Source organism: Ammodytes marinus, assembly GCF_949987685.1.
Source record: "Ammodytes marinus genome assembly, chromosome: 9".
Lineage (NCBI taxonomy): Eukaryota > Metazoa > Chordata > Actinopteri > Uranoscopiformes > Ammodytidae > Ammodytes > Ammodytes marinus.
The window spans coordinates 14,798,587-14,870,675 of record NC_137213.1 but is presented as its reverse complement, the minus strand read 5'-3'; the positions used below and the strand labels follow the sequence as shown (position 1 = coordinate 14,870,675).

At 39.9% G+C, this 72,089-nt stretch overlaps 3 protein-coding genes across 3 annotated transcripts in view; all 3 read right to left on the bottom strand.

The window, feature by feature from the left end:
* Positions 1–15,209, bottom strand: part of cacna1eb (calcium channel, voltage-dependent, R type, alpha 1E subunit b) — a gene marked incomplete at both ends in the record, with an annotated part of 52,855 nt that extends 37,646 nt beyond the window's left edge. The window contains 4 exons of the mRNA XM_080033785.1: positions 3,997–4,136; positions 5,511–5,616; positions 9,190–9,462; positions 14,782–15,209. Of these exons, the coding sequence (XP_079889911.1) occupies positions 3,997–4,136; positions 5,511–5,616; positions 9,190–9,462; positions 14,782–15,209 (947 nt within the window). The remainder of the gene's footprint in view (positions 1–3,996; positions 4,137–5,510; positions 5,617–9,189; positions 9,463–14,781) is intronic.
* An 11,531-nt stretch (positions 15,210–26,740) lies between these two features.
* klhl14 (kelch-like family member 14) lies at positions 26,741–40,308 on the bottom strand (the record flags this gene model as incomplete). Its single annotated transcript, XM_080034706.1, has 8 exons — positions 26,741–26,881; positions 27,507–27,664; positions 28,895–29,053; positions 31,469–31,659; positions 32,065–32,143; positions 33,552–33,641; positions 37,280–37,401; positions 39,431–40,308. 8 exons carry the CDS (start codon positions 40,306–40,308, stop codon positions 26,741–26,743), a joined length of 1,818 nt encoding a protein of 605 aa, XP_079890832.1.
* A 10,852-nt stretch (positions 40,309–51,160) lies between these two features.
* On the bottom strand, positions 51,161–69,872 carry ccdc178 (coiled-coil domain containing 178; the record flags this gene model as incomplete). Its single annotated transcript, XM_080034037.1, is given in 19 exon segments — positions 51,161–51,292; positions 51,296–51,373; positions 52,409–52,543; positions 55,782–55,931; positions 58,919–59,078; positions 62,588–62,733; positions 62,936–63,049; positions 63,140–63,268; positions 63,625–63,687; positions 63,814–63,997; positions 64,127–64,263; positions 64,671–64,824; positions 65,350–65,492; positions 66,520–66,740; positions 66,828–67,031; positions 67,352–67,431; positions 67,524–67,582; positions 67,687–67,832; positions 69,818–69,872. Coding segments are annotated over 19 exon segments (2,490 nt in total).
* Positions 69,873–72,089: the final 2,217 nt, after the last annotated feature.

Below are 72,089 nucleotides of genomic sequence, written 5' to 3'. Positions count from 1 at the left end.
TTGTGAGCATAACATTGACATCTCATCTCCTACGTTTATATTGACAACCCACTAGCAAACAGTTGAAGACAGAGGAGCGTTGTCATTCATTTTGAGTTGTGTTTTTGGCCACTTGACAAATTAAAAGTAAAATATTAAATTATTATTCACACTTTTTAGCCATGTTTTTGGTCCCCACCAATTCCTGTAGGATATATCTCTCTCTTGAGCTGCCACGCTCCACTGTGTTCTCGGGCAAGTGTCTAATTGTGTCTGCTGTTTGTTGCTGAGCAGGAAGTGTACAGTGGGATTTTTAGACCATTTTTAGTTCCCTCAAATCATCTGCCAAGTGTTGCCGGTAAACCAGTAAAGCTGTGGATAGCTAAACAAAGATCTGAAACTTACTATAAAGTTCTGTAAAATCGAGGGGACCTGCAGGTTCAGGTGATAATTCTCTGTTAGCTCACCATTTCGAGCGACACACATACAGTGTCATTTAGGGTCTTCACTGTGCTTTGAGCTGTGTCTATTCTATTTCATGCAGCACTTGATCGCCACAGACACACACAAACAAACGATTAGTCGATTGCTTTGTCAGCCCCTATTTAATCTGCAAGCATGTTAACTAAATGCTTAAGCCCTTAAACCAGCTTGATCCCAAAAATGCTAACATTTAGCTGTTTTTTACTTGTCTTCTATGGTGATAATCTGACATCTTTAGGTTTTAGAATGTTGGTCGGTCAAATGAGCAATTTAAATACGTCGATTTAGGTAGATCCTGTACTTTCTCTTTCATGTCTCATGTGGTGGAGTGGATAGGGGTTAAGAATGAAAGGATTTGAAATGACTTTGCTGCAGATGCAGTCTGTTTGTGTAGGTTTCAATAGATGTTTGGTTCAATAGATGGTCCTGAATGTTCTTACTGACATGTCCTGTAATCTGTGGGTAGCACTATTGCATTTTCCAATTTAAAAATAACAGTCTTTTTTCCTCCCATTTACTGAGAGACTGAATCTCAACCAACATATCCAAGGTAACAAGTGATTATTACACCAAACTGAACACTGAACTGGTTTGCCTACCGGACAGGGGTTGGTGTGGAGGATGCCATCCTGTATCTCCTACACCGGGCCCACTCACATCTGGACAAGGGGGCGGGCACAGTCAGGATTCTTTTCCTAGACTTCTCTAGTGCCTTCAACACAATCCAGCCCCTCATTCTGCAAAACAAACTGTCAGCCATGCATGTCGACCCCCACCTGATAACTTGGATCACCAACTACCTCACAGACAGACCACAGTTTGTTCGATTAAAGGACACCACATCGGACATCTTAATCAGCAGCACTGGGGCGCCTCAGGGGACTGTGCTGGCCCCTCTTCTCTTCACCTTATACACCTCCGACTTCAGCCACAACTCTGCATCATGCCATGTCCAGAAGTTTGCTGACGACACGGCCATCATGGGGTGTATAGGGGGGGACCAAGAGGAGGAGTACCGGACTCTAGTGAGTGACTTTGTCACCTGGAGCCATGCAAACCACCTGCAGCTCAATATATCGAAAACCAAAGAGCTGGTGATTGACTTTGGGAAGGCAAAGCCACGCCCCCAAGCAGTGGAAATCGATGGGGTAGAGGTGGAAACTGTGGGCAGTTACAAATACCTGGGAGTGTGGCTGGACAAGAAGCTGGACTGGGCAATAAATACCAGCCATCTGTACAAAAAAGGCCAAAGCAGATTATACTTTTTAAGGAGGCTGCGATCTTTCAACATCTGCAGCAAACTTCTGCTTATGTTTTATCAGTCGGTGGTCGCCAGCATCCTCTTTTACGCTGTGGTGTGTTGGGGAGGCAGCGCAACCAAGAGGGACTCCTCCAGGCTGGACAAGCTCATCAGGCGGGCCGGCTCTGTGGTCGGCATGAAGCTGGATGGTCTGGTGACAGTGGCAGAGAAGAGAACCGCTAGGAAACTTCTGGCCATCCTGGAGGACACCAGCCACCCTCTGCACACTGTCATCAGCAACCAGAGAAGCTCCTTCAGTGACAGGCTGCTCCTCCCCAGATGCAGAACCAACAGACTAAAAAACTCCTTTGTCCATCGTGCCATCATACTCCACAACTCCACACATGGAGGGAGGAGGGGGGTGGCTGATGGAACATAACCGCAACAGCTTGCATAATCTATTTATTTATTTATTTATTACTACACACTAAGGTCAAACAGAGATATAAATTAATAACTGTTGCTAACATCTGCTGCTGCTGCTTCTTTTTAAAATGTATTTATAAATATAAATCTGTATTTTACTTTTTTACCATGTATATTGATGCATTTTAGTGACTTGCTTGTGTCTTGTTGTATGTACTACAGCTGCTGCTGGATTTTTGAATTTCCCTGAAGGAACACTCCCAAGGGATCAATAAAGTGTCTATCTATCTATCTATCTACTCTACCTGTGTGAATTCAGTGGAAATATTTCAACACAGCTGTACAGAGTTTAGGCGGGCACTAACTGTTCTATAAACATGGGACTGATGTGCCTTTTATGTAAGAGGCAGAGAGAGAGAGACAGCATGCTAGATAGACGGACGGATAGAGAAATGGGAGATACTTTGAAAAAGAAAGATGTGGGTGTCAGGTTGAAATGAGATGTCAACACGCCAGCAGCAATCTTTCCTGAATGCTGAATACTGTACACTTAGCCATACATCAGCATACAAGTGGTAACAATGCTTAACTCCTGTGCAATCAAATCACTAAACCCCACTCATAGAGGGAACAAATAAAGTCCCTGATTATGTATTGTTTTATTGTGTCTTTCCCTCCATCCTCCTTCCTCCCCCTTTCAGTCCCTTCTATTTTCTTATCCCTTTTTTCTCCTTCCACCATCCATCCATTCTTTTCTATGCTTTTGCATAACATCATAACGTCTCCGGCGCTGCATTCACATTTAATTCACGGAGTTCCTGGGGGCGAACCAAAGCAGGTTTTAGACGTAACTGCCAATCCACTTATCCACCCACCTATTGCTGACTGCAGCGCCCGACTGTGCCATGGAAAAACACATTTCACTGCGTTTATGTGTTGTGTTCATCCGAATGCGGACCTACTGTACATGGCATGTAAATGTATATGCTTATTGATAGAAATCACAAACAAAGTGGAAGTACCCATTAGGACAACCATTGCTACCCATGTGTCAGGTGTCAGACCTGAGGTAAAGCGTGCAGGAGCTTGGAAAAGGCAAGAACATACAATATCAATAAAGGTTGACACTAGCAGCGTCACATGCCTGAATGCACTGATTTAACTCGACAAATCAGTGTCTGGAAAATAATCTTTTCGTTCAGTAACCACAGCCCCAAGAAAGGTAGAAATAAACTCTGTTCAATTAATTGCTAAATCAGTTGCTTTTGCTTGGGTTTTTTCACTCTCATACAATCAGTGAAGTTTGTCATTCATCACCAGGTCCAAACAAAATCCAAAGAATTAATGGAGAGCAGTCGGAGGCATGTATCCACACACACACATGCACGCATAAACGTGCAAATCCACACAGTAACATTTAGCATTTAAATAATTTAGCTGACCTTCAACTTCAATCTTATAATTCTAATGTGGGCAGTGTAAGATAGTTTGGAAAAGGCTCAAAATAATATCTTTGACATTTCTACAAAAATCAACAATGAATTGATTAACCGTATTATTATATTAGCAGTATTGTCTGTATTGCAGCTCAAAATAGCTTATTTTTCCTTGAGCTGAAGAGCTCAAAACCACATTAATGAGTCACGGTGTTGCACTGGGTTACATGTTCCTTCATTAAAATTAACATCGTCTCCGTAGTTCGATTTGAGTTAATGCCAAATACGCCCTCCTGCTGCTAGAAACACTCACCGGGGGAGCAAATGTAGATGAAAATTAAAATAGTCCCCAACAAATGCACATTTTACTACAATATGTATACTGTATATATGCAGTATATGTTGTCAGGGAGACCAATTGATATGACTCACCCACTGATCACAACTATGAAGTCCATGACGTTCCAGCCATTCCTCAAGTAGGAGCCTTTGTGGAATACAAAGCCCAGCGCCACCAGCTTGATCCCAAACTCGAAGCAGAAGATCCCAATAAAATATGGCTCTGTCTTTTCCTGTGGACATAATAACATAGAAAGAAAACAGGTGATACAATAATGAACTAAAATGTACTAAAGTGATGAACTGCATCTAATATATAAGGTTTACAATGGCAATATGGACATTTATAGTATTGGTCCATAGTGATGTGAGAGGAACTCAGATCCTATTATGGAGGCATTCTTTTTTCGGGTTGTCCACCCCTCTGTCCGTCCAGGCCAAGTCTGCACAAATATCAACCTCAACTCAAGAATAAACTGATTACATTTTGGAGGTTAAAAGTCAAATTTACTGTGACTGCAAATCTTCTGAACAGAATATTTCAAGAATGCATTGAGGGATTTTTGTCAAACTGAGCACAAACCTACAGTTGGACGGCACTCCAGGGTGAACTGATGACATTTTGATGGCCACAGGTCACTGCAAACTTTAGCAATTGTGAGATCACAGTGACTATCTCTATTGAAATTCTGTTTTTGTTTTGCTCTTATTGACCCACCACATACTCTCACTGTCTGACCATTGAATGCCTTGCGGATGCATATAACCATCAGGCGGTAGTTCTTGTATATATGCAGTTGGGTTCAAAAGTCTGAGACCAGAAGGCAACATACTTTTGTTAAGCATTATATTCAAAATGTAATACAACATTCAATTAAAATGCTAATATCAGCTGAATATTTGAGTGAATAGTTACCAGTACATAATTGAAAAATGTACATGAATTTCAGAAGATGGAAGTATTTCGTGTGTCCCTATTTTGCTTTAATGACAGCATGAACTTGAGCTGGCATGGGCTGCAACTATTTGGAAAACCTGATGATCGATGTTACCCGGGCGATCCAAAGAGCTTCTAAGTTCACAGAATGTTTGGCAAAAAAGTTTAAAGGGTTTTAAGGTCAGGTCAGGGAACTCGATCTTAAATATGTTTTATTCATCTTACATGTCATGACCCTGTGTTTTTAAATGTTCAAATGAAAATATTAGAGATTTTTTAAAGCGGTCTCAGTGTTGAACGTTGTCAAGGTGGAGATACTAAGGTGGTGAAATTCGAATCAAATGGACCTGATCACGCGTTTTAGATTAAGTACTGTACAAAATATTATACATTTTAAATACCTCAAAATTATACTTCAGTAAAGCACTGTGGTAAATGTACTTAGTTGTTTTCAGCCGCTGAATCATAAACTCTCATGCATCTGAAAAACTTTGTAACATTTTATGAGATCTTATTTTAAAAACAGGTCTTTTTTTCTTTTTGAAAGTTTCGGCACAAAACAAACTTGGTTTCCTCCTAAACTCTCAGTCATTATGTTTTTTTCCTTCGTATACCACAATAATCCCTGTCTATGTGTCGAGGATGTGAAGACACAATGTTGGGTCCTCACCAGTCTCTTTGCCATGGGGGTCTTATCTTCTCCAGGGAGGTGCTGCTCCAAAGCCAGGACCACACAGTTGGCAGTGATGGTGGCCAGGATCATGTACTCAAATGGTGTAAAGGCCAAAAAATTAAGGAAAGTACTTTTATCGCAAGGCATTAATGGTTGGATGAGGATGATTCAATTACAGATGAATTATTGCATGGTTCATATTCTCTGGTATTGGAAGCAATCTGTCAGCAATCAGCGAAATTGCAGTATCCATGGCAACCTGCTTTTAAAAGTGCTTTTCATGAAGATAAAGTAAGTAAGTAAGTTAGTAAGCTTTATTTATATAGCGCCCTTCACAGACCAGGGTCACAAGGCACTTCACAATACACATTTTTTATACATACACTCAAACACCGATGGCAGTAGCTGCCAAGCAAGGCGCTGTCTGAACCATCGGGAGCAATTTGGGGTTCAGTGTCTTGCCCAGGGACACTTCGACATGTGGGTAGGCGGGGAATCGAACCTCCGACCCTGCACTCCAGAGGCAGACTCCCTACCCACTTTGCCACTGCCGCCCCGAAGAGACGGTTAGTGAGGGAGGGAGAGAGAGAGAGAAAGGGAGCGCACACTGTGAAGTCACCTTGACCTGACTGGTTATAAGGGCAGAAACTACAGCAAACTGCTCTCATAACTCCACTGCAGCTGATACTGCAGTGGACTCTTCAGTGCATCTATGCCAACATGTGACAAACTCACATTTTCAATGTCGCTTTGCTTTGAGAGAAAATTTGCAAAGGTTTTAACTTGAACCCTTTCAATTTTGATTTGATTTTTGACTAGTGCGGCTTCAGCAACCAGATTGAAACATTCAACAATAGGCTAGGGTATAAAAGATACAAATAACAGATATCAGAGTTGAAAGCTGAAAAATGCCCACCATTACTGTAGATTCAGCTTTCCTGTTGCTGCTTCTCCTTGTTACATAATAAACTGCATATCTTTTGAGTTTTGATGTGTAAATCAGATGAAATTGAAAAACTCATGACATACATTCAGGCTTTTGGGAAATTGTGATTTTCTTTGTTAACTCCAAATTCACGAGAACCAGTGTCTGATTAATTCTCTGTAGGGGTTAACCTACACTTTAAATGACATTTTATTAGTTTAGTTTAATTTGTCAACAGTGATATTTACTTCCTCGAAAGCTGAAACATCTATACATGTGTGTACATGCATGGGCACAGTATGTCCATACAGTGTGTCTGATTACATGTGCTCCGTTGCTTGTATGTGCTGGGGACTCGCAGTCGCTCGGAGTTCCCATGTGGAAGCTGCCTCTTGTTATTCATGTTTCTGCCTTTAGACTGACTCACAGAGGAGTGCTGCGATGGGGGGCCTCTAGGGCCCGCAGTGACTCACATTGACAAGTCCACATTGTTGCCACTGAAAGCAATCAGAAATAGCTTAAGTGGAAAATACTTAATAAATCGCCCACTCTGTCACTATATATGCTACCGTGCATACCAGAGATTATGCATGTTTCAGACCATTTAGGACAAATCAATAACAGTTAACCATTTGTTTTCCAATGCTGTTGTTTCCTTTAGATATGTTAACACTTTTTCAGAAAATCAATGGACTCACTCTAAAACATGGAATAGAGTGACCAGGTGGGTTCAATCGGGCTATACTTGGCCTTTTCTTCTCATTGAGTAATGATCGTTTGTTAATGTTTTTCCCTTTTGAATTAAACGTCAATGGATATAAGTGTATCACATCCATTGGTTTAATATGATGTAAACTCAACTGAATCCAAGAAGGGCTACGATTGAAGATTATTTCCATAATTTATCCGCCAATTACTTCCCCGATAAATCGTCTGAACTATGAAATATCACTAATATACTCAATCAGTCTCCAACAGTCCAGAACCCAAAGGCGTTCAGTTTACAATGAAACAAAGAAACAACAGAATCTTTACTTTGTTCTTCTTTAAGAATTACTAAGGGATTAAAACACTTTCAAAATACTTGCTAATTACTTCTGAGATAATCGACTAATCGTTGCAGCTCTTGTACTCACAATGTGTTAGTATAACTTACAGGAACACTGGTCCTTTAACACTGGTGCAGAAACTGTGGCCTACTGTACATTGGGCAACGAAAGCCTCAGCAACTACCAAGCTTGTGAGAAATGTCATGTAACACAAGAATGCATTTGTTCAGGAACATACAATGAAATAAATACCATTGCCTTTGAATTCATACAAGTCTGTTTTTTTCAGCCCACGATCCACTGCGGTACTACTGGCCAGCTCTCTCCCACATGCCTCGGTGCTACTGACAGTCACAGTGCTGTGCTGCCAGTGACCAGCTAGTCTTGACCACTAGCCCCGCTCCCACACACCACACAGAGCCTGCGGTTAGGTAACAGTGGGAGACTGGCACGCTGCACTGAAGGGGGTGTAAGACAGGAGGAGCAGTGGGTAGATATGGCAACTACTATGATATGTTAATGAACTGATTTATGCTATCACAGATTCTAAGGGAAATCACTTCAGGAATGGTAAAAGGGACAAATGGATTCTTGTGTTCAAAGGTGGTATCACCGATTCTGGTAAATGCTTGATATCAAAATCACTATTTGTCAAAATAAATTAATTTCTCCTCACGTTCCGCCACATGTCCATACTGTGTGTGTGCTGGAAAAAATCTGGCGTTACTACAGAGCCTATGCTCTGTAAACTGTTATGTAAACAGAGTGTATGCAAACTAAGGGGGCCACTAGCTAGCAACATGCCTTTTTAAAGAGCCTAAGCTGTGTATTAACACTTGATTCTTTTTTAGTGCACACACATTAGGCCTACGTACATAGCGGATCGTGCACAGATATACACTTATTTTGACAAAAAGTGATTTTGACAACAAACATTGACCAGAATCACTGACTCTACCTTTAACATGTAACATGATAGTTCACACCTGAACTCAGTTCACATTTATATGACTATGACGTGAGTAAATATCTCATCATCTTTCATTAAATTGGCAGAAGTTCAGGAGAAACTAAACTGTTGCAAGCAGAAGCAAAGAAACTGCTGCCTGGTGGTGTATTTGAACCGACACCTACTCACAGCCAGGTTCATATTCCAATGAGCACTAAGGCAGCAGAGATGTGCCTACATGCCACCCCCACAGCAGGCAGAGCTGCTTTTAATGATCACCACATGCTAACTTTCATGCCTTCTGCCACTGCTGGAGCACGTGGATATGAGTACAATCGGGCCATGTTACAAAGCAGAAGGTTCAATTCAGCTTGCAGCATAGGAATTAAGTAAGCAGCTAATTTTCAATCTGGTGATTTAACTAATAGTTTGAAATCATGGAATAGTAGGTTATTCAAATTAGCAAACACAGAGGATGCAAAGATGCTCTCTATGGGTGAGAGTGACCATGGAAATAATGAGAAGACATGCATTCATTTAGAAACGGCACCCTTGTTTGAACCTTTTAGCACTTAGATATGTTGTAATGTACATGTGTGGAGGGGTGTTAGTACATTATTTCTATGCTGCAGCTTTTCACATGTTGTGTGTAGCTCTCCAAGGTGCTGAACTGCACTACACGCATATAACAAAACGGTTAGAAAAGCAAACACAATTTTAAGCATAATAACATGTTATTTTATGGAAGGATATGGCCATTCAATGATTCGCTTTGCGTATTTCCTGATGATGTTGTTCTCTGCGAATATGAAGAGCGACCTGTTGATGGTGAGGCAGTTCTGCCGGTGGGGGACGGGGTTGTAAAATGCCATGGTCTTGGCCCGCTGCGCCTTGGCTTGTTTCACGGAAGCCGATAGAACGGCAGCCGCCTCCGCGTCCTGATCTTCTCCACCGCCGCCGCCCTCCACGTCCCCATCTCCGGAGTCCATCGTGTCGGGAGCGCACTCGTCTCCGAAGCGAGCCATTCTACAAAAGAGATAAGGATACCGCCGGCTTAAGAAAAAGTGTTTTAGCCTACGCCAGGACGACTTCTGTCCAGTAAAGGAAAGTAAAGTAAAGTGGAGCTAAAAGGAACAAAAAGGATCCACCTTCAAATCCACTGACAGCTTTTTTGAGTGCCAAGAAATCACAACCCCAAAAAGTTGCAGATTCCTACCACTCCATGTCCATCAGAAAAAGAAAAAAAATTATAAGATCATTCAGCCTGCTTAAAAAAATCATCCATTTAGTTAATTACGATTCAGGTGCAGATTCTCTGTCATCCCATCTGTTTAACAGCGCAGTCACAAATCGGCTCTGAACAACTTTTGCGCGCGCGTCTGTAAACTCGGAAAAGGAACGACAACAAAAACAAAAGATCCACAGAGTAGGAATATATAGTCCAGTCGGTTTTCTATCGACATCCAAGCTCGTTTTGATGGGACAAACTGGTCGCTGCGCAATCAAACACTACCCTGCGCTCATCATGAGATGCACAGATCCGAGGGAAGTCTTGGCAAACTTTAGGCATCTTCTCGACCCGGAAAACTTGACAAAAAGGAAGATCTCGTGTGAAAGGGGAAGCCTGTTCGTCTCGTCTAAACTAGATTCTTAAAAAAACACACAAACACACACACACAAACGGGAGGTTGTTGTCTAATCAGACGAAATGTAAGTAAGCAAGAGACTAGATTCAACCGCTTCGATCAGACAGGATCTTAGAATCTTATTACCTGCTGGGGTAAATCATTACGCCCCTCCCACAGATTTTCATGATGGCGATTTAAAAAATTCATCTGAATGAAAGCTGGTGGAGAGGTGGGACGGATATTGTGTTACCATAGCAATTAGAGTTTGCTGATGAAGAGAAAAAACAATGCATATAAAACAGAGAAGAAAGAAGCCTAAATATATATATATAGGCTACAGTAGGGTGTGTGGGTATGATGTTCAAAAAACAATTATATAAAGATGTCAGTGGGTGCAGTGGCAAGAGAAACGGGTGTGAAAATACACTCAACACTCATACAAGAAGGTGAGACAACAAGGCACCAGCAGAGGCAACGTGTATGGACAGGCCAAGCTCACAGAGAAGAAAATAACATATAGGTGATTTATAGAACAGGAGCTTGACTCCCCCCTCCCCCTTCCCCATATTGAAATGCTTTCAACATCAGACATCATTGTCATATTTTTCATTAATGGAGTCAGACTATTAAAACATTTACAAAACCAGGCCATCGTGCTAATATTGGAGTAAAAAAAGAAGTCTGGAGTAAAAATAGAGCATGAAATAGATCTTAGGGCTGCTCCCTTTTTTGAGGGAGAAGAGAAAAAAGAAAGCAGTAGGGTCTTTTTCACACTCGCTGCTGCCACAAGTGTGTGAGACCTCATTAGGTATCCGGGCTCTCTCGCTCTATCTGCTGCTCTCCTCCACCCCACCCCACTGTTTCACTGAAGATGACCACTTCAGCAGCCCCCACAGACTATTTCTATTATTCAGCCGTGACTGGTTTTGCCACTGTTTGAAATTGAGGCAGAAAATAAAAGAAATTAGCCACCGCAGCATCAGTTTACTTTGTATTGCCTCACTGTTTACAGTACAGTACAGGTGCCACATTGAAGGCTAGGACTCAGTGAAGGGGAGGGGATTTTGGGAGAGCAAGCCAAGAGAGATGGACAAATGTAAGCTTGGTAAACAAGTGGATATCTAGAGGAGAAGAGGGGGGTAAAAACAACTTTAACAGGATCTAAGAATAGGGCTCTAACTGAGCTCCAAACTCTCAGCCATTAGTCTGTACTGCTTCTTCCTAATGCACAAAGCAGGAGAGCAACAAAATTGAGTGAGGAATGCTCTTAAAGATAGCAGGACGAGAATAAGCACCACATGTGGTACAGTAGGCTAGTCATCAATGCATCACACCTACAGTATATGTACAGTATATTCCACATATCCCACATTCATCTCCACTTCTACAAAAGAATGTTTAACATAAGAACCCTTTACCAAAAAAAATAAAAACAGCATCTAGGCCTACTTGTATGTTGCCCAACAAAATTATTTTTCCATTTCTGTAAACAGAACATATCTCGCTCCATCTCATGTGTCTCTAGTGCTCCCTTTGCTGTTGTTTCCATAGCGACATAGCTCCCTTGAATTCCTGCTCCGGTTCTTTTCATTTCTGCCAACAAAAGCCACGTTGCACAATAGAGCCACATCTTTCTAATAATCTGTTTCTCCCAACACACACACACACACACACACACACACACACACACACACACACACACACACACACACACACACACACACACACACACACACACACACACACACACCTCCGTCAAGGTTATCAGACATCTTCAGGAAGATGACTCATGTATGCATTGATTCTGAATGGATTACTGTACTGTAGTCCACTTTAGGAGTGTTTGGCTTTTGTTCTGCTCTTGCTCACAGCCTACTCAAAAGCTTCTAAAAATAGCTGTGTCAACTGTTAGCAGTATAAATCAGGGACAAAAGCTCATATTTCTGGCCTTGTCTTTGAGATTAATTTAGAAGATGCTTATTTAGGATTAACATTGGCGGCCAACGCCTTACTATGGGACAAGAAGAAGTATTTTTTGAAAAACAGATGCGTTTGCAAGGCATTTCTGTGTTTCATAGTCAAAAAAAATATCTTGAGAAATACTGTATGGGGGAAGAAAGATGAAGTGAGGCTGGAGGTGACATGTAAGTTGAAACGTTAATGGGCATACTTTGTGCCGGAGCCCTGAAGAGCATTTATATAATTGCAGACAGGCTTTCATCCAACATTGACTGAAGTGGTTTTAACATTTTATTTTTTTCTGTCTGTTTCCTAGCAACAGACATCCTCTAGTAATAATGAGTTATGTCAGTTTGACCAATAACTGCCCGCTTATATCGTTTGTCCCTTTGGTGTAACAATGTGCCACTTTAACATTAGATACATTTACATTGTGGCTGTGACTTCCCTGGGCAATCTTACAATCCCTTCAGAATAAGACAAAGGCTCGGAAATGTCGCAAGTTCAGACCTGGAAAAAGTTGCTGTTTTCTAACTTGATACTCTCAAAAAATTCAACGTGGCTTTTTGAGTTTCATCTGTTCTCAGATTTAATCCCGAAGTTTAACAAAATATCATTCATGTTTTAGTTGAATGATTGAGCATAAAAAGGCAACACTATCTGAACTCTTCATGCTGTACTCAAACCACCACATCATATGCTTTTTCCCTGCTGCTCTTCTACTTTGATTCCCTAGCATCCCCTAATGGACAAATAAGCACAATACATGCACAGTAGTATAGTGCTTCAAACTCATTGTACAGCTGTTCTTTTTTTAGTCACTCGTCTGATCTTTTTTTTATACTTTTTTGAGCAACAGTTCCTGATACAGTCGACATGCACACGTTGAAAATAAAAATAAGAACATAGAGAGGAAAAACTGGCTTAAGTCCTGTGTTTGTGTCCGTGCAAGAGAGTATAAGACGGAAAGCCATAGAGGGGATGACAGCACACCACCAGTAAATTGGATGTTGAGTGGGTGGTGGTGGTACGGTATGAATAAAGGGAAATCAAGAGGATAGAGGAAGGAGGATGCGTGGAGAAAAAGGAGGGGGAGGGGGACTTGTTGGGGGTCACACTGATGAAGCACCACTCCACATCTGAGTGTTGGGAAGCAGATTATCAAAGTGACGTGGCTGCAGAGTTCAAAAGTACACAAGCGAGCACCCTCAACTACGCCATTAATAACGCTATATCCAGTTTCTGATTACATATAGCCAATGTTACGCAGGCATTAATAATTAAAACATTTTTAAAACAACATCAAATCAACTGATGAAAGCAGTGGAAACTGATTTGGTGATTCATTGCTCGAACTATAACAATGCTGGAAACCAAGGCATATGCATTATGGACTGGAGCACCCTTTCCAATAAGGACTTTGTAGCTAAGCAACAAAACAATAAATGAAACAATATTAAGTGTTTGAACCCTTGAACCCCTGTGTATTTTGTAGAGTGTTTGACCACGAGCAGCAGCACTATAGAACAATATTTTCCAGACCGGGTTCCTGTGTTTGTACTATCACGTGCAGCCTGCATCTGTGATATAATACATGGTCTAACCAATAGTTTCACAGTATTCCACTATTCAACAGCCGATGGCAGTAGAATAATGTGAACATTTTGAAATAAAGGCAAGACATTTTCATCCAAAATTAGCCTTATTATTCAGATTTTATCCATTTCATGTTGGGTACTATCTCAGTTGCTTTCATGTAATAATTGTTTCCATTTGTTTTTTCCTGGGCGCTTCAAGAACCTAAACATTTTGGCTCGGATTTTGCCTCAATTGACTCCAGAGCGAAAGGTTTGTCTCTTTAGCTGCTAAGTGCTTGAATGCTATGTTCAACAGTAAGATGCTAATTCTTTATGTCTGTTAGATTGAGGGCAGGTAGCATAAAGCTACTATCTAAACTTGTTTTGATTGAGAAACAGCTGCGACTGTAAATTAAGTTGATGAAAGCTATGAGTAGGAAGGAGTCAAAACAGTGATATCACAGTGGGTCTGTAAAACCAAGACAATGAGCGAAAGATGCTAAAATTCGACAACTACAGAGTTGGGTGATAATTCTCTGCGGCTTCAGCGTTGCTTGTAACCGCCTACATCTAACACATAGTTAATTGATCCATTGTTCATTTAAAAAATATTAATTAGTGCAGCTTTAAGCTCAGCAGTAATGTCATGTACCATTTGCTTCTTACATTGTTGAAGGTACCGTATGTCCCTCTTCCAAAGATCATTTTCATAACAGACGGTTTGAAACACCAGGTGTAATTAATAACATTAACAAAAGGCAAGATGGAATAGAGTCATCATTCATCTTATTAATTACAGCCGACAAGTCAGGCTGTCTGCCATTAAAAAGGTTTATTGACTGAAACGTTTTTTTATAGTATGACATTATCACTACTTTAATTCTGCCTCATTTTCTTCACATTTCCATTGAATTCAGCAAAAAAAAAGTCTATCAATATCTTCATAAAGCCCCGAACCTTGTGAAAGAAGACATTTTAATTAAAGTTATATGGCATCCCAGTACGTGTTTGTACTGACGGATCCACCACCAATGAGGTTAAACAGGTTAGTTATACTGCATATACCACTGACACAAGCCCTTTGATACACCTCCTCCTCCGTGGAGATTCATCATCTTTTACACATTCAGTTGAAGAGAAGAAAAACATCCGTAGCCCTCTGAAATCTCTTTCATACTTACTCCCACTCCTTCCTGCGGGCCTGCGGCGTGCTTTGGATTTTGTGAGCCTGGTGTGCCATGTGAATGTCCTTCTGCTCCACCAGTCCTCCACGCCGCCTCAGCATGCCGTGGGGGCTCAAAGATCCCGAACCCTGGTCTGAGGAGCCTCCGTCTTCCTGACCGCATGGCACGTCAAAGCTGGCTGCTCGCGGGGGCAGCTCCAGGTACTCGGGCAGGGCGTGAGGGACTTGCAGGGAGCAAGAGCGGGACCCTTGTGCCAGGCCTTGGTGGCGGACAGAGGGGCTGGCCTGCGTCCTCCAGCCCTCAGGCTCAGGCAGGGACAAGGAGGACTGGACGTGCATCTCCTTAAGTGGACCACGATGGCCGGATGGAGAGTGCAGGTTGGGTGTGAGGGACCGGGAGAGGGACTGGTTGGAACTGGTGAGCATCTCTGCACAGAGGACGGTATAGTTGACAGGTTTCACCGTAATGCTACAAAGAGAAGAAAAAAAGGGTTGAGAAGGAGACAAATTATGAATGAAAAGTGGAAATACATATTGCCACTCCCCTCCTTGATTGTCTGTTTTTTTTAGCAACTATAGCTTTAGGGACCTAACTGCAATATTGGTCAGCTGGTCAGTCACTTTCATCTAGACTGAAATATTACTCAACAACTATTGGAAGGATTGGAGAAGCATTTGGCACGGACTTCAATGGCTCCTAGAAATTGCATTCTAATGACTTTGTAAATCACATTACTTTTCCTTTAGCTCCAACAGGAGGTTAACATTTAAGGTCTTGAATGAAATATCTCAGTATAGGTGAGTCAATCTAGGAAAAAAAAGGGCTTAACCCCAAAAAAATTGATACAAAAGGTTTTTCAATGGATTCCAGTAGTATTTGGTGTGCTGAATAACATACTAAAAGTCTACCAAAATCTACCCCCCAGAAAGCCCTCATTTCCAAGATGGCGGCCGAAATGGCGGCAGGGAGCTTGAAATGGCTATATCTCAAATTGAAAAACTGTTGCAAAGGAATTTTCAACTGATTTTGGTACCTCTGGACATGCTTACAAACATACTAAAAATCTAGGAAAATACACCTTCCGGAAAGGCTTAATTTTCAAGATGGCGTCCAAAATGGTGGCCGGCCAAGCTTAAAATGGCTATATATCTCAATAGAAAAAGATTATTCGAATGATTTTTAACTTGATTCTGGTACCTGCAAAATATGCTTATGAACATACTAACAATCTAGGAAAATATACCTCCCAGAAAGGCTTCATTTTCATAATGGCGTCCAAAATGGCGGCCGGGAGCGTAGAATGGCTATATCTCAAATGGAAAATGTTACAAAAGAATGTCAACTGATTCTGGTACCTCTATACATTAATAAAGTGCGACAAATCTAGGTAAATATAACTGCTAGAAAGGCATCATTTTCAAAATGACTGCCTGTAAGCTTACATTGGTTAAATGGTTCAAATTGGTTACTATTCAAACTAGAAAGGTGGTGTTGTTGTTGAATAACATAAATGCCACACTTATTGTGGTCTTTATTCATCATCATCTTCGGGCTCCTCTGGAAGAAACTTGTTAAGTGGATTGTCACATTCCTTAAGTTGACATGGTCCACAGACAGTAGTACAAGGTAGTCCATATTTTCTGCAAGAACAGCGGAGTGTCTTGCAGGCAGTGGTACAGTTACAATGAATGACCTTCAAGAGACTGTCTGGAGCAACATTCGTTGTTGACATGAGTGGGACAAATCTATTGTCCTGCAGGCTCCACCCCCAGTTCAGGGCATCCATACCATCTTCTGTTCCCATCCAGACCATGACCTGGTAGTACGCTCTACGATTCAGTTGGTGGCAGACGTTCAGGCGTTACAGTTGATGAAGCTGAGACAACCTTCTTGCTGAAAATGTTATATCGCATTGCTGCAAGGGAATCTGTGCACTTTCCACCAAAGAGGACAGCCATTACTTGGCACCCAAGGTCATCAATCACCTCTGTGGTCTGGTTTGGGACAATGAATGCATTGGCACAAGATCGAAGGACGGGATCCCCTTTTACAAGCTTCTGGAAAGCAGTCTTTTTGCAAACCCCGAAGATCCGAGAAGTTGTGTCACAGCCAGTGAGAGCATGGATGAACATCAACTGAGAACACACATCATGTCCAAGTACTTCTTTTAAATGGTTTACGGCATACACTTTAAAACTGCCATCAGCTTTTGACTTGTCTGATCTGAAATATACGCCCTTACTATCTCTCTGTGCATAGTGAAGTAGTAAGACAAGGAGATCTGTATCTTCTCCAATCAGCGTAGTGGTGTGAAGAAGAGATGATTCCACTGCGGCCCTTACGATGTCTACATCAGCATCTCCAATTGAATTGACCACAGTGCAACCACTTTCTTTCAGTTCATCGCTTATCATTTGGATCAGCCTTTGTTTATTCAGATCTCTTGACATGAACTCCTCCTTCTTACCTGAGAACTCTGTCTCAGCAGTGAAGTTGACAATGGGATGAATATTGTTTCCTCTTCTTTGATGTGTGTTGTCTTTAATGGATGGCCCATCCCCATAGCCATCGAACACAATGGTTGTAGCTGAGCCATAATGTTGGATGGTGAAGTCTGCATATGACTGCACAATTTTACTATAGCTTTGTCCGTGCTTCCATGGTATTCGGTGAAGGAGTGAACCTCCATCAAGAACATAATGATCTGTTTCTGGTACAGAATCTAGGATTGCATCACTTGCATGATCACAGATTGCGTGCGCAAGTTGTGGTTTATCAGCCTTGCGGAAGATGTTTCCAGCTTCAAAGAGGGCAGGAGGGAAAGGACTGAGTTCGTAACGCATAACCTCCTCCAATGATAGCTCTCCAGTTTGGGAGACAATCAGGAAACGTTGAAAAAGAAGTGCAAAATCAATTGTTCGATCAGGAGCAACCTTGATAGACGATTTTTGTCCAAGGGTTATGGCTTTATCCTTTCTACTAAATGAGAACGTGAATGCAGGCTGTCCAATCATTTTGTGCATGATATTGCGTCCAACAGAGTCATAATCATGCACGTTCACTCCGTCCTCAGCAACAACACCTGTAACAACATTCCTTAAAGAAGAGTCTGGAGAGAAAGGTGACCATATAGCAAGTTTTGAAGTGATCTTCTCCAGGTCAGCAGCATCCCTTTTCATCCTTGCCTCTGTTGAGTCCTTGTGCTGTTCTGATGTTGTGTATGTCTGGTTTGTGAACTCCTGCATTGCGGTGTTGTACTGTGATGTTATGCACTTTGACATGGTCCAAAGGGCTCTCTGATTGTCAGTCATTCCACTTCCATGCGTCTTCAATGACCTCATCAATGTCGTCTCGATGACAAGATCTGAGCTGAAGCCTTCCACATCAACAACGTTAACGGGCAGGATATCCCCGGTTCATTCTAGCCGTAAAGCCACAGGGCTTTTCTGTGCGGCGGCTCACACTGGCGAGGTGTCACTGTGAATGACACCGTTACCCACCGTCACGGAGTTTCAACTGGCAACTCGCTATTTCGCTCACGCAAGGCTTTTGTGTTTCGATTTAACATCAGTCTTGGGCGAGTACTTTAACTTTATGCTGAATAAACCATTGCATTGCAATCGCTGAAAGCGAAAGTGTTTGGGTGGGGGCACAGAAGGGTTCGCTGCATTTACCACACAAGACACGGCGTGCGACACAATAATCAATTTATTACGATTATCTTGTTTTCATGATCGAGGGACGCCAAAATCGTAATCGAAATTGAATTTCAATTAATCGCCCAGCCCTCCCCTATACCATCAGGCAGTCATTTTGAAAATGACGCCTTTCTAGCAGTTATATTTACCTAGATTTGTCGCACTTTCTTAATGTATAGAGGTACCAGAATCAGTTGAAACATTCTTTTGTAACATTTTCCATTTGAGATATAGCCATTCTACGCTCCCGGCCGCCATTTTGGACACCATTATGAAAATGAAGCCTTTCTGGGAGGTATATTTTCCTAGATTGTTAGTATGGTCATAAGCATATTTGCAGGTACCAGAATCAAGTGAAAAATCATTTGAATAATATTTTTCTATTGAGATGTATAGCCATTTTAAGCTTGGCCAGCCACCATTTTGGACGCCATCTTGAAAATGAAGCCTTTCCGGAAGGTGTATTTTCCTAGATTTTTAGTATGTTTGTAAGCATGTCCAGAGGTACCAAAATCAGTTGAAAATTCCTTTGCAACATTTTTTCAATTTGAGATATAGCCATTTCAAGCTCCCCGCCGCCATTTCGGCCGCCATCTTGGAAATGAGGGCTTTCTGGGGGGTAGATTTTGGTAGACTTTTAGTATGTTATTCAGCACACCAAATACTACTGGAATCCATTGAAAAACCTTTTGTATCAATTTTTTTGGGGTTAAGCCCTTTTTTTCCCTAGATTGACTCACCTAGTAACTACTGGACAGATTGACATGAGATTTGGTCCCCCTCAGCATGAATTGTAAAACACTTTAGTGATCCTTAATTGTCCATAGTGCCATCACTGGATCAACATTTGTTTGTCAATACTTTGTTTTATGACAAAAACGTATAACATTTCCATCTGCCTTAGCTGTATTTTGTGATTTGTGCTCAAGTGAGACGGTACACATTATGTCTGCTAAATATCATCATTAGTTGAGTTTTAGTAAGTATTTTAATTATGTATTATTTATTATGATCTTCTCACAATTTAAACAGTAGCATTGAACTCAAACCATCTCAAACTCTGTGCGGCCTTACAGGACAGCTAGCATGGCTGCAGACTCCTTCAAAACAAAACTACTTTTTTTTTTTATTCATGAACAGCTGTAACATTTACAGCTGTAAAAATGCCAGATTTTAGCAAAAATGCTAGATTTCATCTGTTGTCCCTGGCATGCAAAGAAATACAGGTTAAAAAAAGAATACATATACAAAGGCACAAATAACACAAGAAAATAAAAGAGTTTAAAGGTGGTCACAGACTTGGTTTTCTTTTATCCACTGTTTGAGGTGTGTTTTGAAGGTTGAATCATTTTGTGAGTCTCTTATTGTGAGTGGGAGAGTATTACAATATTTAGTTCCTTTGACTGACAGAACAGTTTGTCCGAATGTAGTGCGTCTGTATGGGACGTCACAGTCTCCTCGGGCTGTGGCCCTGGTGCCAGTCCCACTCGCAGACTTCAGTCTTTCAAAGGTGGAGGAGCAAGTCCGTGCAAAATGTTATATATAAAACATGCATTTTTAAAATAAACGAAGTTTTGAAAATTTAATAAATTATGTTTATCTAAAACAATGGCTGCAAAGATTGTTATGGCCTTTTTAAAAAGAGATTGTATTGGTTGAAGTGTTGTGCCAGCAGCAAGTGACCATGTAGTTATACAGTATTCAATATGTGAAAAAATCATTGAGTGTAAAAACATTCGAGCAGCATTAATGGTCATGAAGGATCTTACTTGTCTGAAATTGTGTATATTAAATTTTACCGTGGGGTTACACTTCCTCTCACCTGAGTGACCTGCTGTATTGATATTAAAGCATGATTTAAATCCCCATGTTGTTATTATAGGGTTAACCTTATCTGAATATGGCACGTATTTATCAAAAGGTTGGCTATGGATTTGGCTGAGAAACACATACAAAATTTCGAGACAGTTCCCGGAACAACAAACTGCATTTGTGAGTGAGAGTGAATGCCACCATTTAACTGTACTGTTTCTAAATGATAATCCCAACCAGTTGGATCTTGGACGCTAGCAGCATTGTGCATGACGGAGTGAACAAAACCTTTGAATCATTCGCCATGCAGAAATAGTAACAGTATTCTTACTGGTGAGCAGAATAAGACTTGGTGACGAAAGTGGGGTCTGGCAAAAGCATTTCAGTTTTATTGATCTTAAAAGCATTTACCACAGTTTAGAATGGCTTGGTTTAATCTTGTCTGGTGTTCTGTTTCCAGAATACTGATGCCACATAACATATCTTTTTTAACCCTAATCATGTTGTTGCTGCCATTGTCCGGTTAAGCGTAGGTGTGTGTGTGTGTGTGTGTGTGTGTGTGTGTGTGTGTGTGTGTGTGTGTGTGTTTGTGTGTGTGTGCATGTGTGTGTGTGTGTGTGTGTGTGTGCGTGCGTGCGTGTGTGTGTGTGTGTGCGTGTGTGTGTGTGTGCGTGTGTGTGTGTGTGTGTGTGTGTGTGTGTGTGTGTGCGTGCGTGTGTGTGTGTGTGTGTGTGTGTGTTTTTCTGCATAGGCTGAGACAAAAAAATATGGAGAGGAGATGAGCTGTCAAGGCTGGAAAACAGCAAATTTTAGGCGAGTCAGTCAGAGACAGACGAAACAAGGCTGTTTTTTTTCCCAGTGAGCCGGAGCTGAAAGGAGGATGACTGAGTGTGAGAGAGCTGAAGCAAAGACACGGTGACTCACTCATCACCAGACGTGAACTGGACACTGTCTGAGGCGAGCTCTGGCCCTCAAACGCAGCTCATCAACCGCCTGATAAGCCCGGAGAGGCCACAAGGTCAACGCACACACTTACATGGGCCGGCGTGAATGGCAGCTTCAATACTGCATGCTGCCTCTCATTTTTTTAGCACAGCCATGCAAGTTCAAAGAAATATGCAACACATTGTGTTATCAGCTGGCTTTGCAAGGCACAGCTGTGGGATAATCAAATGCCAAGGCACCTGTATCACCACTGGGATTGGAACACCTTTAAAAGGCACCAGGGGAGGGGGATATGAAGGGTGAATCCATGACAACTGGTTTCCTTATTTGAAACAAATGAAAAATGAATGGCAGCTTTGATAAGGCTGCATTATAGATAAGAGCAGCTATAAGCCTACTGCAGCCTGCCCATGCTGCTGCAAGAGGCGTCCACCTCAACAGTATTATATTGCACTAAAGTTAAAATAACTTGTGTGGAGATGCACTGTTTTAAATTCAAATTGCAGGCATGTGATCTCCTTTTGCTTGAATTAATGCATCCACTGTAGAGCCTCCTGAAACAACAGGCGTGTCAGCTGCAGGTCTGCAATCGTTTAAGAAACACAGTGAGCAGCTTGATAACATGGGCCTATTGCTAATTAGGATAGCCGTTTATTTCTTCCCGTGGAAGCACATGCAGGTGAGGAAATAAATACGCACACACGCGCAAGGAGTAGCAGTCATAACAAGTGAAAATACAGATGCAAAGATGCAAAAAGAAAAAAATGCACTGGAGGAAGAGGATGAATGTAGCGCACGCTACAGGAGACACAACACTATCAATTAACTAATAAAACGTTATAAGTGAATTTTGCCTTACCTTGCGGTGACGCGCGCTCCTCCATCGTCAACACACAGAGAACCCCGATCAAGGTGGATCCCTAAAATCTCATCCCCCCTCTCTCAACACCAAGCCCAAGTTTAGTGGCTTGAGGCGGATTTCGCGTGGATTCCTCCAGTGATGATTGCCGCTGTTTGGCTATAAATACTGCAGGGTGGCTGGGTGCCAGGGGAGTGTGGCTGAGCTGAGCGTAAACAGGCATGGGGACAGGAGCGATGCATGGAAATAATCCCTATCATCTTCACTCGCTGGCTGCGGGTGATGTGAGTCACTTTAAAGTGGGTCAGCGCAAACCGCCGTGTCTTCAAACTTCATAGGGAAGAATTAGAAGAATTGTACGAAGGCAATTCTTCATCTTAGTTGAGTTGTTCGCCAGTCCAGAGATCAGATGAGTTTCACTCAGGAAAAAAAGGGATTAGTGCAACAGGTTTGCGCGCGGTGGTCTGACGTGTGAGCACAAAGAGAGTAGAGGTATATATGTACCACTAGATGGTAGACTAAAGCCACATAGCTGACACACTGCAAGCAGGTTCACTGGATGAGGAATTGCATCGACATAAAGGAACACATTGCTCCCTTATTAGGCTACTATCCTTTTGTTGCAGGCTCTTCCAAGATCTAGGTGCACCTGATTGTGTACAAACAGGGTTGGACCAAGCTTTTTTGGGGACCCAGGTATTTTTTCCATTTAGTGAAAGTAAAACATGTTAAAATTAGAAGATGATTTACTTGAATAAAAAGTCAGTCATTTGTAAGTATAAGTGACATTAATGTTGCATTAATAGTTGTCCTTTGGGATGTATCTTAATTATCTGTACTTGCATTCTCAGAAGATGCACAAAGCTGCATTATTTGACTTTTGTCAGTAGATACTGTCATGTTCATGTTTCAGTTTGAACAGAATAAGTCCTATCTTAACTTTGGGCACCAAACTAGGCCTTTCTGTTCTGCTTTTAAGATTAAGATGTAATGTAATCATAGGCGATAAGTGGACCTGGTATGGAAGCCAAAAACAGCCGGGTAACACTTTACAATAAGGGTACATTAATTTACTGTTAATTAATGTTAATTTTGTTCATGGTTACTAACTGCTATGCTTAATTATTAACGGTTATACAGTTTATGCTGCTTGGTGAGGATTAACTATGCTTAATTAACTAAGTAAATGCTTATTAAGCATTACCTAAGCATTTATTAATGGTATGTACATGTTTAGTATGCTTTTACTAAGCATTAACTAACAGTTAATCAATGTCCCCTTATTGTAAAGTGTTACCATTGGCCGAGCTTGCAGTTATTTTTTAATGCTGTTATCTCAGTATGAAGGCACAGGCTTTTTTTCTCAAGATAATTTAGGAGAAATTGATTCATAGGTACATGAGGTAAACACCTTTTGCTTTCTCGTTAACAGGAGAAAAAGAGATTTTTTCTCAAAATCATGAGATCATGAATATCAGAGGATCCTATCTTCTTGATAACAGGTTGATTATCGTTTTATCTCAAGATAACAAGATAATTAACTACCGATCTCTGGATACGGTCATTAAGTATTAAACGTAAGAAAAAAAACTTTATTTTACTTGCTATCGCTTTGTTTTCTTGAGATCTCAATATAATAAATTGTTATGACGAAAAGTATGACCATTCTCGGCTTCTATAGACTGTACAGGTATCTCTTTATGTATGTTTCAGATAACTTAAACCCTTTCCATGACACAAAAAGTGTGTCCTGTGCTAATATAAAAAGTAGAGTCCAAGGACAGAAAAATACTTTTCTTTGTGATTAAAACATATTCCAAGATGGTCCATGATGTGCTTAATTAACAGGTCAGCTGTGTTGAGTTTAACCAATCCTGTTATTCCCTAAACTGAGGATGAGGCGTTAGCAGTGGGACTGAGAGCAGTGCAGAAACCATCTGCCACTACCAAAAATGAATGGTAAATAAAGACTTCACATCCACACGTACACACTAAGTGTTACTCTATCTAAACCTCTTAATTTTTTTGTCCCGCAGCGCCTCTCCAAATCTTTGTCTTAATCAAGATTATGTTGTTCTTTCATGGCAACAGACAAGGCCCCCCACAACTGTGTCTTTGTAGGGAGGAAGTCTATTTAGGCTACCACTGACCAGAGCAAGTATCAGACATTTCTCAGAGGTTGTTGTCGAGACACTGTCTCAGAGGATCGTGCGACACAGAGAAACACAGAGTATTTCTTCATGTCCCGATGCCATTTGAATTAGATATGGATTTATGTAATCTAGTAGAATCATCTCTGTGAGGAAATAATTGCTGTCTTATCCTCTCGGCACATGGCCAAGAGGATGCGTGAAGCGGAGACGCAAGGAGAGAGGAGCAGTGCTGCCATTGAGAGAGAGAGAGAAAGACATTAAACCACCAGGTGTGGTGTGCGTAGGGGGGGACGAGCATGCTGTTTGGTGCATGAGACAGTTGGTAGTAAATGGTCGGAAAATCAAACCTTGTCTGGCATGAGAGGCTGCCCCGAGGGCAAACATCCGATTAGCTTTGTACATTTGCGGGGGTCACTTCATACAGACTATGCTGTTATTTTTTCAAAATCTTTATCTTAAATGAATGTGTTTCAAGGTAAATTTTATCCACAACATTATAAACTCAGAGACTATTCTTTATGGGTATTATGTACAATGACAATTAAGAGGGCTCAGGGGTTGAACTGTATCTCTATCTTAACTAATCTGCATTCTGATCTTCAGTTGCAGTGAGTATCTAGGGATGTGACGATATAATTTTTTTTTCATGAATTGCAAAACCACAACAAAAAAACAACTCATAATATGTTGATCCTGGTGCTTTCTGTTATCGAGATAGTCTTGAATATTTTCATATGGGTGACAAAAAACTGTTTAGCACTATAATGTACAGTTCTACATTGATTCCGATTTAATTTGAATTGCCTCATGTACTTTGTCTTTGTCTTTGTATTGAAGGATCTATCGCGTTTGTTATCAGATTGCTCACGTTCCAGTCTCATGAAGTTCACAATCAAAACAAAATGTTCTATCAAAAATGTCAAAGGATGAAAAATGTATATTTTAGTCATCAAGAGTCAATTTATTTTCATCTAAAATGCAAAGGACATAACAGGATTTGAGAATAAATCCAAGGTTGAGTGCACAAAAATGTTTCACTGCAAGCAATTATGTACAAGAATGAAGTCAACAAATCTTTACAGGATTCAACAGGTACTGCATCGATATTTAGAGTCAACTTTTTTAACTTAATAAACATAGACTAGATTGGACTAGATTTTTTTTTTAACACAGCACATTCATTAATTTACATTTTAGTCAATTCAAAGTGCTGAATTAAAAGTTCACAAGTAGTGCATTAAGGACCGGTGTATGCTTGTTTTGTTTTTCATACGTTTGTTTTTTCAAATCCCATCAAGGTGATGCTACGAGGCCTCAGAAACAGGCCCGTTAGCATTAGCTTGTAAAGGAGCACAAACCAAACTAATGTCCTCTCCATCAGTTTACCTTAAACATTACATGCCCCCCCTTAAATACATTGGCTAGCAATTGTAATTTGATTGTACCATCATTGTTTGATTACCGTGAACAATATGAATATCAACAATCAACGGTAAACCTTGAATGGTTTTGCTTGCAGCATGAAGAAATAGTGGCTACAAACATTTGGCATTATTTTTTTTCTTCTGTCAACCAGATCTGTAAGGAACTCTCTGTTTAACAAGTTATACAGAAACACGACTCCAGTCTGAGTTTAAATCATTTAGATGATTAGTTAAAGATGAGGGCTGGGTGATGTAGACACAGCCTCATAAAGATCATTGTGTAACTGTGTCTTTCTTTACAGTGTATACAGTGCTTGCAGATGTAGTTAGTGTTTTTTTGTTCATAGGTCAGTTTAATAATGACAACTGCAGTTAGGGGAATTGTCTGGAAATGTCCCCATTTTAGATAAGTACTGTAATGTACAGTATGCTTGTGTTTAGAGAAAGACAACAAAACTCTTCTGTAAGGATTGGACCAGGTGGTGCAGCGGGATATGTGCACAGTCCACTCGGAGAAAAAAAGTAGTTGTAACATGAGTGATGAAGAAAATGTATACACTGTGATCATCATGGCTAATGCGACTCACCCAGCCTTAGCTTAACTTAACCACATGACAATTACTGGGACTGATCACCTTTTTTCTCCTGGTCTCCATTCCATGAAACAACACTGTATTTTGCTGGAATTATGCCTCTACTGAATACAAGATACAATGGATTTGAAAGCTATAATTCAGATCAACACTTTGCGTGCTATAGAAGAGAAGCCAAAAACACTTACTATCAGTTTTAAATTAAATCAAGTATGAAACTGACCATATCTCAGAACACAGACGAGTTTAAATACATGAGTAACACAATTCTTAATTTTTTTTTCAAACCTTCAGTAGGGAATAACGAAAGTGCTCTGGTCAAACCTGTAAAAAAATAATTTATACACACCCCCCCATCGTCTGACCACAGGGTGTTTCACAAAATAGTTGATAACTGCTTTGCTTATTGATAATCCTCCCTCCATTCACTTGGCCGCTTTGTGCCCTTACCGCCCGTCGGCAGGATTAGTTGTCATTTGTTAAAGGGAAGGCAGGCAGGCAGTATGACGGTGGAACAGGCTGGGCCGGCCAAGGGCTCTGCCACCCCTCCTTCCAACTCTGTCCATGTTGCTTTCTCCGGGCTGTAGCAGATGGTAGAAGACTTATAGGCCCCCTGAGAAAATAAAAAAGAAAAGTAATTCTCCTCATTCTCTCTTAGTGCTGATTGGATTTGCTTTTGTATCAATGCATGTGGTCAAAAACAGCACAGACAACTTTGAAGAGTAAGTCTGGAGATATTTTATAGTTTTCTTTTGTCAACAAATTCCACGAAAAGACCAAAAGCAACAATAGACTGATCCTACTAAGAAGTATTGCCTGCGTAGCTAAAGCCGCATATGGCTTATTAATCTGTGCAAAGCTCAGCTGCTGTCCAAAAACTATTAAGATACATCAGTCAGTCGCACATACTGTATGCCCTCCTGCTGCCAGAAATACTTGCTTATACCTGCAGCTGAGAATAGTCCGTAACCAATCCACTGTTTATTCCAACAGTGCAAATGTGTTTAAAAAAAGTTGCAGTATACATCCTGACTCGTTCTACTCTCTGTAGAACGAGTCAGAAATGTATACGGCAACTTTTTTGGAACACGTTTGCACTTTTGAGAAGGTGGAAGTCGGAAAGAAGTGAGACAATCTTACTAGTGGTTTTGGTCTTGTCATAAGTTTTTATATATATTGTTTTGTCTTATCTTTAGTCTTAAATGTAAAATATACAAATGTCCTGTGTAAGAATATACCATGCTCCAGCTGTAGCCCCCCACAAGATAGATGCTGTCATCAAAAACGACACAGCCCGGGCCACTGCGACCCTCCAGGATAGGCGTCTGCAGGATGTTCCACTGGTCGGCTTTCGGGTCGTAACACTCAACCAACATTACGTCTAGATGAGAGAAACCTTTGTGAAAGAGGAAAGAAAAAATATCTTTAGCCTATCAGATGCAGTTGATATGCCAATTAGTTGTAGGTCCGGGTAATAAGTTGCTCTTTATAGTTTAAAAGGCCTTAGAAAAGCAAGTTCTTTTTGAATCTACATCTTGTTTTGTCGGAAGGGTTCCTACAAGAATACAAGATTTGCTGTCAAAGATTGGGTTATTTCTGCATTAGCTGTATTCTCTGTGACCTTCCAACTGTTTTTTGCAGTTGTAGAGATGATGTCACCATGATTTGAATCCAAATCTAGGGTTCCTAAGTTGTAGGGTTATGTCCCCACTCGCGAGTGTTGAGTTTTTCACAAACTTTAACATGTCTGATGTTGTAGAGAAATACTTGTAACTACAAGTGGTGAATGTGTGTCACATAATAAGCTAGCTGTAGCAGGCAATATCATTGTACAGTAGGTCCACCTCAATATGCGGCCTCTTCAACTTGCTGCTCAGTCATATACTGAGAGCATCGGGGTAGCCATTATATATGCAGGTAAATACAGATGAAACATTGACATCTAGATAGGTCCAAAGAGTCCTCTAGTCTTTTATACAAGTGTATAGGTCCTTTAAGTCTATTTAAGTCCTGTGTTTTTCCTTCCTCGTTCCTTTCTGCCTCTGAGGCTGCATCTGCTTTTTCAAAGTACCTGAAGAGCTGCTTCTCTTAATATAAAAATTTTATTACAAGTAAACCAGAGTGCTTTATATTAGAAATAGATGTACAAACACCAATCCAGACAGAAAAGACAGTAAAGTAGACACAACTACCCCACGAGACATGATCAGAGACACACACATGAAGTAATCAATCATTAACCTGAGAAAACAAAAACCTAAATATTTGAATGATCTAATTTGACAACTGTGGCAGTGAAAAACCGATTAAAGCTAAATGTACACCATGTAGTAATTGTACATTCAATTGTCTAAATCTGTAACTGTATTTCAATGAAACACATAAAAGTTCAGTTTTTTTATAATTCTCATTCGGCATTGGTCTTGCTGATCAAATACAAATGTTCAACACATTACAGCAATTCATTTAGCTCATACTGTAACCTTCACACCTCATCATAAAAGGGACATGGGACTGAATGTCTAGTCTCATAATGCTAGTGTCTCTTTCAAACAGCCTTGAAAAGAAGTGTATCAATCTTGACCTTTTTTCCGTTCATTGGCTGAAACACCCGAGTAGTACTTACCTTTCAAATGGTTTCCACCAATAGCATATAGGCGGTCATTCATTCCAGCCAGGGCATGAATGGCCCGCTTTGTGTTCATATCCTGTTTCCTAGCCCACACATCCATTATGGGGTCGTAACAATAGAGCCAGGACACATACTCTCCATTGTGCACTCCTCCTGCAACAGTTAAACACAGAAGTACGCCTTTTTTACTGTGTGTCAATATTCACACTGTAGGTAGACGCACACTGTGGCAGCTCATGTAACATACACTTTAGGGCAAACAAGTGTATGCCGATCAATGACAGTCTTAATCATTTCCAGGGTTGCCATGTTGAAATATGTGCTAAATTGATCCAATGTAAAACTCAACATATGATTAATAATTTTTTTTAAATTATTAATTTCTTTCTTTACTTTAAAGGTCACATATTATGCTAAATGCACTTTTAAATGTGTTCTAACATATCTATGGGTCCAAGGTGTGCCTAGAGACTGCCAAAATATTTTAAAAAATAACAATCTCTCCTTTTCTCACTCTCCCCCTTTCTGAAACCCCCACCCCTCCCCCCCAATATACTCCAGTCAGAATTCTCCCCTTTTCTGACCTCAAAAACTGGAAAGCCAGAAGCTTCCACTGTGCAGCCCACACCCCTATTTTTTATTGGTCCACGGCCCTGACAGACAGAGGGCAAGGCGTATCTGGCTTCGCTTCCGGACAGGGGGCGGGGGAAGTTCAAAGATTGTATATTTACGAGGGGAGCTGCAGCTCTTTTTAAAAAATAGGCCATTGTGAGATTAGCTGAACATCAGCATAGTACAATAAATTATCTGAAAGTTTTTTTCAGCAAACAATTAAAGAAAAACGTATTAGGGACCACTAAGACCATATAATATGGTGTATAATAGAACCGAAAAGTGTATAATATGGGAGCTTTAAATACTATCAAGCCACATGAGCTAACAGAGAAATGTGTTCGCTCTTTTATAAACTGAATTTCAAATTACTAATAGATTGCAGTGCGTCAGAATTAATAGCTGCTTCTCCAACCAATTTTCAAACACATGTTCCACTGAAGGCTGGCGCCTTTGTTTCTTTTTTGCATTAGATATTTAGTCCCTTTTATATTGTAATGACAGGAGTGGTGCATAACACCGCGCAATAGTCACAACATAAGGTTCGCCGATGATTCAGTGAGTGTCAGCTTTTGGAAGAGGCGGATTTTGGTTTAGACTTTGTGCGTCGGTGTGATGAGTTTGACTGATTTAAATGTCACCAAATGAATAGATATCATTATAGATTTCAGATAGTAGAAGTATTGTATGGACTTTATTCTGAAGTTATACTGAGTTGGTTGAAAAACATTTGTAGTGTGGCATTTCATGGCACCTTTAAGTTGTTTTTCAAGCACTTTGCCTGTGAAAATAAAATCAATAGGGTAAACCAGGTATTTAATCATGTGACATGTATTTAGAGGAGAGAAATATCATTCTTGAGTTTGAAATGTGGACGTAACTTTTTGTCTTGATAGGACCTGTTTACATGACATGTGGAGTACTACTGCATAATGTAGCAAAAGGCTGTATAAAGAATGTTGTGGTTGCAGAGGAAGCTCCAGCCCACTCCTCATCTCTGCTTGAGGCAACATTAGTTAATTCTAGAACAGACTCTAATCTCTGACTAAACTGTTGGCAGTTGAGTTGCATTGTGGGTAATATAGGCACATAAGGTATACTGTATGTTTTGACAAGGAAGTAAATGTTTGGAACAATAATTTACCTTAGATCACTCTTCATGTTTTGTTATTTATTGTGTTTGATTTGTTTTGGATTTGCGTCATTTGTGTTCACCCTTAGGTGAATATTCAGACCCATGATCTCTACTAAATAATGAAATACCACAATATTATCCATTTCAAGTCGTGCATTCAAATTCCTACTACAAGTAAAAGTACTTTAGTGTAATCAGCATCATTTAAAAGCAAGTGCTCATTATGGAGCAGAATGAGTCCTGTTACTATTATAACATATTAAGTTTATGAATTGTGATGCTGATTTATTAGTGTATAAGAAGCACTTTAATGTTGTAAAAGGTCATGGTGAAGTGAAGGCTTATTTAATTACTTGATATCTATGTAATTTAAAACTATACCAATGCATTATATTTTATAAACTGTTCACATGTTTTGTTCGAAGAACTGCAAATTAACTAATAACTTTAGCAGTCAAAAAATTGTGTAAAAAGTACAACATTCCCCTCTAACCGGTAGTGGAATAAACATTTGAAGCAGCAGAGAATGGAAATCTATCTATCTCAGGTTTCTATATGAGTTAAAGTTGCTGCTGCTTTATTCTGCACTACAACAGTGTTAGTAGCTGTCTTCTTGTCTCATATGATGTAACTGTAAAAGTCATTTTGTCTAAATTCGGTAATATTTTAGAGGATGTATTTTATTTATTTTTTTAATGCTGAGCAATGAACGCCTGTTTCAAAAAAAATATATTCTATATATGGGATTTTCAGAAAGTTAAAAGACTTTTTCTTAACAAAAGCCTCCGGGATAAGAGTTAAGTGTCAGGTTCTCCTCTGACCTGAAATGTAGATCTTGCCGTTGTGCACCGCTCCGGCATGGGCGGCTAGAGGCTGCGGCAGAGACGACAGGTAGTTCCACTCGTTAGTCTCCATGTTGTAGGACTCCACACTGGAGAGGTAGCCGCTCTCGTTCCTACCACCAATCACATACAGGTGCTTTTCCATGCAGCAGGCAAAGAAACTGGCTCTCCTGAGAAAGGAAAGTGTCAACCAGACAACATTATTAAGCCAGCAATGCATAGACTTTCCAGAATGTGTGTGTTAGTTGGAGATCACCATAACATAAGAGTTAAAATAGTTGCATGCGTACTAGTAATGGCAACCAGTTATATTATAACTTCTATAAGTAAACTGAATTCTAAAGACAAAACATTTATAGTAAAAGGAAGCAGTATAAAATGTCTGTATAGAAACTGCTTATATGTGAAATTATACAAATCTTATTATTTGCATTTTTATTCAAATTATTATAAGAGGTGAATCATTTGTGCGCTTCTTCCTAGAAGTCTCTCTTAGTGCATCATCAGTTGTACTGTAATATAAATTCCATTTTGGAGACAGTTACATTTTTGTATCCACCGACAGACGAACTTACCTCTCCTGCATAGGAGGCAGCTGTATCCAACTGTTGAACCTGGGATCATAGCGGCTCACAAAATTAGTGCTGTGCTTTCCTGCAAAACAGATGTAATCAAATCAATTACACTGATTAAACAAATGACTCGAGTCAGTTCTGAATGGCTGCCAACATCCTTATTATATACAGTAGGGGAGAACGGGGTAATTTGTCACACGGGTTGGTTGTCACAATCGTTATATCTCGGAACCAGAAGGCGCTGTCTATGAAATTTTGGTATGTAAATATCCAGAATTGGGATCAGAGGTCACCTACATAGTCTTCCTTGGAGTTAGACTGCTGAATTTGAGGTGAGACGACTGTTTGTGTTTTTCATGTCAAATTGAAAATATTTAGCACCTCAGTATTTTTCTTCAAGGCTTTTACACAATGGGTTTATAACAAAACACTTGTTACCCATACAAAGTGTGAAGGGTAAACTATATTTTAGATTGTGGTTAGCAAGCTAATTAGTTGACAGATGGTTGTTGGCCTTGATGCTAGCAAGAAATTCAAGTTGGGGTTGGTCGTCACATTTTTTGGGGGGTTGGTTGTCACATGTTATCTCAAGGCTGCAGCCAGAAAAGGAACCCAATAACGAAAGAAATTGACAAGCTGTATCCTCACTGACACCCCAGAGAAGGAAAGAATAGAGCAGGAAAAGGCAGCTAGCAAAAAGGGCAATAAAATCAAAACAACCCAGTGCATCCCAAACTAGACCAGCTGCCAAGGCTACAGTAAGTTATGTAGGCCTATTTTTCAACTTGACAATGCAATTAAACTTTCAAATTTAGTTCTACTTTCTTGCCTTCTTTTTAAGATTATTCCCATTAAGATAACATTGTGACAAACAACCCCATAGTGTTTGACAACCGACCCCTTGATGGGGTTGGTTGTCACAATGTGTAAGGATGTCTTTGATGATTATTTTCTTCTTTATTACAATAAGATAGAAAAAGTGAGGGGTACATATTTCAAGCCAACACCTTAAGCTTCAATTTAATGTAGGAATGACTATTGAAAGATGTTTAGGTGATAAGCAATTCTCACTAGAGTAAAAAGTGTGCCTACTTACCCCGTTCTCCCCTACCAGTGAAATGTGCTACTTTAACTCTTTCCGTTTTAGATCACTTACAGTGTCTTACTATGGCGGAGTGTTACCACTAGTTCACACGTTTTTAACACTTCTACACAAGAAATATTTTAGAATTTAACCCTTTAGGCGCCGGGTTTTCATTTTTAAAAATACTAGATTTTGACGCTTAATAACAGTCACTTTTCTGGGCCAAATATTGCTAAGAGATTGGAGTGTTGCTGGGGTGAGTGTTTGAAACTATCTGAAAGTGTTACGTTAACTCTGATTAGTTTGAATTCACATCAAATCCGAGCGTTAAACTGAGTATACACTGACAAATCTGTCATTTAAAAATTGGTGGAAACTATGTAAGTCTGTGGCGTTACTCTACCGTTAGGGTTCCACTGGTCTTCTCCGCCCAGAAGAAGAAGGAAGTTCTCCACCTCCACCACACAGTGATGTGCGCTGTTGTAGGGCATAACTGGATGAGACACAAAATCAAAAGATGTCACTTGCTAAAATATGCAAATTATATAAATCAGTTGTTGCCATATAGTACCCTGCGTACCCTTGAATTTGACCCTCCGATTCACAGTTTGAATAAATTTTTAATACGATGTATCATACATTTACTGGAAATATAAGTAACATTATAGATATGAGGCTAATGTAAACACAAATAAACTCTACCATGTATCATCAAATAGTAAGACATGAAAAGTGTTGAAAAAAAGAAAAGTTGTCCTAGTGTGTCCTATTGTTTGACAAGGAGTGCTTGTAATACACGATAATGCTGAGAACTATTTAATTTGCGGTGTTCTTGTCACAACAGGCAGATGTGCGTGGTGCAGTGACACAGGCTTAACATCTATTTCACATCCATCTCAGTGTGAGCCAATGTTATACAGAATTTATTTCCCCTCCTCATTGCTTTTGTTTTGTCATCTTCCATTCATCCATTTACAGGAAGTGATTTCTTGTGGGGAATGAATCCTGCTGACTCTCAAACTGGAACAAATGAAAGTGTGATGCAACGGTCTACTGTTTATTATGAATAGTTTATCTATCTATCTATCTATCTATCTATCTATCTATCTATCTATCTATCTATCTATCTATCTATCTATCTATCTATCTATCTATCTATCTATCTATCTATCTATCTATCTATCTATCTATCTATCTATCTATCATTAAGTACATAAAATAAAAATGATCGTATGTAAGCACAAGTTAGCATAAATGGAGTTTTTTCCCCTTGTGTATGTTTTTGTGACCCCCCCCCCTCCACCCCTCCTCCATCTTCTTTTGCTAAAGTGACCCCATTGAGATGTAGAGAAATGGTCTTAGGTGACAGTCATAATGAACATGATCGTGCTCACTCAATAAATCTCAGGCCCGGTGCTTTTTGAGCACAAATCAGTGGAATGTTAAAGCCCACCTGTCTGTCTCCATCAGTCATTTCCACTGTCACCTCCCCAACGCCTGATGGATCACAGTTGCTGCAAAATTAGACAGCCTTGAATCTCATTTCTTTCCAATTGGCCTCTCCCTGCAATCTCACTCACTGGCATGGCTGACATGTGCCGGTCCTCTATGGGAGGGGGGAGTCTCAGATAGGAACTAATACTACATATACTAAACACAGCTTTATCTCGAACAAGGGGGATTAGGTTGCCTGCCTTCAGTGCACCTCAAAGACGACGAGAGCCATATGACTGGCAAATTCCCTTACATGCTATTTACATTATCATCCAGTCAGCAGTATATAGGACACGGATGGGCGACTTTTTATTTGATGTCTAGCGACTTGTACTCGTACTCAAAACCATCTTGCAGCCCGTGTGAGAAGAAGATTATTGCTTTCCAGTATGTCACACAGGCTACAGTATGAGGAGTGCTGTGGGAGGATTTGGGACACTTTACCTACTGTACCTCTACAGGTGCCTCAAATGCACTGGGATAAGAGGCAGCCTATAATAACCGAGACCACTGTAATAGTCCTCTGCGGGGAAAACGATAAAAACATATAAATTATGTTTCCTTTAACAATGTGTAAGACCAAACTGATCTTTTTCACCTGAGAAAGAGGGTTGAATTAATCTACCTATCTGTCCCCTCAACCTTTTAAATCGTCCACTAACCCCAAGGGTGAACAGCCATGAGAGGGCAGGATGAGCATGTCCTCTACGAGATGGACGCCATCACTCCAGTCTACAGTGAGCTCTAGGGCTCACTAGAGGGAGTCAGAAACCTCTGCATAGAGGCACAGTCGGGACTGCTTGAATGACTCCACAGCTAATGCACCACTGCTGCTGCTCGAGCTCTCTGACATGCCTTGAACACCATTACAATTGCATCCCACTGGGCTTAATTCCCTTTGTTCTCTAGGACACGCTGAGTAGATAAGGTCAATTTCCAAGTGGGAGATTAGTTAACATCAGGTTGGTCTAAAGATTTAAAGAAGAACAACAGAGAACAGACCAAAGCTTTTGTGGCTATGCCTGCGTCTGCCTTTGTCTCTTGTTCGTCCACGCTGCTGTGGGTACACTAGATGGCAAACTTTACAATGGAATCAGCGAGCAGCGGATATATCGCACACACACAAGGAGAGGGATCAGAATCTTCCCAAATTGTGTTGATGAATGTCTTAATCAAAGGCTGTCCCTCTCAGGTTTCGCCTCATTGAAAACTTATGATTGAATGTTAATAATCTTTTATTCTACAGCCACTGTGTGGAGGCTACATCAGATGGCCACTGATGTGTTAAGGGGATGATTTTGCAATTTTGTCCTTCCACTTGGCCACGGACCATTTGAGTGTTAACTTTTTAGTTTTGAGTGATGGAAATCCCCATTGACCTTTTGCTTGTTGCAGTTTATACCCAGGAGTGTGAGTTAAATGAGAAACTGTCGATATAAACACCAGTGGGTCCCAGGCTGCTGTGTATGCATGGCTCCTTTAGTAAAATGCACAATGATGGATTTGGCCAAATGTGAGCTAAAATAACAAACAAATCGAGCAGAGACGTCCAAAACTTGCTCTGAATTTAAGACATAAGTGAAAAATTACACACCGGATTCATTAAAAAACACGCGCCATAACTGCACAGTGCCAGCCGAAAGAACACAAACCTTTGGCTAATTTGTATGAATGAAGAAACCGCTGAGAGATGGCTCCCACCAAAACAAAAGGACAAAAACTCAATATGTCGGGCAATGATGATGCAAAGCACAAATATGGTTTCCCATTAGCTCTTTGCCTGACCTTTGCAATATGGCAACAATATAGTGGTAAGCCTTAAAAGGTCAGGGAAGACGGAGAGAGAGAAAAAAAGAGGACATACTTCACAGGGGTGAGTGCTGCAAGAATGTGTTTGTCAATTGACAAGGGCTTCACATATGTTCTCTATTGACACTAGAGTGTTTCCCTAGAATTGATTTGTTGAGGCACTATGACAACCTGCTTTCAATATGACACCTTGAAATCAATATCATAAAGTGTACCCTGGTATAAACTCCTACAGGTCAAAGAACACCTATTTAGGAATTTAAATTTCTGCTATATCGTCAATTATTTCATTATATATTGGTTTTTGAATGTTATCATCAACATTACAGCTGCTGTATTCCAATAACCCCATCCATCCCTTTATTTAACTCACAGGTCAATGGGCTAATCCATTGCTGCCATTGAGTATGTATTGTGTAAATCAATCTAATGCATCAATCAATGTGAGTTTTGGGAATTAAGGGTTGAGACGCCATTCATTATTGTTCTATATCTCCGCTACGATAGATCATTAGATTGAAGTATATCTCATCATGCATCCTGCCAGCATATTTCAGCAAAAACAAGGCAAACCGGGCATGAAGCTCCATAGTGCTGTGAAGTCACGCTCTGATTAAAAACTTATATTAAAAGTGATAGTGATACATTATTACCTAAAGGATTTAGGGAACTCCTTCTCCCCTCATTTTCTGTGGGAAATTAACCTGTGTTAAAGTCATCCATAGGAACAACTTTCTCTCATCAAAAAAAAGCCACTAACACAAGAGGCCTCGGATGAAAAGACAATTTTTTTTTAAAGTCAAAAGCAGCAGAGCCTTTGCCACTCACTTGTGAGGATCTTCCATGTCTTTTTCTCGTCGTCATAGTACTGGACCAAATTGCTGGGGAGACGATCAGGTCCAGGAGGCAGCCCACCCACCAGTAACAGCATTCTCTTATTGGAACGGATTCTGTTTTGTCAAAAGTGTGTGTGTGTGGAAACAGGGGGAACACAACAGGTATAAAAGACTTGAAATAAAAACATCCAAAGGCCAAAATCAGCTCAAACTTGGACACCTTGAATTACTTAATTTCGTAAACGTAATTCCTTTGAGAGCATTAACATTCATTTCCCAGTGCATTCTGAAAATGCTCATTGTATGAATGAAATAACTGTAGAATGATATTTAAAAAAAACAAATGCATTGGTTAAATTAATAACTGCTCCATGTTTGGGCCCAGTTACTGAGACTTGGGATTACTTATCAGGCAATATGTGGCCTCCACATTTATCATTAGAAAAACAATTACTCAACGGCAAGCTTATTCTTTTGATGTGTAATTGAATGGTTATTATACTCCAAAGATATATTTTCAATGGTCGTGCAGGGTGCAGCGCTGGAGGCTAAAAGTGCAATTGAGTACATAAACCTGCCTATACAATGTCTCCATTTCATTGGCAGCACTGATTCATGTCACAGCCCCCAGAGCCAGTCGTGAGATATTCCCTGCTGTTTAGTATATGATACATAACCCTAAAGCTGCACACTTTGCGTGTTACATTAATGACGATTATGTGGCTGCTGGATGGATTTCACAACAAGTCTAACAATTAATCACAATATGCAGTGAAAAGATTAAGAGTAGCCGGCCTTTATATTCAGTCACATTCACCTTTTTAATATTTCCCTTTCTTTATGCTTGGGAGAAGCACCATCGTCTCAGTACATTTTCCCTGCTACTGGCCCACTCTGAAGTGTTTTGGGGTTATTCATATGCAAATGAGCCCCTGGACATAGATAATGGTGATTAATTGAGAGAGGAGAGAAACAGTGGCATGTGAAACTAATTATTATGAGGATTCAAGATTCTTTGCTCATTTAGGTCCATATGTGGGAATAGATATGTAATTGGGATAATGTAGGTAAGGATGCATGTAAAAAAAAATAAAAAATACCTTGCTTTAAAATCCTTTGTGCAAAATTTGATTTTCAGGTTTGGTGATCCTCAATGCCACAGCTCTAATGTTCAGCATTTTAAAGATATGCGGTGACTTTTTTATTTTATTTGAATACTCATCCCCACTCAAATGACTGTACACTACAGTCAGCTCTGTAAAGGAAACCTGACAACAGCATCGCCAATTGAATAACTTACTGATGAACACCTGTCCACTTCCCCACTCCTTAAAGTGCTGATCAGGATAAACATGGAAGTGAAACATGCAGCTTGGCCTATTTTCGTATGAGTGAGTCTAGAGTAATAATGTAATGTTAATGTATCCTTCGTTCAGTAAATGCTGAATTTTTTCAAATACACTACATGCCCAAATATATTGAATTCCCCCTGACTGTATTTTATATTTGATTATCAGAATAGCTGTAATATCCTTGTACTCATACCAGAATTGTTATGTTATTACCATGTTATTCTGGGAACAATTCAATTACAGCATTTCAAATTGTATTCATGACTTGCTACACATCAAACACAGAACCTTTATCTAGTTTTCTGCATCTTGTCTACACTGATTAGAGAGCAATTACACAGATGTGTGGGAAAATAAAGAGTTGTTTTCTCCTCACTAAAACATACGGTAACCATGTAATTATGTAAACAGTGTAGCATAGAGTAGATCAAACTCCTAGAGAAATGGCATTATTTTACAAGAAAACTTCTACAATCTTCATTAAGTGGGCCTCAAACCTCACATCTCTGACTGGCCATCTAAATGGTCTCTGGACTTCACAGGCGGTGGGACCTGTACTTGAGAGTGGGCAATAGTTGAGTCTGCAATTTGTTCACATTTAACAAGTGGGAGGCATTTAATCACCTTCCGTCCACTCTCTAACAGCTCATCGCTCTCTCTGTGTGTGTGTGTGTGTGTGTGTGTGTGTGTGTGTGTGTGTGTGTGTGTGTGTGTGTGTGTGTGTGTGTGTGTGTGTGTATGAAATCAGGACTGTGTGTCTGTCTTTTTGTGTCTGTTTGTCTCATCCTCACCTGCTGGACACGGTCTGCCTGCAGTGCTGCCTGAAGGGCATGAGGTGGTAGTTCATGGCATCCATTAGTAGTTTCTGGCACACAGGGTCACTCCTCATGAAGTCAACAGACTGCACCCTCTCCACCAGCTCTGGAGCAGGTATGAGGGCGAAGCGCAGCCTCTTCATAAGATCCGGCGCATAGTGCATGCGAGTCTCCCGGTCATGCTCCAGCCACAGGACTGACATCTGGAACAGAGCCAACTCAGACTCCACTGGAGGTGGCAGAGCATCTAGCATGGCACACATCTCCTCAAAGTTCAGCAGCAGCACATCCTCCACCAGGTACTTGTTGGCCAGCTTCTTGGTCTCATCCAGTCCGTGAAGTGCGGCAATCTTGCAGATCTGCTTGTAGTTCTGCACAGAGATCTGGTCATTTAGGAACTGAACACTGAGTTTGGTAATCTGGGGGACGTTGAGGATCTTGCTGACTGACAGCACCTCTTCCACTGTGTCCAGGGAGAGAGTCACGTTGGCAGTGTACAGGTACTCCAGCACTAACCGTAGTCCAATGGAGGAGCAGCCCTGGAGCACCAGGTTATTGATGGGCCTGGCGTTGGGGGTCACCACTTTGTCATCGGGAGAGGATGAGGGGGTCCCACTGCTGCCCTGGTCCCCTTTACTCCCCTCATTGTTGATTACATTATGGGAAGAGAAGAGGGATCTGAAATACTGGGAGCAGGATGCCAGCACAGCTTTGTGGCAGTGGAACTGCTGTCCCTGGGCAGTAAGAGCCACATCACAGAAAAGCTGCTTTCTCCATAAGAGATTGAGCCCGTGCAGCAGGGTGTCACTGTGTGTTGGGTCAAAGGTGGATGTTCTATCACCCGATCTGGACATGACTTCCTGACAGTGAACGCCACCTAGGCAACAAATAAACCATGCAAGCCATTTACCTCAGGTCATTTATTTGCACAACACAAGTAGTCCTACACAAGCTATACGTCAACTGTTACAAAAGAAAATGGGTTTCGAGTTAAGTTATTGAACAGAACTCCCGTCCATCCAGCGTGGGGGAAGCCGTCATGCCATGCCTGCCGGCGAGAATCTGCATCCAAGACGGCGTCAGTTGCTTTCAACTTTGAGCGTTGGTCGTAAAGCAACAAACAAAAACGCAATAGTTCCCACAGCGTGCCACTCTTATTCATTCTTAACCCGAGAGCGAGATGATTTAAATGGAGGCTGAGGTTTCTGAAGGGTGCTATCAAAACAAAAAAAACGAGGATAGGGAGATGCTGCAGCGCGTTTGCCCCCGGTAACGCGGCTGAAGTTGTCGGACGAGGAAAACAGAGACGAGACAACCACCACGGTGGACGGAGAACATGCAGCATTCTATCCCTTCTCCTATCTCGCTGCACTCTCCCACAATGAGGACATTGCACATCGCACAGATTTACCGAGTCAAACAAAAGCAATTAGTTTGTCTCCGAGCCGTCAGCAGTGGTGCTACGGGTGCGTTTCGCTTTAAGCCTACCCGAGTCGCGGACGTGAGTATCGGGAGAGAAAGAAAAATACAGCTTTCGATAAAGTTAATTGTAATATGCATGTCTCTAGAATCTTATGCAGCGCCAAACAAAGCTATTTCTATGTGCGTAATGTGTGCTAAGTTGACTACAAGCGTGGTGTAGCGTTGTCGCCAGATTCTCTAAAAGCGCCTGTCACAACTAAATGATGTGAGCTGCCTGAGGAAGGAGCCAAACTTACCTGACTTCAGCTCTTGACCAAAAAAAAGGAAAGTAATCTTCAGGATCCCAATATTTTCTCTTGAATTTTCCTTTGTTCTCCTTTTAAGAAAATGTCCTTTTCCTTTAAAAAAAATCTATGGTCGGTGATGTCTCAGGATAACCATTGATTCCAACTCTTAAAGTCACTATTTTCAGGTTATTTGTTGACGTTGATCATTTGTTCTTCTGAATTAACAAGAAGTGTGTGAGTGTGTGAGAGGGAGCTGTGCTTTCTGCAAGAGAAGAAGAAGAAGAAATATACGTGTGACAAATTATGCTACCAAGAAACAACACATCATTATCCTTGGGCCTGGGGCTCAGTGAGTCGTAACGAGAGTAATAGGAAATCCACGGTTGGGGAGAGAAACGGTCGTGCATGGCCGGTGGAGAGAGACCATGCAGGGGTATGGATGCTGGAGAGACTCGCAAAATTATGGCTCAAGGCTATTGTAAAAACTGTCGAGCGTAAATGACTGCGATTTCAAACATCTATGGAAGAAAGAAAAGAGAAAGGGGGAGAAAAACCGAGTCTTTCCCTCGCTGTTATAGAGAGAACCGTCAAGTTTTAGTGCGCATTGCTAATTAGTCAATTTCTCTCTGCCTTCACAGCCCGACGACTTTGCTGCTGAGCTGAAACTGCTAATTTCTGGGACCAGCCTTTTTTTGGCTGTGAACTGGATGGATGAATGGCTTGTCTCGCACAAATGACAAAAAGCCCCTGCCTTAATCTCCATCGCCAAAATAACCCCTCATCTCATTCTGCCCCTGCTAGTCCTTCAAAATGAAGGTGTTCTGCATATGCTCAAGTTTTGCATCTGTATCTTAAATACTATATGTGCACCATAATGCACACACAATGGTTTATGATGTTGAAAGAAAGCAAACAAAATCCCCTCCTTTCTTATTTGTTCTATGTGACAAAAGCACCTGGACACACACACACACACAGGCTGGTATGACAGTGATGTCAAGTTACTGTATAAAAACAACAACCAGATACAGTATCCTAACATAATAACATAGTGTTTTAATGTGCTATCATCTTGTCTGATTAGTTCCTTGTTACAACTTTAGGGTCAAGCTGCAGGCCTGATAACACAAAGGGTTGAAACCTAATACAAACATCCGTTAGTGCACTGTAGGTAGTGAGTTGTACTGTATGTTTACTGTAAGTCCTGGTTGGACATTCGGATGCCATGTGCCTACACACTTTCACCTCCAAACCCCAACAATAATCCATAAAAACAAGTTGATCGATGAACCACACCAATATAAAACTCCTTGTTGTCCTATTTGAATGTCCACTTGACCTCATGGTGTAATTCACACCACTAAACCAAAAGTGACAAGGTACTTTTTAGTCCTCTATCTAGTTACTGTCATAGTACTTTCTTTGGGGTACCTTGATTTACTTGAACAACAGTATATGAACTGCTCTCAGCTCCTGCCTGAGGATTGAGGTGTGGGGGTTTCACATTGACATTTGAAAACTTCGAAACAAAGCCGTCTAATCGTATTATCTAAATTAGGACAATATCCTTCCTATGACTATGAGTAATCAGGTGATGTAATCCTAATCATTAGTGGGTTGACGCCGAATAGTCGCTGGTTTTAAAGAAGCCAAATAGCATTCTTGCAAATCCAATCAAAGAGGCTGCTATAAATGACTTATTAAAAAAGAATAAACTGACAATTAAATAAAGAGCTCAATTAGAGTACAAAAAAAAATGCATACAGGACTCCCATGGGAGCAGAAGTGACAGATACCTCACAAGTTATGAAATGACAGATAGGGATAAATGGGTTTGTTCATGTACTATGAAATAGAGCAACACCATGCTATACCATCAAGCAAATAACAGGCCACATATAGGTAGCATTCATAATGGATAGAACCAGAACATAGTTTGACGTTTGAGTTTTTGACAAGCATACCTCCCCCCCTCCCCCCTCCCAAACACACGCACACTTGTAGTTATATACTGAGCCAATTCAACTCTGAGAAGACTGATTAAACTATACACACACTGCATCTCCAATGATAATCATCACTGAAAGAAAACTATGATACTTTTAATTAGTGGTTGGAAACCGCTAGGAAAGCAGTTAGTATTGTTTTTTTTCTCTTATTGGTGTGTTGTGTTATTTTGAAAAGTGCTTGACACTGCAGTAGCAGTATAACTGTACAGTAGTCCACTGTGGTTCACTTTCGGAGTCACATACTGTTATCTGTACTAGCACTCAGATAGCACTACATTACCCAAGTCTCGAGTGAGCTATTCTAACGCAATAAAATGACCATTTCCAACTCTTTCAGCTCTTTGTAGCAACTCAGTCTCCTGAGGCCACTGGTCTTCAGATTGCAGGGCGTTTATGGTTGTAAGTTGTTGCAGTGTTCAGAGGGAGGGGGAGGGGGGGGATGTGAGGAGGGATGGGGGGGGGGGGGTGTGAGGAGGGATGGGGGGGGGGTCATCAGATAAGAGAAGAATTTCTAGACTAATTAAACCCTTTGAGACAAAGAATCACACCACAGTGATTTACAACTCTCTGTAACAGTTAACCCCCCGACTCGTATTTTTCTGTCGTATTACTCAGATGCCATATTACCTCTATGGGTAAAACGTATTTTTGGATTTTAGTGTAAATAACAACAGTTGTATGAGATTTGAAGACAGTAGTTCTCTTAGGAGTTTTCAAAGAGAGAGCTGTTAGAAAAAGGTAGACAAAAGAGCCGACCATTTACTTACTTCATGAGGTGAAATGGTATAATAAGCTTTTTTTTACCCTCAAATAATTCACAACTTCCGCTTATTTTGAATAACTGATTAAAGAGCGAGCATTTAATCTAATCAGTGCCATTGAACAAAACAAAAGGAGAAGCTCCAAAGTTGCTTTGAATAGCAAAGTCTACCGGGCATAATTCCTTTTGCTGGCTGCTGCTGTGGAGGGGTATGCTAAGATAGAAAGTATTATTTTCCTAAATGGAAGGTGTCAGATGGTCACGGAAATGTGATCGGCTGTTCAAGATCACTGCTTCCCATCTGCAATTTGTGACGTGTGAAAGATTCAGCCCAAATGTGCTCACCAAGCGTAAATCCTCAGCACTTTCTCTTATCGTGGAAAAGCAAGATAACCAGCTGTTTACAGATCAGGGAACATATCATATTAATATCATGGAGAGGCTGATATCATCTTGTTTGTAAAATATTTTGTTAACTAAGTGTGGTGTGGTATGGCAACGTATAAAGTGAAAGTTGTAATTTATGTGTTATACTTTAAAAGGTTTTTGTCTGATAAAAAATATATCAAAAGGGAGTAAAACATAAAATGCCGCAGGCAGCCTCTTTAGAAAGACTTCAGTGAGACAATATTGAATCAAATTGCAGGTTACAGTGAATACTAAATATTAAGATTTCAGCATTTGAATTAAAGACAGCCAAACCCCTCAATACCAGTTACCCATATCTAAACACATGCAGTGTTCCTTTTATTTAACATGGGTCTTCCTGTATTTTATATGATCCCAGAAGTGCTCATAGTTAAGTGTGAAATCATACCACAATGTGATATGACTAATGGGGATATGGAAACAGTATATTAAGGGGTTTGTCATCTCCATAAAGTTAATTTGACATAAAAGCAAGCATTTAGTTATTTGTAAAGACGAGGGGGAAGGGTCAGTTAAAGTTATATATACTGTATTGTGATATTGGGACAGATTAGTACATGCTTGTCATCTCAGATCAAAGTTAGTCAGAGATGATTCATAAAACGTCCGCTGTGTAATAACTTGGAAGCACTTATATTTGCCATTCAGGGAGAATGGGAGGCCTGCTGTTTTAAACCCCTAGATCCCCACACATGGCGTAGCCACCACAGACACGGCTCAGAGAGTCAGCCGGCAGCCGGGAGGTGAGCAGAAAGGAACAGGCGGTGTCCCCTTCAGAGTGAGCACAGGAGCGTGTGTGTGTGTGTGTGGCATTTCTCAAATGACAAAAGATACTAGTTGTCCAGCTCAGGTAGGAGGAAACATGGAGGTGGTATGGAGACTCACCTGAGGGATTGTCTGGAGTTTTGGTGGAGACCTGGAGATGAATAGGGGCCGCAGGAGGCCACAGTGTCATGGAGGAGGCTTAGGTTTAGGGGCTGGAGGGAGAGGGGGCTGCTGTTGCGCAGTCTCCCCAGCGTGATGCATCTACCTTCAGGGTGGCAGCAGGCGTGGAGTGGGGTGCGTTGGAGCGAGCACGGGCTCAGTGGCGCGGTCACCTAGGGACGCTGAAGCCGCTGTAGCAGGACTGATAGTTATTCCTTGGGAGAATTGCAAGATGAGCCCCATTGTATTAGCAACCCCCTTCTACTAAAACTGTATCAATGTTCTCAAGCCTGTACAGAACAGGGGTGCAAAATATCTGACACTTATCTAGGAAGCGAATGCAAGATGCTTTTAAGGTTGTGTTTAACAAAAGAAATATAATGTTGAAGTACCATGTACCATCTCTCTGTGAAATATAAAATACAATAATAGACAGGGTTTCTCTAATTGGGCATAATATTCTAAACTGTATGTTTCACTGTGAAATTACAATTCCTCTTGTCAGAGTTAAACTTCAGTGAATTCCTTTGGCAATGGGGAGCCAGCAAATTATTCCATACTGATTTGAAATGCTCAGACAATAAGCTTTTTTAATTTCAAAGCCGTACGTTTGTGTTGCGACTGTTTGAGTCGTATGTTTTAGAAACTCTCTGTGCCTAATATGGTCAGCACTCCCAATTATTCACTCCACTGACAAGTGAAACAAATGGGACCAAGCAGTGCATTCTGTATTATCTACACCCCTTGGATTCCCTGACAATAATTAATACAATGGCAAGCTGCTGTTACTACCAGCCCCGACGACATGAGCTCAAAAACATAAGCTTCCCCCTTTCCGGGAGCTCTTGAGAGGAAATTACATCCAGCTGTGAGGTCATATACATTGTGGCTGCTAGCAGCCGGGTCATATCATCCTATAGATAAAGGTCCTATTGCAGGGTGCTGTTAACATCACCAGGTTATTACTCACATCATTACACCATGAATGTAAGGTGCACGGAATATGTCGAGAATAATGAAAGAATGTAGCTCCTGACTGTAGAGATATACACACAGCCTTTAACAGTGAAGACTGTCCCATATTTATCAGGGGAAGTTCATTAATATGCCACGTGATCGTATAGAAGCAGCAGTGCTGACCACTTCTTTGATTTGGTCACAGACCATTATGTACTGTTACTTTATTTGCTCATAATACATATAAACAGGAAAACAACATAACTAATATATCATATCAATACCATATCCTCTGTGCAAGCAGTGATATGTCATGTAGGTGTATATGTTTGCATTAGAAACAATCATTAGTCCTATAATTGAACAAAACAAAATAAATGCAGACACGTTTTTGGTTTAACAACTGACCAATATGTGATGACATTGTGATCATACAAAACCCCTCTTATTTTAGCCAGTGAGGATATTAACAGGTTTTTTTAATTATAGAGGAGCACATTCCTCCGACATCCATTAAAGGAATGCCATGCTAATTTTAAATCCTCGCAGCAGGCATTGGCATCAACAGAAAAAAAGTGGATGAGTTTCTCTTTAACAGCTGTAATTTGTGTTTTCCAATCACCATGCTGATTTCTGCTCATTATACTCCGGTTTCACACCGGTAAGTGAGCAAAGTTTGGATTGATTGACTCTAATTAACTAAAAAATGTTCCAAGCCATGGATTTATTATCATGCTAGCTAGCCACAAATGTCAGAGACTTTCACAAATTATTATCCTGTTAAGATAAATATCTTTGAAATCAAACGGTGTGGAAAACACAAGGAACATGTATTGTTATACTGATGAATTTGTTTGGCATGTTTTCGGCAGAGTTCCACATTAAAGACTCACCTGAGCATACACACTGTTCCAGTGTATAGTTCGTCTGTACAGTATGACTGAATGACAGGTGATGTAGTCACCACAACTTTGAAGGAATACACTAACTAATAACCTCCTGCAGTATATAAATACTGAAGAGAATGAACAGTAGACACTGTTCAAAATTATAGTTAAAATAATATAAAATAAAGTATCTTCTCCACAAGACAAAATGTATTAAAAGTGACCATATGACGCAGTTAGTCACTGCTTGTTGTATTCTATGTTAAAGGAAAAGTTCAACATTTTAAATTTTTAGCTTTTTGCTTCACTCCCCATCTCAAGAAAAGACAACAGAAACTGTTCCTGTAACTGTGCATGTATTCTATAGAAATGGTCAACGGTTGCTCATTCAGCTTAGCTTAGCTCAAACAATGGTAGTAAAGGGGAGCAGGACAATATATACACTTTACAACATCACTAAACACTCTTGTGTGCTTGTTGGGACTTGTTTTTTGTAGCACGTCATGTTTGTGTATGTACGTTATGTAGCCCTAAATTTGACACTTTATGTCATTTTACAATCGAATACACACTGGAAAGAAACCAGGAAGTGTCTGTGAGGGTCACGTATGAACGTTGTACTATTCCTTTAAACAGTGGACCTATTCCCTCCCTTGTGCTCCAAAACTTGGCAGCATCTCCCTCATTGATATTTTAGACACAGTAGCACCTCTCTCCACTCACATTCTTTCCTTGACTCCATCAGCTCCATGGCCTAACTCTCCACTTGCTCATGAACAAAGATAGGACGGTTTGAGTGGACATCTTCCATTTCCCCGTTTAAAAAAAAAAGATCCCAAACAGAATTTTGGTTAGCTAGAGGAGACAGAACGTTGCTCTGATTCACTTGGCTTCACGTCAACGATCAGAAGCGCCCGCTGAAGTGAATCCAAACGAAACAGCCCATGGTCTGCATGGTGGCGCCAGGCTGAAATTGAGAATCATCCTGCCTGTAAATCAGATTTCCCCCAAACGTGTCTCTTGCAAAAATCTGCCTTAATACAAAACTGCAAAAGTATCTTCCAAAGCAGCTTTGATGTATCACAGAGTACAACAACACAGCGAGGTTTGTGCTGTATATTCAATTTTAAAGGAAATACATCTCTGCTGTCAAGTGGCCCCATCAGTATTGCCACAGTCCAACCTCTTTAGAGTATGGCAGCATTTAGGTGTGTGCACTTTGAGACACCCCTGCAGATAAATGCGATGACATCCAGTTGTGGCTCACCTTCATTTATTTAGGGGATTGATTAGATGCAAACAGAGTAGATGAATGTATTAGAGAGGCACTTCCATGTGAGATATTACCATATATTCAGTAGGGAATATGAAACGGACTGAACATTTTTCTCCTCTAGGTACTTCTGGAGATCTAGTGGCACTATAGCTTTGTGAGTATATTCCATATGAGGTCAACTTCAAAGCTATGGAAGAAAAACTTAATTGAATTTGCTTTTTTTTTTGCAAGCAAACAATACTAGATGTACACACATTTAAAGTACTTGACTTATTATTTTTAAATATTACAATATATGGATTAATAAAAGACCCCTAGTTTAAGTTGAAATGCTATGGCCATATTAAGATACTAGACTGGACCATGTTGTAGTCAATTATGGTTGTTGTGTTCACACTGCCCCCTTCTGTCCCCGAAAGTAGAAGAAACATCCAGCATATCAACAAAACAACAGCATCTCTATCAACCACGGACAGACAGAAGGAGTGGGCAACACATACATTTCTAAGGAGCAGTCAAAAACCACCGACCTTGAGACCACTTACATTTCTAAATAAAATTCTAAAGCATTTGTACTCTTTAAAATATTACATCACCAATATTTATTTACTCATTTCTATGTTCTGCAAAACATTGTTATAAGTTATCTAAGATTTTGAAGTGTTGTTTATCCAGACACATTTTTAACTCAACTTTTAAAGGCTATATGGAACAAGCATTAGGGTTGTGCACCATTAGTATGACATTGTTGAAACATGATGAAACAAAAATCAATTTTCTACAAGAACTAAATGTGATTCAGTTAAGATTCCAAATTGAAAACCGCGTTTCCCCAGGGTTCTTTAGAAAGCCAGTGGATAGTGTGCACACAACATCCCTTTTGTGCACACTATTTACCCCTGGATTGCTTCAGGCTAATGTCTCAATAATTTTCACTCCTTTCTCAGGTCCTTCCCACAAAGGACTTAACTAATGATCCATGGACAAAATGAAGCATTTAAATTTATTCATTAATCATTCATCTCCAGCTCATTGAAAATGCTAAACTTCCACAAAATTAAGATTGAATATTGAAAAGTGATTGAGGGAGACAGCTTTCAGGGAGCGTGGCGAGTGAAGGAGTGTGGCGTGCGATAACAAAGAAACAGCAGGGTCTTTGAATAGACAGTGGTCTTTCACATGGACATGGTCAAGGTGGCCAAGGTGTACTAAGTGCTAGTTAAGGTCACAGGGTTTCACTAGTTGTAATTAGATCTTGGAATCTGGAGAAGCGTAGAATTTCTGTCAACACTGCCTGTAATTATTCTCTTTTCCAATTAATGGTGACATAGATTAATTATCTGATGAGGCAAAGCCAATTGCAATCATTCACCCAGCTAAAATTAGATCAGTCCTGACAGCAGCATGAAAGTCACCTGTTTCATTGTTATGGATTTGCAGCAAGTAAAGAGGGGGGGAATAGTGAAGCGTGCTAGGGTAAGTAAGTTGTCTGGTACAGGTGAATGTCCAATTACACTGCTGTTTGAACTGAAGGCATCTACTCATTCGATCCAGCGGCATCTGGACTGGCTTGTTTGTTCACCCCGGCATCATCAGTGGTAGTAGAGTCATCCGTCAAGGATTGCAGGAACGCAGAGATGAGCAGAATTTCCTCTGATATTCCATTCTGTGTAAATAAGAAACACATAGAATAAATGAAAACAAGCTAATTAAGGAAAGGCTGTGTGTTTTTGTTTAAAGGAAATAATACAAACTCCTTGCTCTGTGCACATCCCACACACAGCTGACGGTGGTGGGTCTACAGTTGTGAGAGTAAAGTTACCATCTTGCTCTTATTTTTGTGAGGATGGAGAACAAGAGGCTCCTGGTGAACCACGTCCAGGTTCAGTGCTCTTCTGTTTTAAAAACCTCAGCATCCAGTTTTTCTATTAAACTGCCTGGCACTGTCAACCAGCTTGGGAATCTGAACCGGCCTAGCCATGCAGAAATTCTCTGACTAACAATTATATCAGCAACAGGATCTTAGATTACTGTCCCTTGGGACTGGGGCAGTGGGCGTCTGCTCCAATCATTACTGGCCATTCAACAAGGCTCTGCACTGCTCTCCGCTGTTAGCCATTGTCAATTATGCCATCCCTAGTGTAAACTCGCAGAACACAAAGCTGAACTGCCAGTTCTGGCAGGAGTGTAACAGGATGACAGCCTGCCCGCCCCCCTCCCACAACCCCCGCCACCACCACCCCTCACACACACACACACACTCCCACCCACCCACCCTAGGGTTCCCCAGGCCCTCCTCCCCTCAAGCTACTTTTGAGGAAACTGCCATTTGGCTTCTGATTCAAGCACGCCTTAGCCGTGAAAGCGCTAACCTGACCTCTCTTATGTTCTACTTGTGGGGTTAAGTGGACATGATGGATTAGTTTAGGCCCTCGTCGGAATTCAGCCTGATTTAACGCCAGTTCAGTATCAGTTTGTATTTCCTCAATTCTTTCCTACCAAGTGGCAACAGGCAGCACTGACTCTCTGTGTATCATGTAATTGTTAATATCTGTGTTGACCTACTGAAATACCATGTGCATTATGACTATGTGCATACTGTCAGTGCATTTCTTTGTGGATCACATTAAAAGGGCTATCATTTTAGGTTATCATGCACATTGTGTGTTTATTATGCCTGCTCATAAATGTTATTTCTAATAAAAGGATTTTCTACATGTATACTTTTTGGAGGATAGACCCTGAGCTGGCCTGTTTAAAGTGAGTGCTGCGTGCTCCGATGGTTCCTGTGCTGAGCTGTGACGGGTGACGGTGTGGTGCGCTTGAATACACCAGCTCTTTTGTCCTTCACACTCTGCAGCTCTCTGATAGCTCCTCCCCCTGTGCCCTACTCCTCCCTGCCTTGAGCTGTGATCTGCTGGGGCCTTTTGAGGCTGGGCCAGTGAGACATGGCTGCTCCCTGTAATGTCTGGACCAGACCCATCAAAAAAAAACATGTCAGCAGTCAAGAGGAGGAGGAACTGAGAGGAAAACCACTTAATAGTATTTTCACTAGGCTCTCCCGTGGATAAAACCTCTAATCAAATCCAAGCATATTATTGTATCCAGCATACCTGATGAAGTTGGATTTAATTTTCTAATGAAAAGAAAATTATCCAACAAACACAAAATAGGCATTTTACACAATAACAACAGATCGCAGCTGACGAACATGGATAGCTGTTGAGGTTAAGAAAAAAGTAAAAAGGATAGAAGTCATTCATCGTGTGGTTGCATACCACCTGGCTCAGTGATAATACCGGACAGGACAATTTATAAAGATTCATCACTGTCTCTCTGTCCGCTTTGACCTCATCTCACATCGCGGCACAGATTAGACACCGATTATCCTCTAAATGAAGATCCTTGCTTTTCAACCTTGCAGAATATGCTGCTATTCTACTGGAAGACACACGGAAGGTTATTCTATTCACAGAGTAGGGGCTGAAACACAGACATATCTTCCCTGCAGTGTAATAAACTCCCTCCGAATTAGCCTTGAAAGTCACAAAATGCCCGGGCTCAAATATTAATGCAATGTGACCAGGCACAATGTGTTGTGTATATATAGTTATCTACTAGAGGCAGAGCTATAGCCTCAGACACAGTCACTGCATAGGCACTCCATGAGAGGCATCATCCATCACACCAGTGTGTGATCTGATGAGTGAATGTATAGACTGTAATGTTAGAGTGGCGTCTTTAACTTCACCATAGCAGCCATGCACAAAAGCCTTGGCGGATGTTTGCCTGGCTGCCCTTACTCGGCAGAGAAGACACAAGGTGACTGGCTAGCCGGATGAGACTCGAACAATGCCAAGCATAACATAGAGTTACTGTATTATGAAAAAAAATACGCTTACCTACACTGGGTTAAAAGTTGTATAAAGGGATTTCTCATTTAAAATAATAGAGACTGTTTGGGAAGTTTTCCGACCTGTCCTACATGTATATGTACAAATACCTGGGATGTTTTTATTTTCTGGTCGGTGTGTTGAGAAAGAACATGGCACCGGTCCAGTTCAGCCTGGCTGTAGAGGCTGCGTTGTTTGAAGTATTTCACCAAAGCTTTGTGCATCCTCTTCTGCAACAAAGAGAGCTAGGGGGAGAGAAGGCAGAGAAAAGGAATTGGTAAGGCAGGAGAGGAAATTAATGGCAGTGTTCAAGAAGAATGATGGAGGGGAATAGAGAAAGCAGTCAATAGCCCATTCTGCAGTACACGGGCCTGACAGGAATTTCACAGTCTCTTGGTTTCTCTGCCCACTCGTGTGCACTCATCAGAATCCAGTCACATCTGGCTGCCAGGATGGGGGGTTAATTTTCTCTAAATGCTTCAGCAGTTTTGTTCTAGCCGAGGCAAACTCTGTGACTGCAAAGCTGATGAGTAAAATATTTCTACTTCACCCAGTTTAACTTTATACCAATCCCCTCAAGACATATTTTACACATACACACAGAGTCATGAACCCCCCACTGAAACCAGAAATTATTCCTAGTCTTTTGGAAAGACATGCTGCTTGCTTTATTATTTGAACACAGTTTCAAGCAAAGAGGTTTAAATTCTGATAGATGCCATTGCTTTTCTTCCCCCTCCATCTCTCTACTCTTCCTACAAAGCTTATCATTGCTTGGCAATGTGTTCCCCAGTGCATTGAAAACTAAAGCGAATTAGCTCAGTCATCAGCTCCTGAAGAAAAAGACAATAACAAGAATGCTCTTTATGCTGTACCCTGTTAAAACCCGAGAGCTGAAAGGCTCCACATAAACAAAGCAATTTTTACATGTACAGAAGAATCAAGAGGGTTTTTTAAAATAAGCACATAGTGTCAAGCACTATCAGATACTAATTAAACATGCTTTTTATCATTTAGAAATTAGAAGTCTGTTTATACAAATGTATTAATACTTGTTGAATTTTTATGATTTGTATCCTAAGGTAATACGTTTAGCTTTACCATATCCTGTTCATAAACTATCACATATTATAGCAACCAAATGTAGTAATTTGTGTGGACATTTAATAAATATATACATACTTCTTCCACAACAAACATATGAACCTTTTGTATACAACAAATGATGCTACATGTTAAGTTGTAGATGAAAATAACTGTTAAAATTGTTATAAAAATGTTATGTATACATATATTTAAGCTGCAATCTGCTCATTTAGAGATCTCCAACCACTGCTATTAAGAAATGTTGATGATGTTGGGTCTTACCTGTCGTGGTAATAAATGAAGAAAAAACAACACACTGGAAATGTCACCAAAGTAAAAGTATTAGCAAAGGGTATTTAAAGTATCTATAGTACATTTATTCACACTGCATATATATGTCCCTGTGCATGTTATTAAATTATATATATTATATGACTGGATTATTATTACTGATGCATTCAAATGTAAGTAGCATTTTTACTGTAACAGCTGGTTGAGGTGTAGCTACTTTTAACTATTGTATAAACTGTTGGCAACTTTAATTTAAAGCAGGTCATCATATTTTTAAAGCTTTTAAAGTATTCTGAGTTGTGTGCGTAAAATCTGTTAACTAACTAGTAACTGAAGCTGTCAAATACATGAGGTGTATTACAATATTTCCTTTCCTAGCAGTAGAAGTATGAACCACCTCAAATCAAATGTGTATTTAAATAAAATAAATAAGTTAAAGTCCACCACTTACTAGCATTGAAAGAATGTGGTTAGTAACACTGACAACATTGACACAAGATGCTCCTCCATCTATTAGCATGACAACTTGTGGACAGTTGATCATTTCAGCTTTAAAAGGTAGAACTATGCTTGCATTGCAGCAAGTGAAAATTAATTTTGGGTTGTGTTGTGGTAGCGGGGAAAAGTTCTATTCACAATTAGGAGCCCACTACTAATTATTTATTATGGAAATGTTTCAGATTACCATGTTTCAGATGTTTTTTTTGTATAATTTTGGACATTAAAGGAAAGTGCATGGAAATGCATTTATTATAACATCAATCTTTCTGTATTTCATGCAATTTTTTATTAAAAACATGATGTGCTGTATAGTATTCCTCTTGAAAGAATACTAAGGGTTGCTTTAAGTCTCTCACCTGAACTACATGTTAGGGATGCCTGCTGTCAGGAATACATATGTGCTTTTCATTGTGTCCCTCAGTTGAATCTAATAAAATAGATGATGGGCTCTCGTCTCCATACACACAAATGCCTGGTTGGTATGAGGCATCTCACACCCATGCACTAATGTTATGAACCACCAAAGGTTAAACGCATTTACCTTGTTGCCTCAAGATACAAGCAAATCAATTAAGGGAAATCACATTATGTCGTATATGTACTAACTGGGACGTAAAATGCAAACATCATGAGGATAAGTGTAAATTTGAAACCGGAGAGGGGAACGCTTGAATGTTCCTGCATAAATCAGACGAAATGTGAAAGGGATGCACGTCATTTCAAAAACATTGTTGATTATAAGCTTGCTATAAAAATAAATAAATTCAGGCATAAAACACTTGCCGAGAGGCTGATGCTGTAGAAGTGTAGCGTTGAAACAAACAAAAACGGTGAGGGCTGAATCTGGAGTAAAAGAAAATCAGGCTTTGATCATGAGCGTGGAAAATCCTGTCCACAGGATTTTATTTTTGCATGCATTTTTCACTTGATAACATTCATGCAGTTAGATGAGGAATTGCTCAAGTAAAGGTATTAGTCATTTTTTGGAACAAATAATATGTATTTTTCATGGCAGGAGCAGTGTGGCTTCTTGCTGTTGTTATGGTTGTCATGAGTAATTCCATTCCAGTTATATAGCGTCAAAAACTATAAAGATTATGCTGTATATAACAGTAAAATGCTGCTGAGTTGTGACCCTCAGCTAGTCAAGCTGTCTGATCCTAACCTGTGTTTGCAGCTGATCCCTAAATATATATGTATGTGTGCGGGAGCTGTAGTGAGCAGAGCCACGTTTGCAACACAAACTATAATCAAGAAAATTAAGAAGGTATAGTTTTTAAATGTACCATCAACCTCTCTCTTTACTCCCCTTGGAGGCAAAACTACAGCTATCAAAACATTATGTCACATCTATCATCCTCCTCCACTCAAGTTATCTCATCCTTATTAGATTGCTGCAGTTACCTCCTCAATGGCTGCCAAAATAAAACCTTCTTAAAATGAGTGCCCATGTGCAAAGACAAGCTATGCAGCACCAAGAGGAATAACATGGAGTGCAACACAAGGGAACAGAATATAAGATAAAATCATAAAAGTCATAGAACATAATTAAAAATTGAGGGGTTCAGTTATAGTAAATATAAGAATAGGTTATGTCGAGCGTACCTGGGTATAACAATGAAAAGTTTTATGTGCGTGGTTCTTGTCTCTCAGGGCAGACACTGTGTCTTGTTTGGCCTTCATGAGGGTCTTCTTGAGACCTTCGTAGTCGCTCGCCAGCCGTTTGTTGTCCTTTAGTGCAATTATTAGTGATTCCTACACACACATGAAATACAGAAGGTTTAGTTAAATGGTTAAGGTAAATACAACATTTACAGCTACATTTACAGTAGCTATTATATAACTACCGACGTCAGCCTCAGACCATTATTGTAACTATTGTAAATGGGACATAATGTGTACACTGGTGATGCGCTGATCATACTTAATTTATCGCAACCCTGATTATGATTCATATTCAATCTATCATCACCAGTTACCAGAGTCGATATCAGTTTTCTCTTTTAACCTTAAAATGTAATTCTGTGCATCGTACTGCACGGAAATTCACACTGGAATCACTTTTATGTAGTCTTAACAGCCAGACTAACTTCAGCTAGTAGTATTATGGTCTGGACCCACGCTATATCGGTTTGAGTATTAGGGGGGTAACTGGGCCGGCCTGTTTTCATTTCTTTAAACCAATCCCAATCGTCTTGGACACACAAAGCCCAGGAAGCCGCAACGTCTCCTTTCAAAATAGTGCCATTCAGTGCCGACCATGGACCTATTACAAAAAGGTGCCGACCAACACCATTAATGTTGTGCGTTGTGTGTGCAGCAACATTGTGAGCTGAATACTATCAAACCGTATCAAACACATTTGTGCACTTTCTGTTGTCTACCGTTCTGAACCAAGCATAAATGGTAGGCTACAGCTGGGAAGAGGAAGGGGAAGGGGAGGAGTTTGATGACATTATCTGTCACAAGCGCGATATAAGTTGTCTATATCCGGTTAGCCAGACTACTTTTATGAAATGTAACATGAGGCAAAGGGATTCGCTGTGGTGCTAAAACTTGATCTGGTGTCTCTGTGTGACTGAATGAATGTAACCGATAGCGGAAACAATGAATTGTATAATGACATTAACAAAGAGACCACAGACATATTTAATGTGGATCAGTCACTTCATGGCTGACACCTGATCCAATTAATGGGGTCAGTATCAGCCATGACACTGATCTGGTGTATCCTTAACCATCACCAGTTTACTGGACAAGGTTTGGAGCAATCAGCATTCACATAGGAATAATTGGATGTAATGTACAGATGGACATATAGAAGTACAGATAGATCACTCTTTTCATGACTCACAATCTGCTATGTACAGACAGCCAAGAAAATAATGGATATGGTGGAAAGAAATGGGGTCAACATGCAGTAGAGTACATACTGTAAGAACACCACACTGACCATTTAGTTGTACAACTGACCTGCTTCCATGTGTGTGGACAATATAATGCATGCTTTCTGATACTGTTAATTAAAGCAAAATAAATAGCCGACATACAACAATAGACACTTTTCCCTGGGAAATCAAGCAGATAAATCATGGTGAGTATCTGTCTCTACGCATGTCCTCTTTCCTTTTGAACAACATTTCCCAGGCACTGGGTATGTGGCTGGTGAATATCTCCAGTCTACCTGCAGACATAATGAAGTGTGTCTCTGCAGTAAAACAGAACAGCACTAAAGTGATGAGTTTAACCCAGCAGAAAGAGGGGCTGTAAACATGACAAATGCCTGCTATTGATTTCAGGTTTAATTACTCCATGCAGCACTGACAAAGCCCATCTGATGCTGTTGTGAAGTGTAAATGGAACAAATTACACTTCATTGCCCATAAGAAACTGATAGCGTCGGCAGTTTGCATTGTTTACTTTGTGCTCGCCAAAACGACAGGCCCTGATCAAATCAAAAAATTGGTGTAAAGTATGAAAGGCGAAACCCTTTCAGAATGGGCTGAAAAGAGAAGACCACAGACGCCACAGTCCACCTATTTCACCTTGATCTTTCTGTATCTTTTTAGAAATAACTACCTGAAGGTTGTATTTAATATAGCCACATGCAAATGCTCATTAAGTTATACCGACTTGTATTATTCTCTATAGAGCGGAGGAGCTGTGACCTACAGTAGTTTTTAAGAGTATATTATTGGGTCAGCATTTTTAGAAGAAATCTTTTCTATAAGAATATTTGAAAGTGTCTAACCATCCTGCTTCATGCACAGTGATTTCTGAATGCACACTCCACTTATTATGTTATGCTAATGCGAACATTAAGTGTGCTTTATATACTTCTCAACGATTAAAGTGACCAATTTCCTTAGAACTTCAGACGCTCTCTGATCTTTTTATTTGGCACAGGGTATTGTTGTTATATCATCTTATTTCGTCAAGTGAAAAGACTAAACCCTTTTTCGCATGGCTAACTTTTATCTGGCTAATGGGAGTTGTGTCTATGAGGAAGACTTCTAATTCTTAAATTGTCTCACGCCAACAACTTCTTTAAAGTTGCTGCACTTGGATGCATGGCGGCTTAAGCTCCATTGCCTTTTCTTGTTTTGAACTAATGCATTCTTGATCACCGTTTAATGAAACTATATACCACATGGCGATTTCACATTAGATAAGCCATGTGAAACCCCCATCAGCAAAGAGGCTCTGGCTGGGGCTGATAATCCTGCAGATGAAAACCTTACAACAAATACGGGGTTTCTCTTACAAAAGGAGTGTTCAGATGCAAGCCCTTTTGTGCACAGGATGCTCATGTTTTCAGATGAGCTTATTACTGACATTAATATATAAAAAAAGAGTCCAGATTATACAGTATGTTTATGTGATAATGTGTATAGTGTACGCTTACAGTGGGATTGCTATTGAAAACCTTAGCCTACAGGTAACAGAACAGGCACCGCATCACACCAACGACACGCATCATCAAATTCGTCCAGACAAAAGACTATAACAACAGTGAGTTGTCATTTGTGGGAAAAACACTTAAACAAGATTGACCATGGCTTGTAATTTTAATTGCACACGGCTCTTTTCTCTGCATCTTAAGGGGAAGTATTGTGACAAGCAATGTGCTGACACTAATCCACAAACAAATAAACAATGAGATGTTTTTTTTCTTCTAGTACAGCTTGTCTCTGATTTCACAGTATTTGACACAAAAAAGACTCCGAACAACATTGTGTTACCTTGGTGTTTTCCATTGCTTCTCTTCTTGCTGTAACATGAGCGGTGTGTGTCTGCATGGATCGCTGTGCTCGTTGTTGGCAGTTATTAATATCAGACTGCAATGTGCTCATTATCAGAGCAGCTGATTTGTTTTTGAATTCCACCACATCATGAACACTTCTGCAAGGAGAAAGATCAACACACAACATTATTATTATTTTTTCCCCCAATCTTTTTCTTTTCTTGAAATGCATACATAATTAACTACTGCATCAGTAGGAGTGCTGGTGGAAATGTATACTGAAGGCAAAGCATTTATTTAAAAAAATTCTGATTTTTTTTATATCAAAAACAGTATTCAAATTTAAAAAAATTGACAGTATTCAAATAAAACAAAAACAACAACAATGCATGTGCCCTGTTTGCTACTGTCGACAGATTAACAAAGCCTCCTGTGTCAGTAGCGTCTGAACATCTCTCCACGAGAGCCTGCAATGAATTTGCCTCCTTCTTTACTGAGAAAATTCACAAAATTAGACAAGCTGTCACTGCATCAATACCAAGTTCAACATATGTGTTCCCTCTTAAAATCAATTCAAATGCTATGACAGAATTTTATCTTATAAACCACAAAAACCTGGAGGACATTATACAACACCAGGGGCCTATTTCAGGTAGCTGGTTTTACATACTCTGAGTTTAATCCTGCGCTCTGAGTTGGTCAACTCAGAGCACAGGGTTGATGAGTAACTCTGGGTTTTCGGTTACAGAACAGTGGATCAGCGTTGGGTCAATCAACTCTGAGCGTGTTCACTCTGGGTGGAGCGTGTGCATAAAAGCCATCGTCAATGGATCGCTGATAACATGATTCACCATGGAAACAGAAGAAACAAATGTGTGATCCTCCCACTTCTCCACTTCTCAAAAAAAAAAAAAAAAAAAAACTTCTCCGCTACTCCCACTGGAGTTAGAAATATTAACGAATGAGTTTATGGTAGCCTATGGAGAAGAATTAACGGGGATATTGTCACATAACTCTGATCTAATCTCCTCGGCAATTCAGAAAAAAACAGAGCAATCATTTCGCTTCCGTATGAGAAGCCATAGTCTATTTTAAAAAGTTACGCATATCAGCAGTAATAAAGCTGGCGCGGCACAGCATTTCTGACAGTGTTTTATATTCGCTGTATAATATGTTGGGAAGCTATAGCCTAATAGCCCACTGTGCAGTAAACAGACTGTCGCTTCTTTTAAATGGGGAGTGAAAGACATTAACGTCTGACACATAAGGTGACAGTTTCCATTGAAGAGCCTGATTGATTTATTACCAGATCCATTTTCCTCAAGTGATCACAGTTTAAATTATTATATCATTTTTATATTCATATTAGGCTATTTAACGAGGCTCGTCTGTGACTTTAGGATCGCACAAGTGAACAGTAACAATCGCGTGCAGCCGCAGCGTTACATGAATCCACCTGACATACATCTGTTCAGTGGCACAGACGTTAAAAAGCATACAATACAAATAGGTTTATTAATCTGAATGTAGAGCATGTCACGATGTGTAAGGTGGCCGCCTATATGAGGGCTGAGAACAAGGCTACTGATCAGATAAATGATCGGTCAAACGTAAAATCATCAGGAAATGATAAAAACATCCCGATGGAGATTTCTATGGAGTGATTTTGCTTCAAACTGTACAGGGACGCGTGTGACAGTGACACTCTTTCTTCAGTCGGAGCTGCAGCGTAAAGTGAAAACAAACTCAGGGTAGGTCTAACCACCTATCCAGCAGGTTAGACCCACGGCGTATGTTGCCGCAGTAACTGACTCTCGGTTGCGCTGAACCTGCTACCTGAAACGGAAAACCCAGAGTTTCCACTAACTCAGAGCGAACAAACTCTGGGTTGCCTCAAAACCAGCTACCTGAAATAGGCCCCTGAACTCCTCATCCTGCTGCCTCGACATTCTGCTCACAGGCTTCTTTAAAACAGTTTTTAGCTGTATGGCCTCAGATATTCTACAAATTGTCAACATGTCCCTTCAGACAGGTGTATTCCCACAGGCCCTGAAAACAGCAGTCATCAAGCCACTCCTAAAAAAGAACAATCTAGATACATCACTCATGAAAAATTATAGGCCCATATCTAACCTACCATTTTTAAGTAAAATCATTGAAAAAGCTGTTTATCAACAGCTAAATAACTACTTAGCAAAGAACAACTGCTTTGATGTTTTCCAGTCAGGATTTCGACAACACCACAGCACTGAGACTGCTCTGGTTAATAAGGTCCTCAATGACATCCATTTAAACACAGACAGTGGCAAAAGTTCTGTCTTAGTTTTACTGGATCTCAGTGCCGCTTTTGACACAGTTGACCACAGCATTACTAGATCGACTAGCAAACTGGGTTGGACTTTCTGGAACTGTGCTAAGCTGGTTTGAATCCTACTTAAAGGATAGAGACTACTATGTGTCAATAGGAAATTTCACATCTGAGCGGACAAATATTGAATGCGGAGTCCCCCAAGGTTCCATTCTTGGGCCTCTTCTGTTTAACATCTACATGCTCCCACTAGCTCAGATTATGAATAAAAACTAATTATGCTACCATAATTATGCAGACGACACACACATTTACATAACCATATCACCAGGAGACTACAGTCCGATACAGGCACTGAGTAAGTGCATTGAACAAATCAATGATTGGAGTAATTGTCTTTGGTGCCAAAGATGAACAATTAAAAGTCAGCGCACAGCTTACATCTGTTATGTTAGAAACCACACCCCAAGCCAGAAATCTTGGTGTTTTCGTAGACTCCTACTTGAATTTCAGGAAACACATTAAATCAATTAATAAATCAGCCTACTACCACCTAAAAAACATATCAAGAATTAAAGGGCTTATGTCTCAGTAAGATTTAGAAAAACTTGTCCATGCATTTATCTTTAGTAGACTTGACTACTGTAATAGTGTATTTGCAGGCCTTTCAAAAAAATCTATCAGACAGCTTCAGCTAATTCAGAACGCTACTGCTCGAGTCCTCACTAGGACCAAAAAAAGTGGATCACATTACCCCAGTTCTGAGGTCTTTACACTGGCTTCCTGTCACTCAAATAATTGATTTCAAAATACTGATGTTGGTTTATAAAGCACTAAATGGTTTAGGGCCAAAATACATTACTGATCTGCTGATATGTTATGAACCGTCCAGAGCCCTTAGGTCGTCTGGGACAGGTCTACTTACAGTCCCTAGAGTTAGGACTAAACAAGGAGAAGCAGCTTTTAGTTTTTATGCACGAAAAATCTGGAACAAACTCCCAGAGAACTTGAGGTCTGCTGCAACTCTCAGTTCTTTTAAATCGAGTCTGAAGACTTTTTTGTTTCCATTTTAACCTGCAATTTTTATTTTATTTGCTTCTTTTATTCGCTTTTAAATGTTTTATAATGTGTTTTATGTATTCTCATCTTGCCCCTGTAAAGCACTTTGAGTGGCCTTGTGTCTGAATTGTGCTATATAAATAAACTTGCCTTGCCTTGCCTTGCCTAAATACTTGAGAAAAAGTCGAGCATTTCAATTATTAGTTCCTAGAGTAGACTGAATATTTTCCAACAAAATGATCCCCATCCTTATTATATATGAAAAAACTGAGTGTGTCCTGTGTACAGTATATAACTTACTGAAATTCTGCTATAACTTCTGGCAGGCTTTCAACTATTTTATCCATTTTATCTGAACCCTCTTTGTATTCATTGCACTTCTCCGTAAGATCATCGATCCTGCTCAGGGTGTTGTCGTAGCTCATCTTAGTGGCAGTTTGTATATCCTGTAAACAAATGATCCAGTGTTGAAAAAAAACAGCAACTTAAAACTGTAAGTGCTCAGAGCAAAAGATCATTTTGTTCAACAAAAGAATAAAAAAGAGACAGCTGTGACTAGCTTTGTGCTCGATAACTTTAAGTTAACCTGAATTAGCCACTGTTCTTTGACTCAACACACACAACAACCCTTAACTTTTCTTTTCTTACCTTGGCGGCTTTCAGTTGGTAAAATCTGAGTTCCTTCTCCTTCTCTACGTTGCTGTATGTCTTCATGTGTTCAAGCTGAATCTCCTCATAGTTTTCGATCAATTTCTTGATTTTCTACACAAAACAAAATATTTGAGCCTAATGCATTTTATTATTATTTTTTGCTTTTTTGACGTAAAATGATCTACAAACATGTATCAGTACCTCTATCTTAGTCTCCAGGGATTGTGTAGCTGAAGATGCTTCTTCAAATTCTTTCTGAAGCTTCTGGTTAGCTGAATCTGAGCTGCTTTGGAAGCGAAGCAATTCGTCATTTGCAAATGCACACTGACCCTGATGAAAAAGAAAATACAACGCAAAATGTCAACACCCTAATGTCTTAAAAATATGAGCAGGGGGTAAAAACAGTAACGGGAGATGTAACTGCAGAGGGACTGTGCAAAAGTATGCAATCTAATACAGCCATGCATTTCAAACCAGCTTTATGAAACGTGTAATGTTCGATTTTTATTGAGGCTGTGCTTTGTGAAGCGCCACTTCTTCACACATTTGTCAACATACTGTAGCTGTACTCTTATACATCCAAGTGTTAGACGGAAACTGAAAAAGTTCATAAAAATACAGTAGCCTATAGTATTTTGAGATGTTCTATTTAAATTTACTTTGTATTGTGAATACGTGAATTTTACCTTTAGTAGTTCCAGCGTGGTCATCTGACCGGTCAGATCTTTCCTCATGGTTTCAATCTCTTTCTGTGGGGCATAAGATAAAGCTCTGAATTACACTGGAGAAAGCATCCAGTATCTCCCATTTCTCCTTACAACTGTTACTGTGACCGATGCAGCACACACAGAGCATGTACATATGTTGCCACTGACCTTGCTCATCTCTTCTTCCCTGACTGCGCTATGCTCCTGCTCCTCCAGTAAAGTCTGCGCGATTTTGTGCTCGGCGGCAACTTGGGTCAGTTCCTCCTTGGCCTTTTCCCACTGCTCGTCATTGTCAATGATTTTCTGGAGCATCTGCTTCCTCTCCTCGCGCATCTGCTTCACTGCTTTCTCACTAACAAAAAAAAAATCACACAGAAATGTACAGTATTGGTAAACACATAAGTGGCCTAAAACTATGTATAGTAAATATGGGATGTTGTATGTTCCACCAACGAGTTTGTCTTTGACTTTGACACTGTACCTCTCAGAGATTTCTATCTTGTAGTTTTCCACATCCTGTTCGTACTCCAAGTTTTCTTTACGAAGAGTCACAAAAGCATTGCGTTTTGAGTCGAGCTGCTCTTCCATGCAGGAAACGTCTGCTTCCCCACGGAGTCTCTGTGGATAACATCACAGTTTTGGGTAATGCACTTATCCAAAACACCTTACAGTTCCAAGCATTACAACATTATTAGCATGCATAGCTCCACTAAGTATCCAATAGAAGTTATGTGCCATGGTTTACCCAAGGAACTATCAAGACACACATAAATAGCCAAAGCAGCACCAACACTATGAAGACATTATAACAAAACTGAGACAATACTTACAGTTTTCTCCATATCTTCTTGCTGTGCAATTAGTTTTTGTTTTAATTTCCTATTCCTTAGCATTTCCTCCTCAATTTGATGATTCAATTGCAAAATCTGTTAAAAAGGGGCGAAAAACAGAACAAATTTGATTGTTTTTATGTATTATTTGATTTTTAAAACTCTAAAAATGAAAACATAGACAGCATTCGTTACCTGATCTCTTTCATTTTTCCCAAGCTCCATCATTTCAGGGATACGTCTTTTTATGTCTGCGCACCTTTCTTCTGTAAAAGCAATGATCTTTTCAAAATTCTCTATTTCAGCATGTAGTCCTTCCTCAATTTTCTTCAGCGGGTTTAAATCTTCCCTGAAGAGGAAAACATTTTTGTCTTTTGTAAATAGGTTTTTGGATGAAAAGCAGTTTTTGAAATCCAGCGCCCACTTAGGGTTGCGAACCACATGATAACTCATAAAACAATGCTTCAAAATATGTCACAAAGGAAATGATGGTCTAACAATATCTTCAACTCATAATACTCAATTTATTGCAACCAAAATATAATCTGGAACTGAGCATGACATTTGTGTAACTGTATATAAAAACATACTTTTAAATAAGCTAAAAAGTTAAACATAAAACTTATTTTTGTTTTGCTGTATTATTAAGAGACTGAAATAAAACTGAATAAAAACTGCCTCATAATTTTAAAGTAAAAGTCACCAAATAATATTGAGTGTTCACACATTGCATACTTTTACTATACACTAGATGACCTTAATGACTAATTAAAGTCACTGTGCTACAAGTTGATAAGAGCTAATACATGGGAGGTGTATCCATGTCTCAGTTGTGTTACTTTGATGGTGAACCTGTGTGATGACAGGTACCTACAATCTGTTAACCAGCTGATTCTTCATCTCAAGCAGTGTTTTCTCCCTTGATATCTTTTCATTCTTGTTGTCCATCTCCATCTTTTTTAATTCCCTCTGAACACGTGCGAGGTTCGCTTTTTCTTTTGCGTATGATACATCAGTCTTTGAAGGGAAGAAAACATAGCCTTAATATTTTCTTCGAATATAATCAGTGAACAATTTCATAGAGATACTGACTAAAGACAATACATTATCTTATTATTAAAGCACACCCTGCTTTCACAAGCCAACAGTGAGGCATTGCACTAATAGGGTAAATACTAGAAAAAAGGTTTAATATCTGCTGATAACTCACAGCCAATGGGTTTTTGAAGTGTAATGAAAAAACTAAATATATTTGTTCTAACATTTAGTCAGTCTGGTGTTTTCATTTAGCAAATATAAAATGGTTTTCGGGTCAAAGCTGCTTCAAACCCATCACTCTTCTCTGTACTAGCACACTTTAATGGCATATTTGCACGTAGGAATGTGCAACTGAAGCCGAATTTGGTCGTTGCATGCAGACTTGAACTAAAGGAATTAATGAGTAGAGAAAAGCTAAATTAAAAGTCTGAGAATTATCACTGTTATTATTAGGATTCATCCACTAGGGACCATGAATGTCACTCTGGACCGATTATTCATGGAAATGCAGCCAATTGTTAAAAATGGAATGATTTTACTTCAGAACAAAGCGTTACATGAACACTGGACCAATAGACCAACAAACATTGCGATACCTAATGCCATGCCACTTGTGGGTTAGAAAATAGAGTTAGAAAATTGCCAGTTGGTCAGTGGGTGGGTGAGTTAAATGGATCTGGTATAAAAAAAAAATTTAATAACTGTATTTGATTGTGGTTACTTCTTTATGTATGCAATTCAGGATGTGGTTTAGCACTTATCCATATGTAACTACAGCCACAAACCTAAAATGCCGGCGAGATCTTAATCACATTCAACTGGAAAAGTGCAGTACAAAATACATCAACCACATTATTTACTTGACACAACTGGGCTGTGTTTATGTAAACCTCCTCACTGTTAGCTGATAGATAATTGGGAAAATACCAGAAATTATTGTACAGCTAACTATAAACTTTCCGGCCTTTCTGGATTCAAAAATATAAACAATAACATTAGAGGTTACCTCAGCTTGTTCGGCATTGAGTTGTTCTATGGCGATGCTCTGAAGAACCATGTTTTCTCTCACAATGGGAACTTGTTTTTTGGCAAAGTTGATGTCCTCGTTTAAGCGCTGGTTCCGCAACTCAATCTGGGACAGTTTCTCCTGGGCTAGGTCCAGTTTCTCTCTTTCCAGCCTCAGCAGCCACTTTAATTCAGTGATGTCTCTGATGCAAGCCTCGTGCTCTGAAAAAATGAATAGGTAAATTTGTTCATTGATTTGAAAGACAGCAGACAACATTGCATTACTGTACAAGTGTCTATGCCACTGACCTTTCTGGACTACTACAGAGTGCTCTTGTTGTTTCCACAGTGAAATGCAGTCGACTTTGTTCTCCAAAAACCTTTTCCTTCTCGTCTCTCTGCGGAGAGCTTCCTCTGCATACTGCCTGTCAGCTTCCAGGTGCTCGATCAGATACACAACCTCTCCATTGACATCGTTTATCTTCTTCAAGAGCGGCGATAATGGACAACTTTCTACAGGATGAAAAAAAATGTACATGATTGGCGCACTGTTCTCACTTTCAACTCAACAAACAAAAGCATAAACAGGTGAATCCTGAAATAATTTATTATAATGTAGACAAAATATGTGAAACTTGTAACTGGGACTTATTGTCACTTACTTTACACTACTGCAAAGACTGAAAAAAACATTTAGACCTAAAGCTTCTCCAATGAAGTGCACACTAGACACTGTTGACAAGTGTTGCTCTCGAATCTGCATGTGCATTGGGGACTGTGTTTGCTTTTCTATGCGAAAATTAGGACAACAAATATTTAGAAAATGTCTTCACCTCTCGCACTGATGGCGATGCCTTCGACGAACAATGTTGTGGACGTCACAGATTCACTGTCTGAGTCTATGGACTGAAATCTGTTAAAAAGCAGTTGTACTCATGTCATATTTTTAAATCCTACTGAATATAAGTAGAAGAAATACAAAATGAAAACGAGACAAGACTTCACCTTAAAGTTTTGCTGTTTTGTTTCCTCTCCTGATTGATTTGTGTCTGATATTTTCCGGACTGGCGCAAGATACAAATGAAAAATATACTTTTAAACAGATTTTTACTCATGATATTTGTCTTAGAATCTCTCACTTGTTTGAGTACATCTAAAGCCAGTTTACCTGTTGACACCAACTTTCCACTGTCATCTTCAACTCTTTGATATGATACAAAGCGTTGTTGACACACGGCGAGGGATTGTTGAGCAAAGCACAAGTTTGCCGTCTACCGGAGCAGGTGGCTTGAAGATCTGCTTGATCTTGAGAAGCTACAAAACACAAAACAAAATTGTATCTGTAAAATGAGAATTATGTTCAAACAAGCATTACCAAAGATGATGAAATGCTAACCACACCCAGTGTTTCCTTTACAGAACTGCATACATACAGCCCCTGAAATATTTTATAACACACTGATGAACCATTCTAAAATAATAAGGAACAAAACAAAACTTTTTTTGGAAACAACACTCACCCCACTTCATTACTTTTATTGTGAGAAGCAATTACAAAAATTTATTTGACTGTGAAGACATGATATTTTACTTTCTCTTTGATTTCTGCTTGCATAGACTGCATTATTGGAAGCATCAGTGGGAGAGCAGAGACAGCTATTTTGAACATCTTAAGACAAACCCAAGGGCACAATTCTTAGTGGTAATAGGGCGTCATCTGGTGGTCTAAAACGGTAAAATGAATATGAATATGGTGCAGATATGACCTAAAGAGAATTATGCTTTTGTCTATAATACAGTACAAAAAAATGTCATGCTCATTCACAAGTAAAATTAATCTTTGGGAAGATTTAAAAGAGTATAGTTTATTGAAGACCAAATTAATAGTGAGTGGCAAAAAGTTCCCTGTACTGTATACTTTCAATATATATGAATACTACCTTAAATGTGAGTGATTCATTTGACAAGCCTCTACTGTGTAGGAATGCAAAAAAATGTAATCTTAATTTTAATTACTAAGTAATAAAAGAGTAGGAAACAACCTCGGTGTTACCAAATAGTAAGCTATTTAGAAAATAATTCAGAAAGTATAGTAACTAGCAGGTAAAATAGATTCATTTTCACTGCAAGTCAGCAATATATTCTAATAAATCTCATTATTAGTTTTAATTATTACATTTTCCATTCTTTAATTTTTTAGGGTGATTTTGTGTGGCGCGCACCACAAGGTGATGATACACCTGCTTCACCAGATGTGCCATCGTGGTGACATTTGGTGTTGTCTGTCACCTTTTTAAAAAGACAGAAAAACATTTTTAAGGCATTTGATATGCCGCTTCATTGATCGGTTGTGTCCACCTAGTGGATACACAACCAAAACTATAAAGGACATCAGTAAGACATAGGAAGGTCAAAAACTGTATGTGAGACTATTGAACCTTTCCAACCTGAGATAGGCTGAGATATCTTATATGCTCCATTAATTAGAAGAATGGAAAGTGAGTGAGCTGACTCAGACAAATACGAGATTACTTGAGGGAAAACTAGGGGGAGACCCGAAATGAAGGCCATCTGTTGCTGAGCAATTTAGATGAATAATACACAGTGAAAGAACCAAGTGGGGTAGGAAGGTAAGGCAATATGTCATCGGTGGGCTGAGCGAGCTTTCAATCATACTGGCAGATTGTATTATAGCCACAGAGCAGGCCCATACTGACTGAGTCTGGGAGCCAATCACCTTTACATGCCGTTTCACTAATGATATTAGATATTAATGCCTAATTATCATCAAAATGTGTAGGATGTGTCTTTGTTGGTGTGTGGCCAGTTTTTTTAACTTTACTTGAGGACAGTGTGGTCTCCCGTTGAACATGTTTTCATATTCAATGTGTTTTGCTAAAAATAACAGTCAATATATAAAATAATGTAGACTGTGTTCACTACCCAAAACAGTCAGACCATATTTTTTTATGCTATTTTTTCTATTGAGTGTCCACAGTAACTCAGTGACCAGTATAATGGAGAGCTATTCTGGTATACGGTATGCAACCGCAGTAGGTTGAATATCATATAACATTTGTATATTGTATTTTATTATTTAATGGAGGGGTTAAGTCTGTTTAGGCTTGATTAGTAAGTCAAGAGAACAAAATAACTGCAGCATCATTTGTTTACTCATTATATATGGTAAATAAATAGCCTACATCAGATTTATGTGATGAACTGGATCAGTGGATAACGTTAAAGCTGAATGATTTCGGAAATTAAAGAATATTAATTCAAACATTAATTCCTCTCACCTTGCTGAGGTTGTCCTTCCCTTGATGGGAATCTGAGCGGTTCGACGTCTGGCATTGCTGAAACTTTCCCACAGGATTAGAAAGAAAATACTACAACTAGCCTATTAAAAGTGTAGGCCTAATCTCCTCAGTCCTGTGGAAACACGGAGGCGTTCACGTTCAACATTAACCTAGAGAGAAAAAAAATCAGCGGGGGAAAAAAATGCAAACATTAATCAACCTAGATATTCGTTTTTACACATTAGAAACAATAGTTTTATTTTCTATCCTTAATACAGACCAAATGTAAACGTTATAGCTACATTTGCAGGGGGTTGATACTCCTCTGTCCTATAACGTGAAGTTATCGGTTAATTAACTTGGCTAATGATTAATTAATGAGCAGGTGGGTTGTCATGGAAGAAAGTGAAAGCGAAAAGTGGCTGGCTATCAACTTACTTGTATTATCAAGCCTTTGGCTGCCTTTTGGCTGTCTGCGAGCTATCTTGAAGTTGTGTTGTTGTTCTCCCTCTTTGTGATGACGGTGACGCTGCAGTTTTCCTGTAAAACGAAAAAAGGTTATTTTCCAATAAAGTTTTTTTCTCCATATGAGTGAAAACTAAAGTTGCTGTCAATCTTCGCCTGGGGAGGTTGCTTAGCAACATGGGGGCTGCGCTGGCAGAGGGTGAGTTACGTTCAGGAACAGCAATGAAGGTCCGTGCTTTTGATTAGCAGCACTGTATGAGGCTATTTTCTACACGCTCTATGTAAATAAAGGATATTTTGTCAAGGAATACGTTCACAATAGAGTAGAACAGAATAATAAACACAACACATAGGCGAGCATACCTTTATAAATACAATATGCTACCGTGTTTATAGTCAACTAGGCCTAGGTATGATATATTAGGCTATTATGTTGATTATAATAGGCTGAAATTGAATTGTCTGGGAAAATGTAGTTTTACATTTTTTTTTAGAATCATGTTGCAATTGCACTAGGCCTAGCCTACTAGAAATGTATGATGCCCAAGGTTTGGGCAAGAAGCTCCAATACAGACTACCTCGAGTGCATTATCCTTCAAAACCCAGGCAGCCTAGCTTTTCAGTAGGCTATGCCTGACATTATTATTATTATTATTATTATTATTATTATTATTATTATTATTATTATTATTATTATTATTATTATTATTATTATTATTATTATTATTATTATTATTATTATTATTATTATTATTATTTACAGTTGTGGTAGCAAAATCTGCAATCCAATAATTAGTACTTGCCTATATGCCTACAGTTATTAGGGTAATCTGTTGGGGTCACAACTAAAAAAATAAAAACAAAACAACAATGTATCTAGGGCCTAGATACTGTTTTTTTTCTTTTTTTTTGATTTTAGATCTATCTATCTATCTATCTATCTATCTATCTATCTATCTATCTATGGACCTATAGCCTATCTATAAATCTATTTTTCTATCTATCTGTCTGTTTCTCTGTCTGTATGTTTATTTTCATAAAACTTGAAATGCATGGTTGTAAATGTAGGCATAATGTCATTTTGATGAATATTGTTTGCATTCACAAAGATTGTGGCCTATCTAAGACAATTTAGTCTCTGTGACGTCATCTTCCTAAAACTGCAAAAATGCTGCAACCCGTGAACGCATCTTTGTACTACCAACTCCATGAACATAGATTAATTAGATCTGCTTAGTTAGCCTATCTTTATTTTGTTGCCGGCTTTTTACTACACTTTAACATTTTAAGCAGGAGTACACTGACGCAAGTGAAGAGATTCCGCATTACGTCATCGCGGAGGCCACATACTAGAAGCAAGCACTGGCTGTGCTCAGCTCGGCCGGGACGCTACCCGAAAATTTCCACCACACGAGCTTTTTTTTGCGGGAGAGCGGCACACAACAACGGCCGCGTCGCGCAGTGATGCGGAACCCCACACCAAAGACAACCTGATCACCACCGCAGGACGCGACTGTCACTCGGCTGTCGGATTCCTGGATGGAAAAACAGTGATGTTGCATGACATGCCTCGAAATAAATTCTGGTAAGTCTCGTGCAAGTGCACTGCTGCAGCTGCTGGAGGCTGGCGAGCGGCGGAGGAGCGACCTTAACCTACTTTGCCACTCCGGGTGAAATGAGTTTCCCCGATCAAGTTGCAGCGTTAGAAACGAGGGATGTAGACAAAAAGAAAGAAAGAAAGAAAAGAGAGTTTTGTATGCGGGCATTTATTTCTGTAACAATGAGACCTTTGTCTCTGGCACACACA